Source organism: Cantharellus anzutake (assembly GCF_015039405.1).
Source record: "Cantharellus anzutake strain C23 chromosome Unknown EI90scaffold_193, whole genome shotgun sequence".
Taxonomy (NCBI): Eukaryota; Fungi; Basidiomycota; class Agaricomycetes; order Cantharellales; family Hydnaceae; genus Cantharellus; species Cantharellus anzutake.
In genome coordinates, this window is record NW_024067143.1 from 63,034 (window position 1) to 131,652 (window position 68,619).

General features: G+C 49.0%; 12 protein-coding genes across 12 annotated transcripts; 6 read left to right on the forward strand and 6 right to left on the reverse strand.

Moving 5' to 3' along the window:
* Positions 1-5,684: 5,684 nt before the first annotated feature.
* Positions 5,685-8,113, reverse strand: EI90DRAFT_3004785 (uncharacterized protein). Its single transcript, XM_039056370.1, has 6 exons — positions 7,817-8,113; positions 7,693-7,769; positions 7,532-7,643; positions 7,100-7,479; positions 6,719-7,018; positions 5,685-6,671 (listed from the first exon to the last, which is right to left on the reverse strand). Exons 1-6 carry the CDS (start codon positions 8,094-8,096, stop codon positions 6,021-6,023), a joined length of 1,800 nt encoding a protein of 599 aa, XP_038907985.1. The 5' UTR covers positions 8,097-8,113; the 3' UTR covers positions 5,685-6,020.
* Positions 7,817-9,806, forward strand: EI90DRAFT_3004788 (cyclophilin-like domain-containing protein). Its single transcript, XM_039056371.1, has 5 exons — positions 7,817-8,296; positions 8,348-8,743; positions 8,805-9,202; positions 9,254-9,309; positions 9,362-9,806. Exons 1-5 carry the CDS (start codon positions 8,164-8,166, stop codon positions 9,711-9,713), a joined length of 1,335 nt encoding a protein of 444 aa, XP_038907986.1. The 5' UTR covers positions 7,817-8,163; the 3' UTR covers positions 9,714-9,806.
* Positions 9,807-9,997: 191 nt separating this feature from the next.
* On the forward strand, positions 9,998-11,487 carry EI90DRAFT_2951927 (NUDIX hydrolase domain-like protein; the record flags this gene model as incomplete). The annotated part of the gene is made up of 9 exons (XM_039055410.1): positions 9,998-10,128; positions 10,184-10,274; positions 10,339-10,359; positions 10,413-10,470; positions 10,523-10,550; positions 10,602-10,635; positions 10,687-10,860; positions 11,104-11,177; positions 11,226-11,487. Coding segments are annotated over 9 exons (873 nt in total), but the record flags the coding sequence as incomplete, so codon positions are not given.
* Positions 11,419-13,663, reverse strand: EI90DRAFT_3094116 (uncharacterized protein). Its single transcript, XM_039062492.1, has 2 exons — positions 13,490-13,663; positions 11,419-13,444 (listed from the first exon to the last, which is right to left on the reverse strand). Exons 1-2 carry the CDS (start codon positions 13,580-13,582, stop codon positions 11,747-11,749), a joined length of 1,791 nt encoding a protein of 596 aa, XP_038907988.1. The 5' UTR covers positions 13,583-13,663; the 3' UTR covers positions 11,419-11,746.
* A 1,640-nt stretch (positions 13,664-15,303) lies between these two features.
* Positions 15,304-17,523, reverse strand: EI90DRAFT_3023129 (uncharacterized protein; the record flags this gene model as incomplete). Its single annotated transcript, XM_039057851.1, has 11 exons — positions 15,304-15,361; positions 15,415-15,596; positions 15,684-15,797; positions 15,859-15,985; positions 16,027-16,067; positions 16,101-16,172; positions 16,267-16,566; positions 16,616-16,800; positions 16,936-17,008; positions 17,073-17,248; positions 17,292-17,523. The coding sequence occupies 11 exons, from the start codon at positions 17,521-17,523 to the stop codon at positions 15,304-15,306; spliced, it is 1,560 nt and encodes a 519-aa protein (XP_038907989.1).
* Positions 17,524-18,101: 578 nt separating this feature from the next.
* EI90DRAFT_2847110 (uncharacterized protein) lies at positions 18,102-18,498 on the forward strand (the record flags this gene model as incomplete). The annotated part of the gene is made up of 2 exons (XM_039053725.1): positions 18,102-18,230; positions 18,283-18,498. Coding segments are annotated over 2 exons (345 nt in total), but the record flags the coding sequence as incomplete, so codon positions are not given.
* Positions 18,499-32,748: 14,250 nt separating this feature from the next.
* EI90DRAFT_3137573 (uncharacterized protein) lies at positions 32,749-35,924 on the reverse strand (the record flags this gene model as incomplete). The annotated part of the gene is made up of 7 exons (XM_039064855.1): positions 32,749-34,344; positions 34,397-34,579; positions 34,632-34,712; positions 34,769-35,035; positions 35,084-35,406; positions 35,457-35,808; positions 35,859-35,924. 7 exons carry the CDS (start codon positions 35,922-35,924, stop codon positions 32,749-32,751), a joined length of 2,868 nt encoding a protein of 955 aa, XP_038907991.1.
* Positions 35,925-38,107: 2,183 nt separating this feature from the next.
* On the reverse strand, positions 38,108-39,978 carry EI90DRAFT_3023133 (uncharacterized protein; the record flags this gene model as incomplete). The annotated part of the gene is made up of 4 exons (XM_039057852.1): positions 38,108-38,479; positions 38,556-38,731; positions 38,841-39,228; positions 39,367-39,978. 4 exons carry the CDS (start codon positions 39,976-39,978, stop codon positions 38,108-38,110), a joined length of 1,548 nt encoding a protein of 515 aa, XP_038907992.1.
* Positions 39,979-51,347: 11,369 nt separating this feature from the next.
* Positions 51,348-52,847, reverse strand: EI90DRAFT_3160068 (uncharacterized protein). Its single transcript, XM_039066261.1, has 5 exons — positions 52,706-52,847; positions 52,531-52,655; positions 52,264-52,478; positions 52,072-52,215; positions 51,348-52,021 (listed from the first exon to the last, which is right to left on the reverse strand). Exons 1-5 carry the CDS (start codon positions 52,810-52,812, stop codon positions 51,437-51,439), a joined length of 1,176 nt encoding a protein of 391 aa, XP_038907993.1. The 5' UTR covers positions 52,813-52,847; the 3' UTR covers positions 51,348-51,436.
* A 993-nt stretch (positions 52,848-53,840) lies between these two features.
* Positions 53,841-54,650, forward strand: EI90DRAFT_3137577 (uncharacterized protein; the record flags this gene model as incomplete). Its single annotated transcript, XM_039064856.1, has 3 exons — positions 53,841-54,041; positions 54,100-54,268; positions 54,328-54,650. The coding sequence occupies 3 exons, from the start codon at positions 53,841-53,843 to the stop codon at positions 54,648-54,650; spliced, it is 693 nt and encodes a 230-aa protein (XP_038907994.1).
* Positions 54,651-55,691: 1,041 nt separating this feature from the next.
* EI90DRAFT_3137578 (uncharacterized protein) lies at positions 55,692-59,289 on the forward strand (the record flags this gene model as incomplete). The annotated part of the gene is made up of 3 exons (XM_039064857.1): positions 55,692-55,808; positions 55,863-55,980; positions 56,030-59,289. The coding sequence occupies 3 exons, from the start codon at positions 55,692-55,694 to the stop codon at positions 59,287-59,289; spliced, it is 3,495 nt and encodes a 1,164-aa protein (XP_038907995.1).
* Positions 59,290-64,582: 5,293 nt separating this feature from the next.
* Positions 64,583-67,676, forward strand: EI90DRAFT_3023138 (uncharacterized protein; the record flags this gene model as incomplete). Its single annotated transcript, XM_039057853.1, has 11 exons — positions 64,583-65,260; positions 65,318-65,349; positions 65,398-65,587; positions 65,677-65,919; positions 65,979-66,056; positions 66,123-66,221; positions 66,280-66,508; positions 66,562-66,706; positions 66,765-67,055; positions 67,141-67,323; positions 67,463-67,676. The coding sequence occupies 11 exons, from the start codon at positions 64,583-64,585 to the stop codon at positions 67,674-67,676; spliced, it is 2,382 nt and encodes a 793-aa protein (XP_038907996.1).
* Between the last annotated feature and the right edge of the window lie 943 nt (positions 67,677-68,619).

Here is a 68,619-nt window from a genome sequence, read left to right on the forward strand (position 1 = left end):
GCTAACTTCTATTGGCATTTCATCCACCAATACTCTGACATTGTGGTCCCCTTGACGTGCCTTACACATAAAGGAGCCCCCCTGGTTATTCTCTGATGACTGTTGCTCTGCTTTCAACACCTTGAAAGAAGCCTTCACTTCCACTCCCATCCTGATGCATTGGGTACCCGACGCCCCCCTCATTGTAGAAACCAACGCCTCTGATTACGTGATCTCCGGAATCCTGTCCATCCATTGTGATGATGGAGAGATTTTCCCTGTCAGTTTCCACTCTAGAACACTCTCGGTGCCGGAGCTCAATTATGACACCCATGATAAGGAACTGCTCACTGTTCACAATGCATTCTGATTGTGGTGTCACTACCTTGAAGGTTCAGGAACTCCAATCGATGTTGTCACTGACCACAAGAACCAAGTATTTCTCCACCACCAAACTCTTGACCCAGCAGCAAGCCCACTGGTCAGAGTTCCTCTCCCAGTTCCTCATGACTGTCCGATTCCATCCCGGAAGACTCGGAGTGAAACCAGATGCATTGACTGGTGAGCAGCTCACTGCATCCTTATGAGCCACATTCCTAGCTGCCACAGTAATCCAAGCAGCCATACTCGTCAACACAGTGGCTCTCCATCGAGACATTCTAGCCTCCCTCTCCTCTGATACCACAATCTCTTCTCATCTTGCTTCCCCTAACCTCCCCAATTCCCGCTGGTCCATTGATGCCAAAGGCCTGTTAAGGCTGGACAACTGCATCTATGTTCCGGATTCCAATGGTCTTTGTCTCCGCGTTTTGCAAGACAAACACGACCACCAGCTCTCCGGACATTTTGGTCAAAACCGGACTCTGGATCTAGTCCGTCATGAGTATACCTGGCTGGGCATCTGTAACTTCATCAAGAGCTACATCTCCTCCTGTACTTCTTGTGCCCATGCCAAAGTCCCCTGTCACAAGCCTTACAGCTTACTCAAACAACCCCCGATCCCCAAACATCCTTGGAACTCCATCTCCATGGATTTCATCGAACAGCTACCCTCCTCTTCCGGATTCACTTCCATCTTGGTTGTTGTGGACTGCCTGTCCAAGCAGTGCATTTTCATTCCTACCCACGATACCATCACCTCTCCGGAACTGGCCAAGCTCTTCCTCCTCCATGTGTTCTCCAAGCACAGAGTTCCTTCCCACTGTTAGAATGCGGGGATTTGGACGACTCCGGAATGGAATTGGAGACTTATCATGGAAGGACCTCGGCCTCAGCGACTCAGGCGGAGCACTGTGCCATTGCTGGTTGTCCTGGGGGTCCCTAATTTCGGATCTAGCAGAGGGAAAGTCTCTTGGGGGGGAATTCCAGTCGATTTCGGACTGAGGTTACAAGTTACTAGGTACATTGTATATAAGGAGGGGTCCGGAATCAAAAGGAACAAGGGTAGGATGAAAGGAGACAAAGGGAGATGGAAAGAGGAACAACACCGAGGGTCAAGTGTTTGACTCAATGGTGTTTCCCAAAGGAGGAATGAAGGGCCAAGGCCCAAGAAGGAAGGAAGGAGGATGGGAGTCGGGAATGGCTAGCTGACTGAATAGAAAGGAAGCAGCAGCCCAAATAGGAATGAGGGAGAATAGCGGAATTGAAATGGACAATGCAATAGTTGCAAGGTCCGGAGTAAGTCCGGAAAGTCCGAACTCGGAGGTTAAACTCCGGAATATTGGCAAACATAATTAAATGGAATGAGCTAACCAATACAATGGGTATAAGCGGAGGTGGGGTCAAAGTCCAAGGTCGGAGCTAAGACCGGAGGTTCCAGAGACGAGACGTGAACGGGATACCGGAGCGGAGGTCCGGAGTTGGGAGCATAGGTTTTGCGTACTCGTCTGGAAGGTGTCGAGGTTGGGGTCGGACCTGGAATGTTCCGGAGTCGGACCGAAGGTGGTGTCCGAGCCGGAGGTGGGATAACCTCTTGGGAGTCGGCAAGGAGAAAGTGATGGAAGGGAAGTAGGGCTCCGGAAGTCGGAGTTCGGAGTTCCAGGAGCCCGGAGCGGAGGTTGGGATTGTATGGATATGACACCCACATCACCTCCGACAGGGGTCCGGAGTTTGTTTCTCATTTTTCCATTCACTTGGTAAGGCCCTCGACATCCGCCTCCATTTCACCTCTGGTTATCATCTGGAAGGAGACAGACAGACCGAACAGATGAACCAGATGCTCAAGCAGTACCTGCATATCTATAGTAACTACCAGCAGGACAATTGGTCCAAACTCCTACCTCTCACGGAGTTTGCATACAACAACACTCTGAATGCCACCACAGGTGTCTCCCCATTCTTTGCCAACAAAGGCTACCATCCGAACATCACCATTCACCCAGAGCGAGACCTAACATCAGTACACACTCAAGAGTACTCAGTAGATCTCAACTCCCTCCATCACTTCCTTGTGAGGAAATGCACCTTGCTCAGATCTGTTACCAGGGCCCAGCAGACTCCCATCGGAGTCCTTCCCCAGCTTTTGAGGTAGGAACTTCAGTCTATGTAAAGGCCAAGTATTTCCATTCCACCCAACCTTCCAAGAAGCTCTCTGAGAAAAACCTCGGCCCATTCAGGATCATTGCCTGCATTGGAACCCACTCCCTCACCCTCCACCTGCTGGAAAACATGCGAGCCATTCACCTGGTATTCCATGTCTCGCAGATCGAACCCTCCGTCCTGACCATCATTCCAAACCACCACCAGCCTTCGCCTCCCATAGAAATTGAAGGTGAAATGGAGTTCGAGATCGAGGAGATACTTGACTCCAAGATCGACCGACGTAGATGCAACAAGTTGCTCTACCTGGTCAAGTGGCTAGGCTATGATGGGACTGACAAGGAGACACAATGGCTCCTTGCCAGCGAACTCGATCATGCCTCTGACCTCGTCGAAGCGTTCCACTCTTGGTACCCAGACAAGCCTGGTCCCGAAGCCCCTTAGGAACCTTGACTCCTCTCCCATCTCCCCTTCCTCTCCACTCCTCACTTCCGTTTTCATTTTTTTTCTGTAAGTACAGCTCCCCTCACCTTACTAATTCTGGGCCTTCAAGGTTTCAGGCCTAAGAAGGGGATACTGTCATATCCATCCATGGCCATCAACTTCCACTACCTCCGATCCTTCCAGACTACCTCCACTCCTTCTTCACTAACCTTGGAGCTCCCATATTCCACAATCACCTCCACTTCCCTCAATGGTCACCACCCCCTCTTTTCAATATATTACCTATGCCTCCCTAAGTATGGAGCCCTGAAGGCTTCCGGACAGCTCCAACGTCTGCTAGTGCACTCCCACCTCTGCTGGGCAATTCACTTGCTTGCCCTGCAAGTCCACCTTTGGGCCTATCCCTCCTTTCCGTTTCTGGATTATTGCCTCCCATTCTGCTAACCCCATAATCTGACTTGTCAGTAATATTCAATTGGCTAATGTTTAACTCCATTAGCTCCACTCTGCTCAGCCCTGCCATTCATGGGCCCACCCTTGCTGTAACTATATATACTTTACTTGTACATAGGTTACACTTCAGTGATAAAATCAACTAGAGTTGATCCCTCTTTAGTTCTCGTTGCCAGTAAGTAAATTAGGGCACAGACTGTAACTTGGCACAGTGCTCCTGGCTTGAGTCACTGAGGCCGAAGCCCTCCGCCATGGAGACAACTCCTTCATCTCGATCTGGTCTCTGACAGTTCCACTCTGTGCATCTGCGCCAGAACGTTCAGCATACAGTCTGGAACCAAGCAAGCTGTGGTCTGTGGTGAGGGTGTCATTGTGAGATGGTCCCCCATGTGGCTGAGATGAGCGAGACCTGGGTAAAGCGGCATTGAGCTGATGGTGCCATAGTGAGATTGTTATGACATGGGCACAAGCAAGGTGTGGGCAGTAGGGTGGGCAAGATAGCAATGGGCAGGCAGGAGAACAATCACTGCATGGCTGTGGTAAGCACTGTCCCATGATTACTGTACTATAATGACCATAGGTTCATTCCCACGGTTTTCAGGGATTGCCATCTGCTTGTGTAGTTCATCCCTCAGTGTGACATGTGCCACACATCACATGAAAATCTTAAACTGAATTGATTTGCTGATTCCAGCAACTCCTGGATTCCATGGGAACCAGTTGTCAATACATTTATCTGTTCAAAGTCTTGCATGACAAAACCTACTTTAGTTCAGTTCACAGTTTGCATGTGACATGTGACTGAACCAACGGTTGTTATAGTACAGTAGTCTCGTGAAATGTGTCATATCCATCCCTGGCCATCGACTTCCGGTCCCTCTGTTCCCTCCGTTCTAACTCTGCTCCTCTCTCACCAACCTCGGAGCCCCGTATTCCGCAAACCTCTCGGTACCCCTCGATGGTGTCAGGGACAGCTCCGAAAGCGGCGAGGTCCCGGTGCGAGGGACTTGATGGGACAGATGTCGGCTATGCGTAGCGGCGGTCCCGTCGCAGGGTGAGCATCCCCGACCACTTGGTCTGAAGTGGGAAGTTGGTTTATCATTAAAAGGAAGAAGCTATGGTACTTACCTGAAGTGGGAAGTTGAGAAGAAGGCTGCTTCTTCTGTTCCCACCCCAGGCGCTATTATATACATGCGGTCAGGGTCACGTGGAGGAGGCCACGTCATCTCCACACACACAGCCGCACCTCCCCGGGTGTCTCCACAGGAGATCCCGGAGGTGGCCGCTCGGTAGGCAGGAGTGCGCGCGGCGCGTGTGGCGATCGGGGGAAAGGGGTTAGGTATGTAGTGGTACATAGAGAAAAGGGAAATCAACCGTAGAATAAAAAGAGAGAGAAAGGGGAAAAGTGAGGAAAGAGACTTGGGGGGTGATATCGGGGGAGTGGAGTAGGGTAGTGTGGCACGGGGCGCGGGGTTGGGCGGGTGTGCCCTGACAGATGGTCACCACCCCCTCATTTCAATTTATTACCTACGCCTCCCTAAGTACGGAGCCCTGAAGACTTCTGGACAGCTCCGACGTCCGCTAGCGCACCCCCACCTCTGCTGGGCAATACACTCGCCTGCCCTGCAGAGCCCACCTTTGGGCCTATCCCTCCTTTCCATTTCTGGGTTAACGCCTGCCTTTCCGTTAACCCCACGAACCGACTCGTCGGTAATATTCAGTCGGCTAATGTTCAACCCCGTTAGCTCCGCTCCATTCGGCTCTGCCAATTGTGGAACCGTCTCCGCTGTAACCATATATATATCCCACTTGTACATAGGTTACGCCCCAGTAGTAAAATCAACTAGAGTTTCCCCCCTAGGTTCTATTTGCCAGTCAGTAAGTTAGGGCACGGACGTGTCACTAGGCACAGCGCTCTTGGCAGAAGTCGCTGAGGCCAAAGCCCTCCGTTACGGAGACATTCCTTCGTCTCGAGTCTGGTCTCTGACAAAATGGGACAACAAAAAAATGTAGGACCTGCTACAGAGTAGCAGGACTTTCACTCAGTTCTATATGTCCAAAGCCAGCCAGAAGCAGTTTGACTAGTATATATAACAAAAGAGAGGAAATTGGAACCATCTCTTTCAGATCTCTAACTCAAGTCTGAGGTGAAAACAATATCATTCTTACTCTTCCACATATCACAACTCATGCATTACCGATGCTGCAGCTAACACAACTGTAAGGGATTAACCTTACTTCACTATAATTCCGATTATAGTGATGCTATTATTTCTTTATTTATTTGTGCCAAGATATGTAATTTACATATATATACCTCGGAGTAGTTGTAAAGGCCCGGTAGCCTTTTACCTCCACCCTGTTGAATATACAGCACATTAAAGCATATTTTTAGACGGAATATCAGAGGCCTGAGGCAAATGGGGGAACGGAACATTACTGTCCCCAAAATAGTAAGCAACCCTTCAACAACATAGGTATCTATAATACATTAGATCTCTTCTTATATTTTTCATACTATAGCCTCTATAGATTTGATGTAGCCTTCACCCAGCTTGGTGTCTCCTCACCAGGTCTAGTAACCATCATTGGAATTTGTACAGGTGCTACCCCATGGAAGATTTGTCTACAGGCAGCGTCTGCTGCGGAATTGGGTGAGCAGCGCTTTGCTCTCTTGCATATCCAGTTGAAAGACTTCTCACAATGCGAGGAGTCAGATGGCATTGAGGAAGTGATGGGCATGCATCCAGTTGGGAGGAATCAGACACAAGATCCAAGTTAGCTACACCATTTGAATCATGTGATGGGTAGTCCTGATGTGGGATGATTCGCTCGTAAAATAGCAAGAATGTCCCGCTTGTCTCGCTCAACACATAGTTGATGCCAACCTCATCAACCGAGTCATCGCTTATCCTTAGCCAATCTTCGTTCGTTGTGGAGAGGAGCGAGGGAAGCCATGGGGATAAAGGTGTACCATGGCTCGGTTTCCGTCGGTAAGCGATATAATGACCGAAACTGTGGGCACCATAATGGCAGACGGTTGCAGCGAGTCTGTAAAGAATACGACGGGAGTTTTGGTATGTGGAGAGCCTCAGAGGAAGGCTGGAAATGGGAGAAGACGGGAGAACAGATAATTGACCAGAAGTGGTGAAAGGCGTGAGGTCTAAAACCTCAGGGAACTGAACACGACAGGGGTTTTTCGCCGCCGAACCATGGTATATGGAACGGTTAAGATGGAGTACCAGTATCTGAGGAGCCTGGGAGAGAATTGATTACAAATAATTTCCGTAAACACGCAACTTACCCGTGCGATCATGACTTGTTTGCTCGCTCTACTAACTACCCGCTCTACTTTCAACCCCCGGATGTCCTCCTCAATACGACCCTCGGTAAGCGCAGCTTTCAACAGGATTTCCAGTTTGCGCATCTCACGCACTCTTTTCTTGGTGCTCTTGCCGCTAGTCTTCTCGTCGCTCCCACTGTGTGCAAGCTCATGTTGTATGCAGGTGTGCATGGCTACTAGTGAGCATTTCCGACAAGCTGAGTCAGTCAACACTTCCAACCTAGTCAAATCCGCGAGGCAGTCCTGCAGGGTTATTGAAGCCTGTGGAACGACATAATAAGCCTCCAATATGAAAACATTGGGGAAACAAAAGATAATCAGTTTAAACGGGAATAAACGTACAGCGAATGGCAAAGTAAGCTGGAGATTGTCGAAACCAAAATGCATCACCGCCTCTGTATACCCACAAACCATGCAGCTCCTACGATTAGCGGTCAGTCCATCGAAGACGGATTTTGTGACGCGGATTGGGCTAAAACCACCACGCGCAGAATCAGAAATAAGTGCCGAACTGAGTCCTTGCTCTCGTCGAACCTCCCGATGTACCGCGAGCGATTCATCCTTCATCAGACTTGACAGCAGCTGGAAAAGCTCCTGCGCATCCTGGTGTTCGCGGGACGAGAAGAGTAGGCTGCGCTTACCATCATTGGAGGGCGCTGAGAGAACATTGATTATCTCGATAGGGCGGTGAGATGTCCGAGAACTAGATGGCGTGTTGAGAACTGAATATCCGAATCAGGTCGAATGGAGCATGAAGAAAAGAATGATCCTGACGTTTTAGAACATTGCGTACTGCATCTGTCACTGGGGTCGGGATATCATGAGCCTCCGCCCTCGAGTACACCTCCTCGACATGAGGTTGAAGATACGAGAGAGAGGAGAACGCCTAATCAATTAGTCAGAACCACGAACGTGCCGTAGCCTTCATCTCACACCTGTAACACTGAGTTCATGAAGCAGTATGTCCCCGAGACATTGACAAGCCCAGGATACCATTGATGGTCTTGTGACTCTGCGGTAAATTTAGCTGAAGGTCATGTATGCAGAGAGTGCAACTACCTGTGGGATGACGTCCCAGTAGTCTGAGGCCATCTCTGGAACGTAGCTCAACAACATTGTCGTTTTTTTCACCAGGAACATCAAGGTCATCTCCATTAAGCCTTAGAATGTTCCCTATCCAGTCCATAACATAGCTTAAACCCAAATTCTCAAACAGCATATTGGCAACAGAGGCAATGTTCGAAAGTACCGCAAACAGCACCAACCCAGCGGCTACGAAGACAGGTAAGATGGAGTGGGACTGAAGGAGGATTGATAGAGGATCTGGGCCGTAGTTCATAGGATTCTCGGCATAATGGGTCAAGCCGCTGACGTAAAGGACATTTCCCACCCTCATATATATATCGATGTCCGTGCTGCTGGAGACATCCCTGGGGGATATTGTTATTGACCTTGAGGTTGAAGCATGCCCGAGGACATGCGAGAATTTTCTCAAACTGTGCAAGGTCTATTACTACAACCTAAACGCATTTTTCAATGGTGTGTCCCTTGTCGCCATTTCGAAACGTCAGGGCCTCATGATATATTCAGTCTCAAAGGACTTCTTGGCTCAGACTGGCGACCCAACGGCAACTGGTACAGGGGGCGAATCTTTTGAGTCATATCTAGCCTCGAAGGTGCCTGGATCCACACCTCTTTCCTTGGCCCGCTATTTCGTCCCTGAAATCTTGCCACGGCTGAAACATGCCCGCCGAGGAACCGTATCTATGGCTGTTGCACCATCACTTGATAGCAAGAGCATTGGGGGATGTGGCAGCCAGTTTTTCATCACACTGGCGGACGATGTTGACTACTTAGATGGGAAACATGCCGTCTTCGGTCGCGTCGTTGAAGGATTTGACACGCTCGAGAAGCTTAATGAAGTGTTTGTTGATTCTCAGAATCGCCCTCTTAAGGACATTCGTATCAGGCATGTTATCGTTCTAGGTATGGGTATAATCCCTTAGCCCTGAAGCCCTTATTGACGCCGAGGGCTCATCGCTTTCAGACGACCCTTTCCCGGATCCCCCTAACCTCGTCGTTCCGCCGGCCTCCCCAACTATTGCTCCAGACAGGGATCTGGAAATGGTTCGTATTGCCGAAGATGAGGATCCTCTCGAGGTGGTTCCCGAGGAGGAGGCTGAACAAAGACGACGCCAGAATGCCGCCAAAGCCTCGGCTCTGACCCTGGAAATGGTTGGGGACCTTCCCTTTGCAAACGTTCGACCACCTGAAAACGTTCTTTTCGTTTGCAAATTAAACTCGGTCACTCGTGACGAAGATCTTGAGCTCATTTTTTCAAGATTCGGAAAAATTATGAGCTGCCAAGTGATCCGCGACAAAAAGACAGGTGATTCGTTGCAATACGCATTCATTGAGTTTGACAAACGTGAGGACGCTGAGCAAGTATGTGCATGATCCAATGGTTGTTGATGGCTTCAGTGACCATCTCCCCAGGCTTATTTTAAAATGCAAAACGTGCTCGTTGACGATCGACGCATCTGGGTAGATTTGTAAGTAACCTGAGCTCTGACTCCAAAACGTGTACTCACCTTTCAATTGCAGCTCCCAATCCGTCGCCAAAATGAATACAAGCTGGCACAGCGCATCCAAGTCTTCCAGAAGGATCACCGACACTCGAAGGCACGACTCTGGTGGCTTCGCAGGGAGGTCAGACTTACAAGCGACGTCCCGTTATCGGGAATCCGCTCCAGGCAGTAAGGACAGTGGTGGCTACGAATATATATTTGACACTTCTCCTAGTGGAAAGGGACCACTGCGTAGTTTCAGGCGGAGTTCGCGCTCAAGGTCACCTCGAAGGGATGGCAGGGATTACCATGAGCGACGCGAACGGGATCGTTCGCACGAGAGGGAATTTCACCCGCACGAGAAGGATAGGGGAATACATCGTCGATGAACTTTATGTAGATATAAGTAGGTTTGGCAGACCGAGCAATCACTTATGTAAATCAATTGGACTGTTCTGATGAATATTGTACTTTTATTTGCGCCGAGGCGACTTCCGGCTCTCGCGGACAGTCATGGCCGGCCCAAATGCGTTGTCGCTGCTTGGAATCAGTAAACGAAGGAAGATCAGGATACCTAGGGCGTTGGCTTCTTCAACCATACTTACTGGAGACACTCGGAAGTAGGACTTGATCTCCATGGGTGTATCCTCGCTGACCTCGCGCTTTGCCCAGATGCCTCCAAACACTGGCTGGGTACAAACTTCCTTCTCCGCCCGATCCAATTTATCCATTATCGAGGAGTGCCGCCGTATTGGTTGCATTGTTTGTCGGACGCAGTGGCGACTTGTATGTGCTGCTTAGCAGGTATCAGGCTGTCTTTCCATGAAGCCTTGGACGGAAATAAATATCATTTCTAAAGACGGGCTGAAACCCTTAGAAGCTTCCCTGGAGACACATCCCTTCCGGGAGGCCGTTTTGAGCCTGGGGATCGCAATTTGGAGGACACGGCAGTGAGTACGACATGTTCTTCGATCATTAACACCACGTTAAAGTTTGTGTCCATTCTCCATTTAGCGCCGTGAGGCATTTGAGGAAGTACGCCCGTTTCCTCTTCATCCTCGAGGTATCTCCACGATTCCGTTACACAGATCGGCCTACCCCAGGACCGGTATCGCATTCCGCTGTTGTGCTACCTCCAACCATTCCGTCAGCTCAACACACCCAAAGATTCGTATCGTGCCCTGACCTTTATATCTAGTCATTGGAACCCATTTGCTGGTCACTCCGTATGTCTCACCAACAAGTTTGACACCATGACATTGAACATGACCCGCTAGCGTGGTGGTACTAATTCTGGACCCAGAGGTTCGAGTACGTTCGTAGTTCATCCATATAACTGATTGCTCTACAATCTTAACCTAGCCCATCCTCAACGAACCAGAAGTTAGTGCTTTGTTTTCCCACCCTCTTCACGCCTTTCTTCTCCGCGACGCCCCCTTTGCAAGATATCACTTGCCGCATTCTGAAGCCCATCCACACTCCCCAAACTTCCTTGCTCGGCACCTCCGTACAATCCCCATCGATAATATCCACGCAGTAAAACCATCAGCCCCAGACCTTCCACCAATACCTCTATATGCTAATGGTGGTCCAAGTAGCATCGAACCTAGCCCCAGCATCCGGCAGATAGAGGCTCCGAATTCTGAAGGAAACCTTTCTGCCAAGGCAGAGGCCAATCAGCGAGCGTATACTGGGTGGAAGAGAATGAGCTCGGATCAAATCGAGGATGATGCGCACGGGCATGAATACTACTCCTATCGAGATATTGCATGGGGCCAGTCGAAGGTCCGAATGCACAAATTCCTCACCGGAAGAGAAGATCTTGGAGTAAAACCAGTGACAGGACTCACCGCGTATGTCCATTTTCAAATACCGCCGTTCTCTCACCCATTTAATTTCAGAGCAATCTTGCTGCACACTGCTATGGTGGGCTATCAAAAAGAACCCGAATTCCTCCCTCACGCTCCTGGGGAGCTGTCGCAACAAGATCGTATTGCGTATGCGCTGCGCACAATTCCAGTATTCACAGAGGCCGTCAAAAGGGCTAAAGAGGAACTAGACATTGCTCGACGTGGTAGACTCCCTAAGCCTAGCCCTTCAAGCAAGCCCATTGCAAGCCCAGCGCCACCTAGAGCTTTGACTCACACGAAATATAAATTGTAGAACTGCGAGGATTCGTTCACGTTTTCGGGGGTTCGCAGGATGTTATATTATGAAGATCCCCTTACAGTATGGTATGACAACGGTCCGAAGCAAACAGAGCCAAGGGAATTCTTGATGAAAGCACAAGAGTGGATGCGGGCAGTAGCAAATAAGTCAGATAATATTAATGTGGCAACCAGTGACGACGTGACCAAAGATCCGGAGTTAGCCTAACTGGATTTGGTTATTTTACAAACTCTCGCCCATTTGTCCATGGTATTTATCCGACACGTTCCTTTACTGCACAACGTGTAGCCGAAAGTGGCGAAGAGAATGTGACATGGCCCCTCAAACTGAGTGCATGGGTTTGGGATGCTGACGTTAGGTGAGATGGTGAAGGGGTGGCACGAACGGCATATTGAGAATGAGCTAAGTTTAGGACACCGGGGGAGTAGGGATTAATGATAGTCGGTGTTCGAGGCAGCAGAGGTAACGGGGCAGACTTCCCAAGCGGAGTCGATTTAGCCTTGGCCTTCGTACCCCCAAAAGCTGCGGAATAGTCAGGTGGCGGAGGTAACAAACCCCTACTAGGCCGGGATTTATAATCAGGAGCATACTTCAGGTATGTCGCAGGTTTTGAAGTTTGAGAAACTTCATCTACTGGGAGCCTGGGAGAAGGCGGATCGGGCGACCACTGCCCTTTAGCAGCGCCACGCCCATTCTCAACGACCACAACATCAGGAGGATCAGAAGATTCATATCCGCCACGATCACTGGATCCAAGAGTGACTGCTTGCTGCGCTAAGACTTGAAGAGCACTCATTGCTGTTTCGACAGGAGAGTTCGGTGTAGTGACAGGGGCCCCAGGCTTGGCGCGGGATTCTGTTTCGATGCGTCGTCTCTTGGTGGGCGTGGACAATTGCGGCTCATCGTCATCATGGTCGAGAACCCGTTTTGCAGCCATGAAGAGATTATCCAAACCACTCGTACTTGGAGTAGCGTCCAAGCTCCTGTGATTATGAACAGGAGTTGAGGGAGTTTTCTTACACGGCGAAATCCCAAACGTGCTGGCCGTCTTCTGCTTCTGAGGAGAAGCTCCGGGTGCTCCGGAGGCACCGACCACGACAGCCGCGGCCGCTGCGGCAGCATTAGCAGCAGCATTTGGGCGTGGAAGCTGGTTCCGTGAGGTCGGAGGGATAATTGTAGGGCTGAGCAGAGAGGAGCATAGAGGAGTAATAGATTGCACAGAGCCAAAAATAGCGGAAATCCGGGGCCCCGTAGGTGTTTGCGGGCTGACGAGACGATGCAATGGGTAGGGGCTGGCGGGAAATAACATTCCTTGGTCCACATTTGCACTCGCTGAAGGGCATTGCAATGGCAGAGCGATGCGGGCGACTCGTTCTCGTCCCAATTTTCGGGCGACTAGCAGCATATGCTCGCTGCGAGCATCACCAAGGATCGGCAATTCAGGCCGCCCATATCTTGAAGTCTGCTTCTGGGATAAGATATCAGCCGTTGGTTCCTCCCCCGCCACGTCACGATGGGTAAACGTTTTCGATCGTGGCTTGGCGGTTCGTGGGGACGGGGAACTTAATAGAGACGTTTGAATGGGTCGTCCAGAAGCTTCACAACTTGTGTACAAGAAGAATGGACGCAGCGCGTGGAGTTCAGCCTCAAGCTGGTCGAGCCTTGTTTGCGTATCCCGAAGACGCTTCCGAAGAACTCGATTTTCTGAAAAAATACTACGGTTTTCGCGCTCGAGTTCCTCTAGCTTGCTGACACCCTCTTTTTGCATGCGGATAAACATTGCATCCATAAGCCTATGTGACGCGAACCTTTCAGCTTCCCATCGTTCCCGCTCTTGCGCGTGTTGCTGGTTGATAACATCCGTATACGTGGACAGCTCCGAAATCACCTCAGCCTGTCGAATGAGTTGGGATGTATGGAGGCCACTCCTGGCACGCAGGAGACGCAAAACCTGGAGACTAATGAGTTGTGCACATATAACCGATGGAATGCTAACCATGTCCACTAGCACGCGCTCCCTATGCGTTGCGTCCAAGTCTCCTGGCGTGGAGGTTGAGAGATACCCCATATCTATGAGTTGCCGGCGCATAGTCACTAACTCTTCTTCACCAATGCTACAATCTACGTCGCCATTAGGCTGTGGTGAAGGCGAATGGCTGAATGAGGAGCGAATGAGATCGGAAAACTCTAGTGGAATGGGGTTGCCGGCCATTTGTTGACGCCCAACATGCGTCGGAGTCCCAATCGAAACTCCGATGACGCGTAAGGGTAACGTGACTTAAGGACGGAAATTGCCCAGATTTGTGTGACACTTGTGCTTGTTGCCCAGGGTGTCGGCATTTCCCGGTTGAAAGGTAGGGTTCACGGGGGGCAATGTTGTTGGGTCCGATGGCACCTACTACTTACTCGTGACCCAATGAATATAAAACGGTATGTGGGGGTTGCCAGTCAACCAACCTTCTTAGATAGTGGTAAACCATCTGAGTAGCTGCACCGATGCTCTGGTGCACTGAGAGAAAAATATATTGCGCAACGGTCCCCGGTCAAATGTATTGCCGGCATCGACTTCCGTTGCGTCATTATCGTCACCGACGTCGTCTACATCACCAAAGTCATTCTTCATCTGTTTTTTTTGTTCAACTTGTATTTTACTCATTTTCCTTACTGTCAATGCCATGTCTCATTGTTGCCATTGCTGTCAAGGCTTGATAAACTAGCGATTACATAGCCTCTAAATCCATATTCTCTAATGCGTTCACAATTCTTCCAATGACATGGTGATAGTTAGGGTTAGGGCTCCTAGCGGATCGGATGATCTGCGGATATCCACAACCGCATCCGGAAATTCACGGAACCGGTTTTGGATTTTCAGAGGAAAATATCCGCGGTTTTTAATCCGCAGATTTGCGGATTATCCGCAGTTTTATCACATGATTTATTGCTTGCAGATATGCAGGAGATCTGAGGCAAATAGGGGTGAAATTCCCCATATTTACTGTAACTCTTACCCTATTGTGGCTTTTGAGAGGATAATATCCGCGGTTTCTAGTCCGCAGATAGGTGGATTATCCGTGGATTAAATATATCCCACTTTCCTAGATACCGCTCCTATGTTTCCATATTTTCTCCCAATTTTTTCAAGTCCTATCTAACCACCCAGGCCCGTTATTTCCAAATTTGGCATCTGACACCCATCTTTTGTGCCATTTTCCCCATATCTCTGTCAGTTCTCCACCAATATGGACATATTTGGTGTTGTTAGAAAGCTCTCATCAGGGCCGTTCTAACGAAATATAATTTTGAAACGTATTATCTATAATCCGCGGTTGATCCGCATATCCACGGATTTCTAACTGCCGGATACGGTTTTTGTTTCAAACCTCTAAAAACTAGAATGGCTGCTGTGCTGCCCTGACCTTGCTTGCAAGACCAGGTTCTGTATGCGTGTATGGTTCGCAGGCACAATTCATTCACAAGATTGAATAATAATTGGGGCAATCAGTGGAAGAATAGACATTGAATATAACTATGAGATGCAACGAGCATGTAGAGTTAGAAAGATCATCAGCAAACCACTGAGGTTGATAGAAGCGATTGAAATCATTTCTATTTGCTGTTTCATGTAACCAATTCCAGAACACGTCCGGATTACTAGAAGCCTTATTGATTCAATTTCAGCATGGATTGAGGTGATATCAAGATTCAGGCCATATTAGAATGTTACAAGGTGTCTCGTGAAGCAATCTCTCAATATTGACATATTTAGAATGAGCACGAAAATCAAAATGATTATTATTATCGTTATTAACATTAATCAGTCTCCAAAATGATAAAGTCATCGTTGTTCTCACTGAGTCCGAGCTTCGTGCTAGAGATAGAAATTGAGAGCAAATAACTGTCAGGAAAGGATATATCACCCACAGCGCTCTCTGACCATATTCCTTGGAAATCCTATTCCAATCATCCACACGGTCTGGTTTGGTTCTCCATTGGTTGAGGGAAGCCAAGATCTTCGCCCAATCATTGGAATGCTCGGAAGAAGTAAACTCTGATTGGGGTTCAGCAAGCGTTCCAGACTTGTACTGGTTCAGGATATATTTGATCTAGAGTTAGTTTTATGAGTATATAAGTTAGAATTTCACTAACAATGCCAGCTGCAAACTCATGATTGTCAGTGCATAAGCAAACACCTGAAGACCCAGGGATTGCAATTTCTCCCTCAACTTGACACTGGCCAAAGGAAGAACCGGTTTGAGCTCCTTGAGTGCGAAAGTAAAGTCCAAAACCACTGTGACTGCTGGGTGCTCCAATGCACCGGATCAGGGCTGGGGGTTTCCAGGGAGCAAGAATTTGAGTCTTACATACACAGGAGGATATATTTGGTTTTACATTACTGGGATTTGAGCTGTATGTGCAAAATGCAAAGTTTGAATTAGAGAGTGCAAGCTTGACATTCTCTTGGATGGTGACTCTGTCTATGCTAGGTCCAATTCTGTAGAAGGGAGGGATTGTATTCACAAGGTGTTTCTTGACCTCCATGACTTAATGTCGCGAACAAGCTGAGAGAGATTCGGCTGAGGTACGCAACAAAGTGGAAATGCACTCACTGTAGCTACGACACTTTTCTGTATCTCAAATGGTGAAATCCCTGATCTGCGGAAGGTGTCATCGGCTAGCCTCTGAATGACCACTTTGCAGTCAGTATTTTCTATAAAGAGATTTTTGATTATCGCCAGCAAGTAGAAGTCACCACGTATATATATGTTCAAAGACTGAGTTCAGCCTCGGGTCCATCTTCATATCTTTCCTCAGGGCTGCTTTGGTATGGCCAGCGACAACAACTTTCTCCTCCTTGACATCTTGGCAAGTTCCGCCAGAAGTACTTTGGCTAGATGTTGGGGCCGATGGTGTATCAATATCACTGGCTGTGTCTTGCCAGCATGCGGGATCTTCCGTGTGAGTATCACCGTCATGATCCTCGCAGTTGCCATTAAGAACCAGTGGCGATGGTTGGCAGCTGCTTGGAGTCAATCTTGTGTGGCCACTGAGATGACTCAGAGCAGGTGAGAGGCACTTCCAAAAACAATCAGTAATGCAGACAGGTTTTTGGTGAGTTCCTCACATTATCATTCATTGGAGCCGGTGTCAAACTGTGTGATCTTGAGCTTTTAGAGCCGAAATAATCTTGAGTCATGACCCTAAAGGTGCTTTGCTGTGGCTGTGGCTGATAGCTGGCAGGCATGTTGATTGGCGGATCTGCAACTTGAATATCCCACTTGACCAAATTCAGCTTAAATGGAAGTAGGGCTGTTTGGATTACAATACCTCGCTGTCGGCAGTGGAAAAATCTGTGGTAGTGAATTCAAAGGATGGGGACACTAGTGATTTGAGAGCATAACTTAGTATCAACAGCGGATCTCCAATGACAACTATATGACTTACCTCCAGCTGTGCCCGAAAGAGTTGGTGTCCCATTAACCTGAATGGATGGAACAGCATTTCCATGATAGGGGACCTTATTGAGTAGTATATTACATAGTATTAATTGAGTATAAAGCCTAAGTAGAAAACAGACACACATTTGTGACAGGGCCATCCGAGTCCACAGTGCTCTTATAGCGATCATGAATGGTTACAGGGAATGCATGATAATGGGTGCGAGCTGAATGCCACTGCACAGGCTTATCTTGCACTGGGGTTGGCTGGGTTCCACATGGCACTGCTTCCCCGTTTGAAACTGGGAGTATGACTTGCGCTATCAGCACTTCAATATATGCTAAAAAAAGAATGAAGATTACACTCGCGAGTACTCTGTGTGGCAGTGGCCTGCACAGCCTCAGGATTGGGACTCGCATCCTTAGCAGCAGCAGCTTTTGCACATCGGGTCTCCCAGGCCTTGGCAGCGGCATTGCTCCTGTTGGTCTGACAAACTTGCGACTGAGGCAGAGGTAAGGCAGGCTCTGCAACATTCTTAGAATCCTTTTTCTTCGTCTTTGAAATGCCAGATGAAGAGTGCGTTCGGCCACTCATTGTTAGACCTGAAAATTTTTGAGTTGAAATTTGAGAGGAATGTACAGACTTAAGCAAAATTTGATCACCCAGATCTTATTCTATTTCAGATTAAGTCCACTTGCTCGCACGACAATGGCTTCAACCTCGGTGCTCATTGGAAAAAATCATGAACACTGTCCATGGTGTCTTAAGAAATGCCAGCACCGGGGTGGCGGGCTGGTGAACCACCTGTGGCAGAGTATTTCATGCCAGTGCAAACTTCAGCATGCTACTCAACAGGCCAAGCACCAAAGACTTACACAGTCTGGTGGTGCTTCTCATGATTCTCCGGGTGGCCAAGCAGATGACACTTCCGGCAATGCTTCTTTTGGGGAAACAGACGAACCTGGCCAGTCCCCTCAGGTCGGACTTGGGGATTCTCCCGGCACCGACTCTCCTAGTGCTGATTTTCTAATTCTCCATGCCCCAACACAACTGAAGTTCAGACAGAGTCACCCTCAGCACTCAAGAGGCTCTGTGCTGACCTGAACATCATAATAAACCCCCACGCTGGGAAACCTCTCCATGATGAGGGAGAGACTTTGTGGGATAAACTTGCAGGGAACGAAGATGAGGGTCAGCCATTCGCCCCATTTCAGAGCAAGGAAGAATGGGAACTTAGCTATTGGTTAAGCACCGAGGGAATTTCAAAAGGTGCTATTGATTGTTTCCGAAAACTTCAATGGGTAAGCCAGCTTCTCACTCGATAGCCCAAAAAAAACCTACTTCCCAAATTAGGTTAATGGCCACCCTCATCCTCTGAGTTGGCAGGATGCATCGACACTGTACCAGCACGTCAGAGAAATGCCTGGTCCTCCTTTGTGGAAGTCAGAGGTTATCATTGTGAAAGAAGCCCCATCAGAACCACAAACCCTGTACTGGCGTGACCCTGTGGAATGTGCCCACTTCCTATTTCAAAATCCCAACTTTAAGGAGTCCATGACATATGCTCCTTCGCACCTATTTGACTCAAATGGAGACCGAGTCTTTACAGAGATGACAGCTGCAGAGGAATGGCACTATCAGCAGATAAGCAGAAAGCTTGAGAGGGAATGGATGATGCTTATCGGCACGCTTCTCCACACCGCTTCCAGTCATTGGTCAAACAAGGCTCCACAATTCTTGGCATCATTCTTGCATCAGATCGTACACACCTAACAAACTTTACTGGAGACCAGAAGATGCACACTGTTTACATATCTCTTGGGAACATCAGCAAGGATGTCAGAAAGTGACGAAATGCCCGGGCATGGCTGCTACTTGCAAAGATTCCAGTGTTGAAGTTTTTGAAGACTCAATTTTCAGGAAGCAAGTCGGAACAAGAGGTGATTCCAGGGATCCTCTCTCATCGCCTATTTCATGAATCTATGAGACAGGTGCTTGCACCACTAAGAGTTGATCAAAGGACGTACCAGATTGTACCATCACCTGATGGTAAACTTCGCCTCTGTGTGGCCATTCTGATGGCTGTCAGAGATCTGGATTGCTGTCAGAGACTGGAATATTGTCGGAGGCGGAAGTACTGTCAGGGTCGGAACACTGTCAGAAGATGGATGGAAGGCAGATTGGGTTCTGTCTGAGTTGAGGTCAGAGGTGATGCAGAGGTCTGTTGGAGTGCGCGGGCGGATATGCAGGCGGAAATATGCGGCACGTCCGGAAGTGCTGTTCAAGGTTAGCAGAGTGGGATCGCGGCCTCAGCGACTCAGGTGGAGCGCTGTGCCCTGAGCTTGACGTTTGGGAGATCCCGTATTTACAAACTGACACTTACAGCAGACTTCAAACAAGACTTGCGGGCGGAGTGGACCTGTAGGAGGAGCGCGGACTCCATGAGCACGGACTCAGAGGGGGGAAGCCCCCTTTGCAGAAGGAGAGACTCAGACCAGACAGGGGGGGTACTCTAGTTGATTTCAGACTGAGGTCCCCAAAAGTATTTACAAGGTATATAAATAGGCAAGAGGGAATATAGAAAGGCCGGTCAGTCCGGTGCGGTCCGGCACAGAGATAAGCGGGGATTGTCAAACTAAATAAGGACAAGAGCCCGGGAACTGGAAATGAGGAACAGATCAATAAACAATAAGTGGCAAGGGTTATTGATGAATAACTGAATGAGATCAATAACCTAGTGCCAATAAAGAGGGGATCAAATGCCGATATTGGCAGGGAAGCAAACAATAAATGGCACTCAGCAAGGAATGAATGATAAGCTGCCAAGTGACAAATGGCCAGAGGAAAAGCGGAGGTCAGCGTGTGGCATTGATACAAGTCCGCAAATCAGGATGCGGGGTCGGTGCGATGCCGACACAAGTCTGCAAAGGGATGCGGGAATCAGCATGGTGCTGATGAGTCCGCAACAGAGGGTGGTCTGTCAGTGCTGTCATAAAAGGACAGCATGATGGCCAGCAAGATACGGAGGGGAGTGTTGACCTGACCAGAGGTGTCAAGGACAACCAGAAATGGACAGAGGTTAAGAGGGGGCCTAGGGTTCCAGGGTTTGAAAAATCCCTAGGGCAGGATCCCTAGCCCTAACCTGGGTCATCCTGCCCTAGGGTCAAAAAATTCCTAGGGACCAGGTTCAGCTTGCCCTAGCGCTAGGGCATCAAGCAGTAGGGCACTCTAGCAAGTTTTACTTTGGCTTGCACATTTCTGTTCCCCCTGGAGGAACAGAGTATGCACCACCACTTGTGTCACAATATTGTAACAAAATGTTGTCACAGATGCACTTCTGTTCCCCCTGGAGGAACAGAGTATGCATCACCGCTTGTGTCACAATATTGTAACAAAATATTGTCACAGAGGCATTCTGTTCCCCCTAGAGGATATGCATCACCGGTTTGGTCACAAAAATTGTGACACAAGCCGTCACTGCATTTTCTGTTCCCCCTGGAGGAACAGAGTACGCATCACCGGTTTGGTCACAAAAATTGTGACACAAGTTGTCACAGATGCACTTCTGTTCCCCTTGGAGGAACAGAGTATGCATCACCGTTTGTGTCACAATATTGTAACAAAATGTTGTCACAGAGGCGTTCTGTTCCCCCTAGAGGAACAGAGTATGCATCACCGGTTGAGTCACAAAAATTGTGACACAAGTTGTCACTGCATTTTCTGTTCCTCCTGGAGGAACAGAGTGTGCATCACCGCTTGTTGTGTCACAAAAATTGTGACTCAAGTTGTCACTGTATTTCTGTTCCTCCTGGAGGTGCCAACACTCCTTCTATTGCAATAGGCTTTCCTCAAGATGACGAAAGCATAGTGGAAATTTTTGAATGGGCATGCATCACCACTTGTGTCACAATATTGTAACAAAATATTGTCACAGAGGCATTCTGTTCCCCTTGGAGGAACAGAGTATGCATCACCGCTTGTGTCACAATATTGTAACAAAATATTGTCACAGAGGCATTCTGTTCCCCCTAGAGGAACAGAGTATGCATCACCGGTTGGGTCACAAAAATTGTGACACAAGTTGTCACTGCATTTCTGTTCCCCTTTGGAGGAACAGAGTATACATCACCGCTTGTGTCACAAAAATTGTGACAAAAAGTCGTCACAGATGCACTTCTGTTCCCCCTAGAGGAACAGAGTGTGCACCACCGCTTGTGTCACAATATTGTAACAAAATGTTGTCACAGAGGCATTCTGTTCCCCCTAGAGGAACAGAGTGTGCATCACCGCTTGTGTCACAATATTGTAACAAAATATTGTCACAGAGGCATTCTGTTCCCCCTAGAGGAACAGAGTATGCATCACCGGTTTGGTCACAAAAATTGTGACACAAGTTGTCACCACATTTCTGTTGTTCCCCTTGGAGGAACAGAGTATGCATCACCGCTTGTGTCACAAAAATTGTGACAAAAAGTCGTCACAGATGCACTTCTGTTCCCCCTAGAGGAACAGAGTGTGCACCACCGCTTGTGTCACAATATTGTAACAAAATGTTGTCACAGAGGCATTCTGTTCCCCCTAGAGGAACAGAGTGTGCACCACCGTTTGTGTCACAATATTGTAACAAAATGTTGTCACAGATGCACTTCTGTTCCCCCTGGAGGAACAGAGTATGCATCACCGCTTGTGTCACAATATTGTAACAAAATATTGTCACAGAGGCATTCTGTTCCCCCTAGAGGAACAGAGTATGCATCACCGGTTTGGTCACAAAAATTGTGACACAAGCTGTCACTGCATTTTCTGTTCCCCCTGGAGGAACAGAGTATGCATCACCGGTTCGGTCACAAAAATTGTGACACAAGTTGTCACAGATGCACTTCTGTTCCCCTTGGAGGAACAGAGTATGCATCACCGTTTGTGTCACAATATTGTAACAAAATGTTGTCACAGAGGCATTCTGTTCCCCCTAGAGGAACAGAGTATGCATCACCGGTTGAGTCACAAAAATTGTGACACGAGTTGTCACTGCCTTTTCTGTTCCCCCTGGAGGAACAGAGTGTGCACCACCGCTTGTGTCACAATATTGTAACAAAATGTTGTCACAGAGGCATTCTGTTCCCCCTAGAGGAACAGAGTGTGCATCACCGCTTGTGTCACAATATTGTAACAAAATATTGTCACAGAGGCATTCTGTTCCCCCTAGAGGAACAGAGTATGCATCACCGTTTGTGTCACAATCTTGTGACAAAACTTTGTGACAGATGCACTTCTGTTCCTCTTGGAGGTGCTGACACTCTTTCTATTGCAATAGGCTTTCCTCAAGCTGACGAAAGCACACAGATCCCTTTAGAGGAACAGAAATGTGGTGACAACTTGTGTCACAATGTTTGTGACCCAACCGGTGATGCATACTCTGTTCCTCCAAGGGGAACAGAAATGTACCACTATGCTTTCGTCAGCTTGAGGAAAGCCTATTGCAATAGAAGGAGTGTCGGCACCTCCAGGAGGAACAGAAATACAGTGACAACTTGAGTCACAATTTTTGTGACACAACAAGCGGTGATGCACACTCTGTTCCTCCAGGGGGAACAGAAAATGCAGTGACAACTTTGTGTCACACTTTTTGTGACTCAACCGGTGATGCATACTCTGTTCCTCTAGGGGGAACAGAATGCCTCTGTGACAGCATTTTGTTACAATATTGTGACACAAATGGTGATTTCTGTTTCCCCCTGGAGAAACAGAGTATGCAATCACTGCTTGTGTCACAACAATTGTGACAAAAAGCCATCACAGATACATTTCTGTTCCCCCTGTGCATCACCGCTTTTGTCACAGTTGTGACACAAACTTTGTCACAATAACTGTTGGCGCCAACCTGAACATAAAAATGAGAACTTGTAGGTTAACTTCACCACATGGCCTCCACCCTCCTCCCTTGTACTGAACCAGGATGATGCTGAGGCCAACTCACAATTGGTGATGTTGAGTCTAGCAGCGCTTGTGATCTATGTGTGTTTCCTTTCTCGGAACAGTTGCTGCCAAAAGAGTCTCTTCACCATGGCAATATTAGTGAAATTTCGATGCTGAAATTATGTCATCTTCTTTCTCAATTCTCATTACATCTTCGCCAGATCCTTTCCACATGTCTACTTTCTCCATTCTGCACTACACCCCCACCATTGTCTGCTCCCACTCTCCTTTTGTCCTCCTTCCCAATCCTCTTACATGTGATAGTGTTATTATGTATGTGCTAAATGGTGTCAACGCTCCCCTTGATGGTGTTCCGATGTCTGCCACAAGTATTCCATCGTTTGTCCTTGGCTGGTCTCCTTTTCCTACTAACAGTTTCCATAGCATCCTGATATGTCGGTCTTTGCACTTCCCATGTCAACAGTACTGTCCATTCCTTGTCATGGACTCGCATTTGCTGCGTGAGATACAGATCTGCCACCAAGTTTTGCATTCTTTCCATAGCATTTGGTCCTTCAGTTCCTTCAAATGTTGTAATGGGTCGATCGCCTTGACTTTGAGACAGAGAAGAGGGGGAGGGTTGTAGTGATGCGCAGGTACAGGTTGGGAGGTCGGGTTTTGGTCCAGGGGTGCTACTAGGTCTGTAAAAACCTCAAACTAACACTTCACGGGTCTATTCAGTACTAACTTGTTATGTACAAGGTTTCTCTATTTTATATGGGCTGGAAATAAAATGAATGCTGGGGAAATGCAAACGGGCCGATAGGCAACTGTAAATAAAGAATGTCCAATCAGGGACAGAGAAACAATAAAAGATATAGAATGAATGGGGGAATTGTGACAACGGATCCGAAATGGAAATTGTAAGGGTTAACTCCGCAACACTTCGCTACAGCGCCCGCCTATCCTCCCGTCAGCAACCTCCCCATCTCCAGCTTTCCAACGAACCCTCATTTGTCCCGATTGGTGCAGTAGTTCCTGAGATATGGCCATTGACAGGTGCTGTCAACACCACGTGAGGCTCTACACCGTGCTGAACCAATGGGGTTTCCATTCTGGGAAATGCTCCATGAGTGAAGGGGGGAAGGTAGAGCATCACCATCGGGCAGAAAAATGGCTATGTTTGATGTGTAGTTGTGGAGGTCTGGGGAGGGGGTGAAATTGGCTGTGTGGTTGGGTGTGGGAAATTGACCTGGGACTGTCGGGAATGATGGGAAAAATATGGAAAAATAGGGAATGGGTGTATGGAGTGTTAGATAGTGAGGGAATGAGCAATTGAAGCATAGGTGGGTATGTAGTGTGTGTTGTTGGGTAGAATCCACAGAATCCGACTTTTTGCGGTGCACGGACTTGTCCCCACAAAAACTTGGTTCCTTGGGTTGATTGTAACCCAAAGACTGGGGGGGGCCACTTGATCGTTTGACTCCAGATTTTGCTCCAAATTGAGGCCCTGTGGTTGGTAGATACCAAAGGGAACAAGGGAACGAATGGTCTCTGCAAAAACACCCATCATGATACTGTAAGCACCATCCGATGTGTTCAATAAATGTGGGGGGGTGATCCCGTTCTCCTTTGGGTATTCTACACCTGTAAGGGAATAGGCGAGGGAATGCCCTTGAAGAAAAAGCCTTGTTTAAAAAGGGAAATGAGATACTAGAGTAAGGGATGATGAATACAGAACTATGAACATACCTCGACATCGTCGCGAATGCAGTTGTTGCATCGTTTTCTTGTGTTAGAAAAAGAAAATCATAGCTACAGCACTGAGGTGAGTCTGACTATCCTCTCACTGTGTCCATCATCTTGTACTGATTCATGTATACCAGCGATATACTCGCTAGGTAATTACTCTCCTCTAGTTCATGTGCTACTGGACTGGGCAATATACTCCCCAGTCTTCCATTTCATCTTGCCCAGAAGATCTGTCCCTTTTAAATCCAGTGCATGCAGGTGAAAGCAACGAGACGCCACCAAGTAAGTCAGCTGGCCACTTGCAAGTTGAGATGAGTCCCTCCGACTGGCTCTTTATTCCAACAAGTTGATACCCTTCGGCTTGAGAACAGTCCAATACATCATTTGAAAAATACGTCAAGTTCTCAGACCGTCATCTGTCGCACAATCACTGGGCCAGCACATGATCATATAAGACGAAAAGATGGACTAGCGATGTTGTCGCTGGTGTACGAAAGTTAGATACATGTTTTATGAAGAATGAACAAGATCTAACCAACACACCTCAGTCCCGTTGTACGTGAACTGAGGAAAGGTTGGGTTGCCCTAAAATTAAGATTTTATAGTCAGGCGCTATGAATGCGCACTGACTTTGGGACGGGTGTCACCAAGAAAGGTAATTGGCGAAAATCTAAGACGCCACACGACTCAACATCACCAAACGTGAGTTGGTCGTAGCGTATGCCATTATACCAAGAATTCTAACAGATCATGATTCCTGTGGTCCATGATATTAATCCCCGCTCTCTACTACCCATAGCCGTGCTGTGCAGGAGCACAATATTGCAGTGCTCTCCTGCTAGAAAGTAAGCATTTGGGTTGGTGTTGTTGAAATGGCTAGTGCTGACTCCTTTACCACCTTTCCTTTCTCGCATCGACTTCCCCACAGATGCTGGTGACGGTTCCCACTCGCTCAACTGCCGGTGACCTATTCTGACCTAATCGGTCTGGATCAGCGGTGTAGTGGACCCAGCCCGCAGTGGGCCAGCAGCGAATGCGATTGCACAAGACAGACATGGCAGCCCGTAGTTACAAGCTACAAACAATGTCGAACCAATCCCAGCGCAAACACTTATCACTAAGCGCTAAATGCAAACAAAAGAAAAACAGTCGAAACAAGATACAAGGGCAGTCAATGGTACAGCAGGAGGCGATGGGGAGGGGTGGGATGCATGAAAGGGTAAGGCAGAACTAAGAATGAGAGCTAAAGAACAAACAAAGTCAAGTGCCTTAGTGAAGAAGTGAGTGGTTCGCAACAGGGAAAGACCCACAAGATCGCACGCGATGAATCGGTTGAAGATGCAGTGTAATTTTGCAGAGACTAGTGCTGCCTAGTCAGCATGCATAAGTTACAGGTCCCATCACGCCATGGGGCAACTTACCAGTTGGCCAAACCAAGGGATCTACTACCGTCATAGTAGGTCTACTATGATCTGAATTGATTTTAAAATTCCCATGGCATAGTAGGATTGAATGGAAAGGACTGAATTGGTTCTGAAAGTCAAGTGGCTCGACTACCGTCATAGTAGGATTGAATGGCATAGTAGGATTTTTTTCTCACGGCTAGCAAGTGAGGATGTCCACTTGCTTTTTTTCTCACAGCTAGCAAGTGACGATGTCCACTTGCTTTTTTCTCATGGCAAGCAAGTGACGATGTTCACTTGCTTTTTTTCTCACACACAGGAAATGAAGGGTAACCTTCTCAACCTCCTGTGAAGCCGCTACAAATGGGAGCCGGGAACTATACAGTTTTCAGCTCTTTGCCGACTTTCCATAATTGGCACCCCCCGTGGGAAGATTCTGGGCGAGCTGCTTGCCCAGAAAGTTCCCACGGTTGTGGCTGTGATGGTTTCTGGGCGAGTAACTCGCCCAGAACGTTCCCACGGTCTGCATGCATGCGGGATTGTGGAACAGTGATGGGAAAAATAGGAGAAAATGGGGGAAGGGTACCTGAGGGTGTGTGGGGTCAGGGGCTGTGCCCTGACAGCTAGCAAGTGACGATGTCCACTTGCTTTTTTCTCATGGCAAGCAAGTGAAGATATCCACTTGCTTTTTTTCTCACGGCAGCAAGTGAAGATGTTCACTTGCTTTTTTTCTCACGGCAGCAAGTGAACATCTTCACTTGCTTTTTTTCTCACAGCAGCAAGTGAACATCTTCACTTGCTTTTTTTCTCACGGCTAGCAAGTGAACATCTTCACTTGCTTTTTTTCTCACGGCAGCAAGTGAACATCTTCACTTGCACTATTGTCATAGTAGGATTGAATGGAAAAGGCCGGTGCATAGTAGGATGTCGGTGCCATCTTAGTGTCTCTACTACAGTCATAGTAGGATTGAATGGAAAAGGCAGGTGCATAGGAGGATTTAAGCAAGTGAGGGTATCCACTTGCTTTTTTTCTCACGGCAGCAAGTGAAGATGTCCACTTGCTTTTTTTCTCACGGCTAGCAAGTGGAGATGTCCACTTGCTTTTTTTCTCACGGCTAGCAAGTGAAGATGTCCACTTGCACTATTGTCATAGTAGGATTGAATGGAAAAGGCTGGTGCATAGTAGGATGTCGGTGCCATCTTAGTGTCTCTACTACAGTCATAGTAGGATTTAAGCAAGTGAGGATATCCACTTGTTTTTATTCTCATTCACTTGTTATTTAATGGAGGTACGAGATTAAATTAGACTTGTGTGCAGTTGGACTAAGCGCTCTTTTTTCGCGCATGGCACATTATCCGGTGATGCCTTCATCTTATGTGCCATACCCACTGTCGGCCTTACGCATACTGTGTCTTCCGAGGCTACAGTCATGCCGATTCAGGTTTTATTGCCGCTGCATACCTGGGTCGATTTCTTCGGATGAATTCCATATGTGTTTATTCGTCCGCTCACGCTTCTGGGCTCTGGCCCTCTTATTCCTCATCCTCTGCTGAAGGCGTTTTCTTTGTTTCTTTTTTAGTCTCATTTCTTTTAGCCTGAAAAGCGATTTTTGTCGTAGTTTTCTCTCGGAGTCCCTTACTTCCGGTAAGCATTTCGGTCTCACTGAGCAGGGGGGGTGTTGTGACCTCCGGTTACTCTCGGTGGGTTGGATCCCGAGTGCTTACTCTAGTTTTTTCTAGGTTTCTTTATTTTCGGTTGTTCCCTTGTTTTTGTAACCTCCGTTCTTCTCCTCCTTGTTCTTCCTCGTCCTTGTTTTTTCGCATTGCCCTCCTCCTTCCCCAATCTCCATCCTTGTAAATTACCCGGCTCGTCTTCAATTCCAGAGGTTCTGGCATTTGCTGGGACTGTCGCTACGCTATTCCATTGCGTCTCCTCCAGCGTGCACACAAGTGCCTTGTACACTTGTGTGAGCACGGAAGTGTGAGAAGACCTCCAGACACTGCCACAGTTCTGGGCAAGCAGCTCGCCCAGAATGTTCCCACAGGTCACAGCCACAATTCTGGGCGAGCAACTCGCCCAGAACGTTCCCACAGCCTCCAAGTACTGCCACCCGGACCTTCCCTATGGTCACACTGGTACATTTCCTTTTATGGGTGCCATGGGAGTTGAGATTCCAGACTCGTACCCAGCCATCTCCATTATAAAATCTGGACTAAGTGGTTGTTATTGTTGCAAGTTGATTTCCGGAGTAGGTTGTGGTTATGTCCGTCACATGTGACTTTTGTATTGTAATGGTAGCTATTTAAATTGTGAGGCTATGCAATTTTTTTCTCTCACTGGGGTGCAGGAAGGATTGAGGTGGGGGGAGGGAGGGCCCACTCTTCCCTTACTAGATAACAATCCCAGGTTCTCTTACCTGTGTCCAAGGCAGGGTTGTGTTGTGCCCGATAGCGCGCCGTTGGGATATCATAGCACAGCATCCCTTGGAACCCTGCATCCTTCCCCCGAGTCGAATTCCTGGTGTGAGCCTTTTCTCTCCTATTTCATTGAGAGCTGAACTTGTCCAGTATAACCGGCATGAAGGTGGGGAGTCGAGGGAGTCGAGGGTAGTAGACCTCTGGGTAGGAACCCTTTGATGTATCCAGCACTTACATCTCTCATTCCCGCGCAGCATTCCCGTTCAGCATTCCCATTCTTATTTTGTTTTTCCCCCACTTTGGCGTATCTGCTGCTCCCTGGGAGTCCCAATACTTTGATATAAAGGGATCAGAGCACATCCCTCAAAGTGTTCCCAGGCAGACGCGTCATCGTGGCTTTTTCTTTTTCCATATCTCTCTTTTTTATTTTCCATGATCCCCCTTCTCAACTCAGAACATCTGTTTCTTGCCGTTGAAAACGTCGGTCTCAATTTGTATCGATCACTGAATCCTCCGTATCAGTCTCGGCCGCTGAAGTTTCCATATCAGATCCTCTTGGGGAATCCCTTTGACGAGAGTTCAACTCCGTACGACTCTTCACTTAATTTTTCCCGCTTCTAGTTGACTTTCTGCCCTATTTGCGCTCAACCGCATTTCCAGACTCTCATTTAGTTTTCTGGCGATCAGATCGACGGTGTCTATGATCTATGGTGGTGGGTCGCTTTGTGTACGCCCTTAGCCTCCATTTCAACGCCTCGCATTGGTCCAATGCACTGTCAGTGCTCAAGTTCACCCCGGATCTCTATGGGCATTTGGCTGTAGGCGTCTTTGGGTGGGCTGCTTTGTGATGGCCTTCTGTGTCATTTTTGGCTGATTTGGCCGGTCCTTTGGGCCATTGGCCCGGATCTTACGTTAGGACCTTCATCCTAAGCTGGCGGACGATCTGCTGCCGTTCGAGCGATTTTGTCGACGGGGGGATGAGTTTTTGGCTGGTTTGATGATTTTTGGTGCGTTGGTCATAATTTTCCCCCTTTCCATGCCTTTCTTCCCCCTTTAACTCGCCCTTCTGATGTCCTGTGACGCCCTTAGAACCTATTCCCACATCTGATCCCCCCATTCCTTAATTTGCATCATTCATATCCACCCAAGCCCGCGTGTCCGCAGTTGCCGGTTCATGATCTCTTACACGCTTCAACAAACAAGAGTTCAACAACAACAACGATGTCTTTAGTGTCTGCCCACCTGCTTACTACGGTCATTGCATCTGACCGTGTGCCCCACTCGCCCTTCCCTGAGCCTCCCATACCACCCATACCACCATCTCCATCTCGCTCGATCGTCGCTGCCTGTCTCCATCTCCAAGTGCTTCCATCATTCGATTTGTCTCTCGACTTAGTATGCCCGGAATAATATTGTTAACTTCGGGAGAACCACTGGTCAATTAGAAGGATTTGGACTTATCGGTAAGTATGCCCATCCCCACTTCTGACCTCTTGTTTCAATGGCTCGCGACTAACGTTGCTTACTTGCTTGGATCGTCACGCTCAGTTGACTCTGCCCAAAATTTCGATCCTGCATGCAAAAATCGAAGCAGGAAACGCCTCATCCTTTCCATCTGCTTCCTCCATCGTCATTTCGGGGCGTTGCTTCGGACCATCTATGGGGTTCTGGTGATCCAACATCCTAGCCTTGGCACCATTATCTTAGCATCTGTCTGACTCGGCTTGACACAGGTTTGGGGGAGGTCGACTCTGAGCACATCGCATTGCTACCAGACTTGTCATTTACATGAACCCTAAACGAGAGCTGACTGTTTGTACATGCGTAATCAATCACTCTCAAATGATGTGGTGCAGGATAAGATGGTCTGGATGAGGGTTTGCGTCAAAACTAAGAAACCCATACCGATGGGATCGTGAAACAAACATTTGGATGCTCATCAGTACTGCAGCGACATCGTGGGTAGGTGACCAGCCAAAGCTCTCCGTTCGCATAAACGTTCGGATGGAGCATATTTGGCAACGGTGGCAGGTTTGTTGGGATAGGACTCATTGAACGTCAGAAGCAGCTTGAAAAGCCTTGAATGTTCCATCGGCTACTTGGTGGCCTAAGTTCGAATAGGTTCATTGTGCAGCACCCCAATAGTACTTAGCGGCTGCTGTAGCCTGTTAGAGTGAAGAAGGTCTAGGGACCCGTCGGACCGCTCACGATTTGACCTATCGATCTGGGTCAGCTGTATGTATGTAATTGTCACGGAGTTGGCCCAATTTATTGTGTCTGGTTCACTGCCATGGAAGTCTGGTGCCTTGTCGTCGATCACGATAACAGGCCTACTGGAGAGTCGATCCCGGTTGGGATATCTTCCAAAACCAATGTCGCTGGCTTGAAGGAGATGGTCAAGGCCAAGGCACCTCGTGTCCTTAGCGACATTGATGCATACGAGCTCGAAGTGTGGAGATTTACAAACTCACCAGCTAATTTCGTCGATTATGATCGTGAAGTGCTTAAGGAGCTAGTCAGCAAGGCATTCTCTAATAGGGGGGTTGAAAAACTCCGTCCAAGGCAGTTAATAGAACGCTTGATCAATTCAGATCGAAAGGCAGTGTCAGCTGGAGAGGCACTGTCAAATGGAGAGGCACTGCTCGTCAAGTTGCCTGGTGCGTCAACACTCATCCCGATAAGTAGACACCTGACTTTGTGACAGGCCCAAAGCCACAGACAGAGGACGACAGTGAGCATTCAACACGTTCGTTCCCCCCTCAAGCTCGTCTTTAGTGCCACAATTAGATTACCGTGTCCTCGAACTTCAATGTCTCATTCGTGACGATGATGCCAACCGCATCTTTCCAGTGGAAATTTCGGATACAAAGACTGTTGGTGCCCTCAAGAAAGCCATCAAGGAGGAGAAGAAGCCCGCACTGGATCACATTCTTGCAGACACCCTCACACTCTGGAAGGTTTCCATTGCAGTCGATCACAGTTTCAGCGAGGCTATGAAGACCGTCGAACTTGAAGATGCCGGATCGCTATCACCTGTGGATATATTATCCGAGATTTTCCTCCATCCGCCTCAGCGTAGACATCTCCACATTGTCGTCCAGGTTCCACGTATTAGTGAGTGCATGATTTGTGTTACTCCTTATCTGTTTGAATGGTATTGGTTGTGCGACTGCCCCGTTTTGTACTGCCAGATAGTAAGTTATGGTTTCGCTGGCTCAGCTCAGTTATTGGTATTCCCTCTGGATCGATTTTGGTGAACCTGACGATGGCCCTTTCCCCAAGGCAAGAGTGTTCCACCTTCATCATATAAAGGCAACTGTGTCGCCAAGGGCCGGGGGGAATGGGCTTCAAAGTTTGCGCAAAAGGCGCCTTCGGAAGAGCCCATCCGTGTCGACTTGGAGAGTGCCCAGAAATGCAAGGTGGTTGACATGATCGACTTTTTGCTCACGTTCTGCCTGTGGGGAAAGGGCAAAGTTGTCCCCGCTCGTGATGAGTGGGTGTTTTCGCCCGAACACGTCAGGCACCTGTCGAAGATGCAATGGGATCCCGATTGCTTATTCAGGTTTTTTCTAGGTTTCGTTATCTTCGGTTGTTTCCTTGTTCTTTGTAACCTCTGCTCTTGTTCCTCCTGTTCCTCGTTGTCCTTGTTTTTTGTGTTACCCTCCATCCCCGGTCTCCTGCCTGTTAATTACTGGCTTCTCGTCTTCAATTTCAAGAGGTTCTGGCATTGGCCAGGACTGTTGCCACGCTATTCTGTTGCGTCTCATCCGGCATGCACACAAGCCGTTCATTAGGCGGTTTCACAGTTGGCTAGATTGCTAAACTCAGGAACTAAACTGAGCCTAATCCAGAGGATGTCAGGAGTGAGTTTGGGGTGGGTTCAAGCGGCTGTTAAGACAAGATCAAAAGCGTTGATCCTGATTGCCAATATTAACCATTTGTTTATTCTTCATATTGTCTCTTGATCCGCCCACTCCGGTCCTATTTAGTTAGTTGTACTTATAACTTGTGTAGGTTACACTGGATGCCCTCGTCTCTACCCCTTGTCGTAAGGCTCCCATCCGAAATTGGGGCACCAGTGTAAGAACGAGCACAGCACTCCACCCGAGTTGCTGAAGCTAACTTCCCACCCCTCCGACCTTACGAGCCCAGGTGATTTCATGCAACCCTCTGGATACGTATTCCTGACAGATACCCAACCAGCGGTTGGGAAGGTGTGTCTTCCTTGGTGGGACGCTGTCACACACCATTGCGTTAGACAGCAACGCGGTTTTTTTTTTTCAATAGCATTCCATGCTCAGGCCCTGACAACAAAGGAATAAATACACAACTATTCATTCTGCCATTCCTGGCTCCAATATTGATATCCTATGTAACGATTCAGCATCGTGTGATCAGGGGTCCCCAGCAGATGGTCCGACTGGGAAGTGTGGTTGCTGCTTGTACCAGGCACTTGAGAGCGTTGCGACGTTTGCTGTTCATATCCAACACCCTGTGATTCTACTACCGTCACACCCCCACTCGGTCCATCCTGTCCCATCCACAGGTCTTCTGGCATCGAATCAGCATCCCACTCCCACCCATCAGAGAGCAGCTCTTTCAGCGGGCATTGAGAGTACAGATTGTCTAACATACGTGTATCCTCCTGGCATGCATCCAAGGGAGGAAGAGCAGCATCAGGTAACTCCTCCAGCATGGATCCAGCAGCATCTGGCTCATCCGAGGATGGATCCTCTGTCGCATCCTCGTCGCAGTCATCCTGCTGTGTTCCCACTGGAGCAGTACCTTGAGTCTGGTGATCACGGTGCAGTGGGCCTATGGTCAAAGGAGGGGTTCCCACCCACGCTCGACTTGCCACTTGACGCCAGCGATCGGGTCTCAGCACGACTGCCCTGTCATCGATTTGGTCAGAGGCCCTTCTGAGTTTCTTCGAGGTTGGACAAGGGGACGATGACCTTCTTCTCTTCCTTGAGGATTGTTCAGGGGTTGTTTGTGGTGATGATGATGATGACGTGGGTTGTGCTGGTGGGGGGATGCTGGCCAAGCTCATCATGTCCTTGGCAGTGACTTTGCCATCCATGATGGCACTAGATATCAAGGGTTCCTGCACCATCTGGAACAGGAAATCCTTCATTCGGTGGGCCTTGTTCCAGCAATCATAGTCGGGCAAATCCTTTTCAAACATTATTCGCATTTGGAACTGAAGGTCATCCAGGAATAGGTCGACGTCACTGTGGGGCACCAAGGAAGGGAGAGAATCATCATGGCCAGAATTATGGGAAGGGGGGGAAGATGTAGTATCCAATGACGATGCCATAACAGGCGGCAAAGGAGACGCCATCATCCGCTCCAATGCATAACCCTGTGTGTCCCCGATGTTGTTGGGGGGTGGGACTGGGGGAAGCTCGTCGTACCTGGCCTTTGCCTGATTCATAGCTGTAGAGTCCTCTTGAAGCACGTCCTCCACTATACTGTGAAGCTGGTGGTTGAACTCCTCTGCCTCATCCAGCTCCCTCTCCTCCCGATCCAGCTCGACCCGCTTGCGTTGCACCATCTCCCTAGACTTTTCCACCTCATCACGGTGCGAACTCAGCTGTCCAAGGTGGTAGATACTGTCGTAGTACTTGTCCACCGCACCATCCAGCTGCTCCACGACTGCCTCTGACACCTGTCGAAGTTCCTGGAAGCGGTCTGGGGAAGCCGCTTCGATGACTACCCCAGAGGTGAAACGATAGGCCTTATCTTTCCATCCAGCGAACCGTCTCAGCAAGGCCCACCACCCTTCATTTCTCCTGACCATGTCTGTGATCCGAGCGACATCGAACCTGTCCAAGTTGTCACTCGTCTCGTCCACATCCTGTTTCTTGAACGTGGCTTCCACTGTGCCTTGACGGATCAGGCGAGATAGGAGGATCTCTTCCAGTAACTGAACCGCATCATGAGAAAAAAGGACAAGAAGACAGCGAGAGTACTCTTACACCATCAGTGTTATGACCCTTAGCCATGCATAGTTTTGGGAGCGCAGTGTCCCAAAAGAGCTCCTCGTTATCTTGAGTGAAATGGAATGCATCCACATCCTCTTGCTTCCTTCTTCCACCATGCCCTTTCATCCGACTCATCATCTTCTTGGCCTGCTTCTCCCCAAAGACGATGTAGACCAACTGATATGTAGGGCTTCAATGAACAACACCAAACAAGGACAGAAAGACTTACGAGAATGAAGGTCCTTCGTATCTTGGACATCTCCAAGTTGACTCGCGAGTTGTTTGCCTGGAGATAGGCTGGATGTAGGAACTTGGAGAGACGTCAAGAAAAGAAAGGAAGGGGAAAAAAAAAAAAAAAAAGCTCACGTCATCAGGGAGGAATCCCCAAGTGTTCGACTTGCGGTCCTGAAGGGCATTCCTGAATCCATCTGGAACCCTCTTCGCCTCCGAGATCGCCCCTTGGCTGTATATCGCATTCGGTTTGTTGTCCAACACAGCGGTCCACCTAGGAGGGTGCTGGAAGTTGATGGACCACGAAAGGGCAAGGTCCAACGCAGTCACTGACGTTACCCCCCGTGGTTGCACCAGGGCACTCAGCTGCGTGATGTGAGTTCTTATCAGCTGTGCATAGAGCTTTCCGAGGTGTCAGACAAAAAGACGACGAAACTGCATGTCGCTCACCTGATGCATCCCACAATGAGTCCACCTTTCCATGCTAGATGGCACTTTTTCGCATTCCCTCCAGCATGGGATCGTGAGGAGGTCCCCAATGGCCTCTGCCAGCTCACTCGATCTCCATACATCCCGCAACGGCAACATCTCCTTCTCCTCCACCGCCCTCCAGGCTGAACCCAGTTCCATCGTAGCCGGTGCCGGATTCTTCGACTTGATCACCCCATGCATGACTGAAAACATGTAGTGCCACTTGTTTGGCACCTTGTCCTCCATCTTGTTATCTTTGGCCAGCCAAACATGGAACATGACTTCATGGTTCTTTCGAAGAGCTGATGATGAAATCAATGACATGATGAGACGGAAAGGAGGATCTTCTCACATTGCCCATAGAGCTTCACCTTCCAAAATGCGCGGGGATGCGCATACACCGCCTCTATTGGGAATTCCTGTGAGGACACTTCCTTGTCAGGATGTGCAAGTTCATGCTCTTGCTGCAGCAGAGTCCTTATATGCATTTCCAGCACCCTCTTTCGGTGCTGGCCATGGACGACCTGTACCTGGATGTCTGCAGGAAAACTTTGGAGGTCCAACCCATCATCGTCAGGAAGCAACCCCGTCATCTCGTGCATCAAGGGGTCGATGCTGCCCCCCCAAGTCTCATGGTACCTGGCGACGAACTGTTCATCTACTTGGCGGTTGCCTTCCAGATCGACCAGTTGACGAAGAGGAACCTAGGTGTGTATGAGTGCATGTGCATGGAAAGCATAACTACTTCACTCACGATGGCAGAGCCCTTGTACATCCGATCTCGGTAGTCGCTGAACTTGGTCCACATATTTCTTGCCATTATTGGACGATCCTCATGGATCGATGGCAGTATTTAAGCATTTCCAGAGGCACCGACAGCTCGGTTACACTGGACGTGCATCTGAGTGAAGACGGCAGCCAAAATCAACTGTTCCTGAGAATGGAAGTTTGGGTTCATATTGAGCAGCTCCGGCTTATTCTATGGAAGCGAGATCTACATGGCAACACCGACCCATACCGTAAGCCAAGCACGAGAGAATGATGATGGGAGGGTAGCAACGCAACAAGGAAGCAAAAACAATTGAACAACCAAACATAAACAAACAAACAAACAAACAAACAAACGATCCCCTATATCTGGCTGGTTTGGGCTTATGAGCATGAAATCGGTGTTTGGGTTCACCTAGAAAAGTCAGCCAACAGCCATGTACCTCATACTTTGCCTACCTTTGTGACCAAAACCACAGACGATTTGAAATTCCAACCATATCAGGGATCCAGGCGGTGATAGGCGCGGGAGAAAGTTCGAAATAGCAACAGGCCCTGTGATGGCCAAGACCGGTTTGTGCACGACAGGCAGGCAAGCAGCAGCAAAGTTAGTGTGGCACAAACATTAGAGGCCTCGTTGAGCAATGTCGAGTGACCAAGGAAAGTACAAGATTACCGGAAGAATGCGAAAAAAGAAACAGATGCCAAGGACCAGTTATGGATGTAAATTGAACTGGGAACAAAAACGATACAAGTGGAAGGCAGATTGATGTGCAGTGAAGAACGTTGTAATGGGTCTATCGCCTAGACTCGAGACAGAGAGAAGGGGGAGGGTGGTAGTGTGCGCGGGTGTGGTTCGTTGGGCCGGGTCTTGGTCCTGGGTGCTACCGAGTCTGCAAAAACCTCAAACAAACACTCACCTATGTCTCTCTTGGACGTCAAGGCTGAGGATTCTGATAAGAGGGGTCTTAGACGTTATCAACTAGCTCAATGGGGGCGTTAGGGTCGTGGATGGCGTCTTTGCCACTTGGATGCAACTTCTGCTTGTCCCTTCACGGGTCTATTCAATACTAACTTGTTATGTACAAGTTGTTATCTAGTTTATATATGTTTGAAATGAAATGAATGGACTGGGGGAATGTAAACGGGCCGTTAGGCAACCGTAAATAATGAATATCCAATTGGGAACAAAGAAACAATAAGAGAAATATGAATGAATGGGGGATATATCATAACGGGTCCGAAATGGGAAATGTAAAAGTTAACTCCGCAACGCTTCGCCACAGCGCCCGCCTATCCTCCCGTCAGCAACCTCCTCATCTCCAGCTTTCCAACGAGCCCTTATTCGTCCCAATTGGTGCAGTGGTTCTTGAGATGTGGAGAGGGGGTGAAATTGGCGGCGTGGTTGGGCGTGGGAATTTTGCTTGGGGTTGTCGGGAATGATGGGGAAAATAGGGAAAAATAAGGAATGAGTTTGTGGAGTGTTGGATAGTAATAGAATGAACATCAGGAGCGTCAGAGGGTATGTGGTATATGTTGGTGGCCAAATTCCGCAGAATCCGACTTTTTGCGGTACACGGAGTTGTCCCCACAACAACGTCCAAGCGTCCAACAGAATACAAGCAAGACAGAGAGTATGTACCAAAAGATGATAAAAACTTATATAGAGAAAACAACTCAAGAGAATACCATGTTAGGTTACGTGAGTCCTCCTTTTCCCTACATGTACATGTCAGGTTCAGTCTCAGTGACAACCCTGGGGGAGGGCATCCGGAAGTTGTTGGAGCTCCGGCCGACTCCCCATAATAGGTACTCCCCCGTGGGAAGGTTCTGGGCGAGCAGCTCGCCCAGAAGGTTCCCACAGCTGTGGCTGTGATGGTTTCTGGGCGAGCAGCTCGCCCAGAAAGTTCCCACAGTTGTGGCTGTGATGGTTTCTGGGCGAGCAGCTTGCCCAGAAAGTTCCCACAGTTGTGGCTATGATGATTTCTGGGTGAGCTGCTCGCTCGGAAACTTCCCACCAGTATGCGAGGAGGAAGTTAGGTATCACAATACACCCAAGAGCACACACATGGACCCATGTGACATCTTTAATGATATGTTGTCTAAGCTATTATTGTCAGATGCTTATAATACCCAGCGTCGTTGAGTGGCAATGTCCTCGCACGAAAGAAAAGCACCAAAGCGCATACATGCAGGAGAGCTAGGTATCTCACCGCCTGACACGAGGGCACATTACTATTTTGATGAGCAACATCGGTAAAAGAAGAGTACAAGCAGAGTGGAACTGTTACGCCATTTCTTATTGCCCTCCCATCTCCCCAACAGCCACGATTCGTACCCACATATGGTTTCTACCTTGGGATCACCAATGTAGTTGGCCAGACCCTTACGGAGCGCCTCCGAGCCTAGGACCATCCAGGCCATTTCAGGAATCATATCAGGAAATTTGCACCCGTCCTTCGTTGGACAAGTGTGCACCAAACTAGAGTCCATGTTGAGGAGGCATTTCCAACAATACCCCTCAATGTCCTTACCGTCCCCCTTGGTGCAAAACAGGCCACGCTTCCACTTCCACTTGTGATATCCCTCCTGATATTGTTGCCATCCCTGTCGTGTGGTGGTGCCAAGACAGCATGATGTGAGGTGTGAGCAGTGCGTACCATGCAACCAACACAGTAAGCACCTGCCCTTGAGTTCCCGGAGACATTTTTCCACTTGAATGGGGACGGCAGAAGAAGCGTTGGATTTGGACAGCTGGAGCGAAGCGTTGATCTCCAAGGCCGAAGGCCCACTCTTTGAAGTGCCAGCCGATCGATCGGTGGAAGAAGGTGTCCAAGATCCATGCGGTTGCATCGATGTCTGCGAACCTCCATCTATCACCATGGGCTCATCCCCATCATCCGCTGCTGCCCTCAATATGGGCCACGTCAGAGGGAACGCACAGGGAGAGAGGAAGGGAGAGACTCACCGAAAGGTTTACCCCAGCGGAGATCGAAATCATAGTCATCCAGCTTGCCTTTCTTGTCCTTGTAACACGCCACACACAGCACCGTCCCCGGCTCTGACTCCCGAAGGCCCATACAGTTTTCACCCTTGCTATCCAGATGCAGCGAAGGCATGACCCGATGGCACATCGTGTACTGTTGAATGGCCTTCGTCATGGCCACACGACCCTCGAAACACTCCTGTGTGGCGGAAAAGCGCTTCGGAGGAGCTGGAAGCAACACAAGGCTCGTTCCAACTTGCAGACCTCGAGCCACCCTCCCCGAACTCTGGTAGAAGTCGTTCACAGAGAAAGGTTGCCCAACGAAGATCGAAAAGGCTACAGCATGGTAATCGAAGCCATAGTAGCCTGCCTTGTTGAGGCACAGGATTCATCGCTTCCCTTGATGCCAATCATCGAAACGGCAACGACGGTCATCGGATGGGACGTCAGCAGTGATGTACAAGCAGTGCAAGTGCGTGGCCCATTCCATGCATTCCTCTTTGCTCACGAAGAACACCAACCCCCGTTCATCGCCCTTCAGACCCTCCTCCACCTGGCGGATGACCTCGACCGTTTGTGCACGCCATTCCATGTTCCAGGCCGTCTTGACGTCTGGAAGATCCGTCTTGCAAGGCTCTTGACCCATCCCCAGTACCACGAACTGGTAGAAGATCTGTGGCCGTTGGGTCCTCGTGCGGATCACCACCGCAGACTGGTCTGGACGATACAGGAGGTCAGCAGCCTTCCAAAACTTCCAGGTGAAACCCCGCGACATCGTGCCCGACATAAAAAGGATGGGGGCATTCTGCAGCTGCATGAGCTTCCGGACGGCATCGAGGTAGGCTGGATGGAACAGTTGATCTTCTACGATCCCATGTGCCTCATCGAACATGATGCATCCCAGCCTTCCATTGTTCGCCACTCCTGCAAGCCAATTGATGAATACGTTGTTGCTGAAGGACTCAATGGCCACAGTGACCACTTGCTCCCCAGGAGATGGAGTTTCCATCGTCCATTTGCAATTGGATATGTTGGATTTGCTCAAGCGCCTGTGCATTTCCGGGTGGAGGATCTGGTAGGGCAACACCAAGATCGATTGCTTGGTGATCCCCCAAGACATGGCAGCAAGCATGAACGGTAACGTCTTACCAGCACCACAGCCAGCAACGTATAGGCAATGACGCTGCCTCTTCATGATCTCACAGTAGACCTGGTACTGTGCAGGGGACCGAAAGGTTGCTTTTTGATCCCTGAGTAGGGTTCGAAGCTTGTCGGTGGCCTTTGGATCGTATAGCCTTGATAACTTATTGCCATCTACCTCTTGGGGGACAACGATGGGGAGTAGGGGGGTCGAGGACTCTGAGGGAACTTCTTGGCTTAGGTCTCCATAGAAAGAGAGGACGCTCACCTTCATCAGCGGCTGCAAGGGAAGGAAGCTCTTCTTCGGGAGGTTGTTGTTGTTGCTGTTGTTGCTGTTGCTGCCGTTGTTGTTGTTGCTGTTGCTGTTGTTGCTGTTGCTGTTGTTGCTGTTTCTGTCGTTGTTGCTGCCGCTGCTGCTGCTGCTGCTGCTGCTTCCCCGTCTCCGAATCCCCTGGTTGGACATGATTGTGTTGGGGTCGTTGTTGTTGGTTGACCACTGTGGCGCTGCCCACTCCAGGGTTCCATTGGCTGCGTTTGATGTACCGGAGCCCATCGTCCTCTTCTTGTTTCGGTGGATCTTTCAATCCAGGTGAGGCATGGATATTATCCTGACGTGACAAGGTTCCCATGAATCATGTGTAGTCAGAAGACGTTAGTGAACATACCATTGCTTCGCCCAAGGGCGGTTCCTCCCACTCGAACTCATCATCCACTATGGCTGCAGGAGTAGATGCATCGGGAACGGGTGGAGGGGTGGTGTGTACTCCGTTCAGGGAGTGAAGCGATGGAGGAGAGGTTGTCGTCACAGCAGGAGGTGGTGGTTTGCCTTCGCTACTCATCATAACCCCTAGCCGAGCCATGAGACGTTCCTCCATACCAAGGAGCTGAGGCATCACATCTTGCTCGATCGCCTCCTTTAGTAGATTCCGTACCATGCTCGAGATATCCAGTTGTTCCGCTGCTGCCGCCGCTGACTGTGGTCGTCCAGCATGACTGAGATCCGGCTCACTCTCCTTCTCGGCCCCCAATAGCTGGCTCATGGTCGTTTCATGGTCCAAGACCGTTTTCAGATCAACCACACGACCACGTACAGGGAGCCCAAGCACCTTGTCGTGCCACAGGTGACTGGTTGCATGGAAGAGTGTGATGACACGATCATTGATGCCACCAACCTCATCCTTCTGAAGACCATAGATTTTTTCCGACGTCGTTGTGAGCCGCCCCGCCTGGGCATCCATCCCCGTCGTCATCTCGTCCTCCTCCGGATCGATGATGCCAACCTCCAAACGTCGGCCGATCGCAGCAGCCATATGCCTGTATGTGGACACGTCCAGACCTGCTCTGAGGTAATGTGTCGTTTGCGCATGGAGGCTTGTGCTCAGATCAGAAGTGCTGACCATACCTCCCATCAACGAGTAGAAGAGATAATAGTGCATGTGGTTTTGTTCCTCCTCCCCCCAAAGGAATGCAGCGAACACCTCTTCTACTGTCCTGATGAATACCAGGTATTTTAGCAGCAGTTCCGATAGACCCTTGTGTAGGAAACGTAAGATGTGCTTGCGGCACCTGGTCCTCGCAGTGGTCTGGTGGGCGATATGTTATTAACCACGACCATCACTCATGACCGTCACTCACTTTATTATAACCAATAATACTGGTCAATCCACCATCCAATGCAAACAGGCTCCTGTGGCCATTTTGGCGGTTCCTTATCAGAATGCTGGAAATCTCAGTTCCCCTTGCTGGTTGCCCACCACCTAGATGGATGGCTACTAGAAACAGGGTGTTGAGCTCCTGTGCCACGTCCATCCACTTGGACAACATCAACCGATTCCACTCGATCCCACCATCGGGGTTGGTGACGAACCATTTGGGCTTTCCAAGGGCAATGAGCAGATCCCGTCTGACGCTCATGATGCGTGGGTCGCTGAGAAAGCTATAGTTGGGGATCCTATTGTGGAGGTCATCGGTGATCCCAGAACATTCTTGGAAAGGCATTTGGAGCTCAACTCCCTGGGAGAGCCATTGGATCTTCTCCTCGATGAGCCCCAAGATCCCATTGTAGAGGGTGGGAACATCCCCCAGTTGGATTTGCTGGCCCTTGACCGTTATGGACTTGTTATCGTCGTTCCACATCACTGTTGAAAACCCCTCCTCATCGTTCATGGCAACGGTGGTTGCATAACGGTCAGCAGACAACACTGTATCGAAGGGACTGGGAAATCCGGAACGTAGCCAGCAGGAGCATAGCTCCATACAGGTCCTTTGGAAAAAAAAAAAAAAAAAACCCCGTTAGAGGTCATAGATGAGAGGTAAAATAAAAATAAAATTACATGAACTCGTTGCTCTTCACCACATCCTCCACCGATGATCCCTCATCAGTGATTGCTGCTATACAAATCTCCTTGATCGCCACCAACCGGAAGACGTGGAGCATCCCTGACATCCGGCCACATATTGCCGAACAGGATGCAAACCTCCCATTGTTGGGATCCAGGTTCAATAGCATGAGGAAGATGAGTACAGGATCCTTTTTGGATTCCTGTAAGATTTTTCGGTGGGTTGAAAAGAGGAGCGAGTGAAGGAGGCGATGGATCAATAAGTCCCATTCATCATCGTCGTCCAGTGCCACTGGCGATCGGAGGGCCTCATATAGCCTTGCTATATCCCCTTTCTGCCCATCAGTGAGGATGATGTGGAGGGGGAATTCTTCGTTGACATGGCAGTATCTGAGAACAAAGGTGACCAGCCGTGAAGCCAATTGCTCGTACCGGATTGACGTCGAGGTGTGTTGAGGTAGAGAGAAGGGGATGTTCTCGACGGCGCTGCATGCATGCATCAGTCTAGAGACGACAAGAGAAAGAGCAAGCACTCACTTGGCCGTGCTGTTGACCCATTTTAAAATGATAGGCGATGTGATCTCGATCAGTGGATGAATCCTCTTGAAATACCCTGCCACCCGACCAGAAAGCGGCTGCAACCATTGGGGATCAGTCGACACTCGAGCTAGAGTGATCTCATGCAACTACTGAAAAGGGAGACGCTCGGTGAGCTTCAGCCACCCAAAGGTGGCTAAGAAACCGTTCACATGGCGTGGGTCGTCAGAAACGTCCATCGTGGTTGGGTTCCATCTGGATTCTTCCTCCTGGAAGAGACCCATGAAGAAGGATTGTAGATCGGGGTCCAAAGCGCTGCAAGACATGTAATTCTCGTTGACGGGCCACACCTGATGGCCTTTGTTTGCCTTCAGTATCACTTGGACTGAGCTCTCGATGAGTCTGAAACCCTCTTCGTGGTGATGGTTACTTATCATCGACTTTCTCGCCAAGCCAGCAAATCCGCAGCCAGGGAAGGAACACATGAAGCCAGGGACTATGGGGATAGATTGGATGGGGGGCACCTTGGACCTTGGACGAGTGACAGTGAACGGGACGCCTAGCTGGATGAGGATATCCTTGTAGTTGGCAGGTAGTTGGCCAATGTTGTTATGCTTGGAGGTTATGTGATTTGCGAGATACTCAGGTTTGATACCCACTCTACATCCCTGGCACACGATAACCTTCCAGCAAGGATCGATCCCCAGCTGGAGATGATGAAACTTGGGGGGGATGATTAGATCGTCTGAACGCAGCACCTGGCGGTTGGAGAGCTCCTCCTTATCGCTGTCCGGAACTAAGACGATTCCCTTGTTGCACTTGGCCTTGTGCATCTGCAAACAGGCCTCACTGCCGAATGTCTCTGAACAAGAAGGACACTGGCCACCCTCTTTGCGATGCATCCTGAATGCCAAAGAAATGAGGACATAGGGAGACACTGGCAACGACACGCTCACTTTTCTTGTTGGAGGGAAGAAGGCTGTCTTGGCATTGTTTGAACCTACCAGGTACATCAGTGACGAGCATGGATGCAAGAAGGATGTTAACGCACTCAAAGGGGGGAAACGTCGAGGACGCCATCTCCCACAGCCTGACTGAGTATTTGTAGATGCGACTGTGCATCAAAATTCCTCATGGAATAAGTGGACATGTCCATGAGGGGATTTGGTCAAACGTTTTTCGTGTACATGTTTCGTCCTTGCCTATTCAATCAAACGTTTCTCATGGAGCAAGTGGACATGTCCACTTGCTTGTCCTTACCTATTTATTCTCACGGAGCAAGTGGAGATGTTCACTTGCTCGTCCTTGCCTATTCAGTCAAACGTTTCTCACGGAGCAAGTGGGGATGTCCACTTGCTCGTCCTTGCCTATTTAGTCAAACATTTCTCACGGAGCAAGTGGGGATGTCCACTTGCTCGTCCTTGCCTATTCAGTCAAACATTTCTCATGGAGCAAGTGGGGATGTCCACTTGCTTGTCCTTGCCTATTCAGTCAAACGTTTCTCACGGAGCAAGTGGACATCTGTCCTTGCCGACACAGAGCAAGTGGACAGCCTATTTTTTCGTCAACCATTTCTCACAGAGCAAGCATGGATATATATACCTCGACTCGTTGTCTCTGCAGCCCCCCCAACTTGCACTCACCTCGTGCATTGCGATCGTTTGCTTGGGTTCACTTGTCCAGAACACTGATGGTGTCACAAAACCTCCCTGGCCCTGTGGAGAAGCCTGCCGCTACGCTCTGTGATGTTTTTGGTGGGAGACCCTGAGAAATGGGACGCAGTTAGCCATGGTATGCGAACTAAGTCAATAACCTTCTCCTGTGTCATTCTCCTGGGACATTGCGGGCCAGCAGCAGAGCTTCACTGGCAGGGAACGGGGTGTGTCAGGTGACGGATCGGACAAGTCTGTTGATAGGTGTTCCCATGTCTCCGTGGCCAGTATATCTTGCACCCATGCCACTCTTTTCCACTTGTTCATCCAGAATGCTGATGTTGGCCATGATGTGTCAGCGTTGGCATTCAGCCAGGGCCTTGACCTTCGTGAGACTTCATGGCTAGATGTTCAACACAGGAGATGAGTCAAGAGGCACGCCAACTGTTGCAGATTGGCCTGGAGTATATCGTTCGTGGTCATCAATTTTTCAACCCCTGCCACTCTCGTTTGGAGGCAATTTATATAACAAATTTTTGGATCACCTCTCCCTCAGGCTCGTCTGAGGGGGAGGATTTCTTTATTGATGTTCAATATCTACACTCATAGGGTACGCACATGTTACTTGGTGTTCCATAATCGGTCCGTAAGTGGCATACAGCTCCCAGGTAAGTATGATTCCATGTGGCTGCCCTACCAATACTTATACGTATGCCTTGTTTCAGCCATTCAAAAGACGTAGGAGAACATGTAATATACCTACCTATGTAGCTAGACTAATGACATGATGAGACAAAACGTACCGGCACGTCGTCATGGCTCGCTCCCCTCAAGTCATGACGTTGTCTGTCAATGAAGAAACAAACTTAGTAAACAAGGGATGGAGCGAATATGCAAAATAGAAATGTCTTCATGCTCTGCATGGTAGCAAATAAAATGATGACAGATATCGATATGCTTACTGCCGCCATGGAATTGGGGATCGTGTGCTAGTTCTGCCAAACAGCGTGGCTGATGGCAGCATATTTGGCCTCCAGAGTAGTGAGGACAATAGTGCCCTGCTTCTTTGAAGCCCACGCAATCAGTCCTCCAGACATCATGAACACAGTGCCCAGTCCTACCGTAACACGCTAGGTAACTAGTTTCTATTTACTTATTAGTTCAACAACGATCAATTGACTGAGCATAACATGCTAGTGTAAATCGCTGATATTCTAATAACTTTAATACCAATAAAATGGCTGAGCTCACAAGTATAAGTGTTGGAGGACAGCCTCGAAACATGTATTTACATATGTTTGTGCCGACAATTTTATTTAGTGGTCTACTGTCATCTTGTCCGACCCCGGCCCTGGAACTGCCATAACCCTATATTTTTCTATAATAAGATATGTACATGTGGAAGGCAAATAAGGGTGCGCACGACCCATGGGAACATTCTGAGCGAGCGACTCGCCCAGAACCATCATAGCCACAGTTGTGGGAACATTCTGGGCGAGCAACTCACCCAGAACCGTCATAGCCACAGCTGTGAGAACTTTTAATGCTCAGCTGAGTCGTAACTAATGACAGAGAGTTCGTTAGTGTAGGCCCTGAACTTGTCAAGGATATGCCCATAGTAGGTGCTAAGTCAGTGCGGGTAAGCGTAGAGAAGCGCACGCTTATATTTGACGAGTTAGAAGTGCAAACCAAGTCCATCCTCTAACAGCTGAGAGTTACGATTGAAGCGCTCCGATTGGTCGCCTCGCCTTTCTCACTCTCTCATTGGCTCGCCTCGTTTTTTCCCACCCTTTTGGCCCTCCTCGTTCGCTGGCTTCAGCGCGGACTTTGATGGCTTGACGTCGTTCTGACGTCTGCAGGGATGCAAACCCGACTGGGCCATTCCCAATCCATGGCCATCCATGCTCTCAATGGAGAGTGCTCTCCTTTGTCACTATGGACATCGACACAGGTTCCGAGGCTCGGTCTCATTCCGATCACTCAGCGTGTCTGATGGATTTGGATTTTTACCCGGTTACGCCCTAGCGTTCATGTCGCTCAGCTACCCTGATTCCATGATCACCTACCGTGCCCCATTCATGCTTTCGCTTCCGCAAGTGGTTAACGTGGTACAGGTATGGACGCAGGAGATGCAATGACTCCGTGCGATCATCCACGTAAGTTAACTCAAAATTCATCTCCCTCTCGATCAACATGGTTGAAATCTTCAAGACAGGCAGTTTGCCGTGCTTTTGCTGGCGTTTTGGCTGCATAAAAGTTGAATAGTGGGTGTGGGCCCCACTCAGTCCGCTTCCAGAATCATTCTCTCCCCCCCCCTTGTTTCTCTTCAAACGAAACGTTGGACACGACAAGAGGCTACCTCTCCTTGCTGTCAGTATCATTCTGTTGCCCTCTCCCCACCGACCGCTAGCCTATACACTCTAGTCGTTAATCCAGATACTCTACGATCAATTCTTCCCCCCTCAACGAACAAAACCCCTCCTTCGTCACCACATCCTCATGCCCCTCCCGGCCGATCCCTCGTGCTGAAAAACAGCTGGCCTTCACCCTTCTGGACCGCTATAATATCCAACGCAAGCAACGGCGGTTGTTAGTAGACCTGCGCGCCAGTACGCACATGTGACGGACAACTGAATACCGTGCTATGGTGCACAAGTCAGCCACGCTACATACCTCCGTTAGCTGTTATCTCCCTGCCGTTGCCGCCTCATGTGAAGATGTTTGGTGGCCTGCAGGTATCCGAGTGAAGGTATAAAATGCCCAAATTTTCCTTCAGCTCTCCCCTCCACCTCACCTCAACGCTTAAACGTCACCTTTATGTCATCCACCAACGTAGCTACCACGGATACTCGGCACAACGGGGTGCCTGGTATGTTCTGGGGAGAGTTACGATCGAAGCGCTCCGATTGGTTGCCTCAACTTTCTCGCTCTCTCATTGGCTCCCCTCGCTTTTTCCTACCCTTTTGGCCCTCCTCATTTGCTGGCCTTAGCGCGGACTTTGATGGCTTGACGTCATTCTGACGTCCGCAGGGAAGCAAATCGTCGCAAACCTGACTGGGCCTTTCCCAATACGGGCCTCCGTGCTCTCGATGGTGAGCTGTGCACAATGTTCGCGGTGGTGGTGCTGTTCTTTCTGACTATGATCATCCACTCAGGATCCGAGGTTCGGTCCCTTTCCCTATCCCCACTCAGGTGCGTGGGTTTTCATCCAGGCTACGGTTAACCGTCTATGTCGCTCGCAGACACTGCCACCGAACACATAAACTCTTCCTGTTTGCGTCGGCCCACATACCGTCCGCATCAGCACCTATCGGATCACAGGTTACGGTCTCATGCAACACCGTTCTCTCCGTCTGCTGTCCTGAGTTGGAGGATCTCCACCTGCCTCTTTCTCTCACTTCATTTCCCTCCCTAATATCACTTTGCGATCTCACTTTGGTTACGCTGTCTTGAATTTGACACCGGAAATTAATAACAACCGTCTACACAGTGATCTTCTGATCGGTGCGTACTCGCTTCCGCTGCAAACACCGGTTCTTAATCAGGTACCGATGCCGGGGATGCAATGATTGTGAAGTTCAATTCCTTTGTGTCCAAGTCCAGTTCGGTCCCTCCGCCCTGCGTTGGAGATCTCTTATTTGTTCGAGATTCCTTTATCCCTCGATTTGTCGACGAAGAGTTCATCCCGTCCTCCTCGCTCTCCTCCTGTACCACTCTCCTCACTAACAATCTCGGAAGAGATATGCATCTTATTACTGAGACAAACGTGTTTTTCAAATCCTCCTCCCCTTTTCACCACCCCGATACTTTGTATCCGTATTTGTACAATTTGTCTCCCTGTCGGCCAATCTCTTCTCTTTTGGCATCGTGGTATCTCATTGTACATTACCAGGACCGGGTCGCACGATGCCTGCATGCATGCCAATCCATAGGCTGGGACCAGCTCGGGTTCCGGCCATTTACACTAAGTGCTCACACTGTCTGATTAGACAATAATCGATTGCATTTACCGCCACGCTTGTAAGGGTATTTAAGTGTTGCCGGATGGAGCCGGGTAGCCATTTAAATTGTGAGGCTGTGCGGACACTTTTTTTTTCTCCCACTGGGGTGCAGGAAGGATCGAGGTGGGGGGAGGGAGGGCCCGCTCTTCCCCTACCAGATAACGATCCCAGGTTCTCTTACCTGTGTCCAAGGCAGGGTTGTGTTGTGCCCGATAGCGCGCCGTTGGGATATCATAGCACAGCATCCCTTGGAACCCTGCACCCTTCCCCCAAGTCGAATCCCTGGTGTGAGCCTTTCCTTCCTATTTCATTGAGAGCTGAACTTGTCCAGAGTATAACCGGCATGAAGGGGGAGTTGGGAGCGTTGATTTCCAGGTAGGAACCTTTTGATGTATTCAGCGCTTACATCTCTCATTCCCGTGCAGCGTTCCCATTCCGCATTCCCGTTTTTATTTTATTTTTCCTCTTGTCCCACTTTGGCATATCTGCTGCTCCCTGGGGGTTCCAATACTTTGACACAAAGGGATCAGAGCATATCCCTCAAAGTGTTCCCCAGGCAGACGTGCCATCGTGTCTTTTTACATCCCTCCTTTTTTATTTTAATTTTTTTTGGTTTCTGAATAACAAATGCAGGAGCTATATCGAAGATAATTACCTCTATTCGAGGGAAATATGTCTCATGGAAGGGGATACACTGAGCCCACAGTCGCAGTCACGTGTATGCGATTCCATCTCGCCCGCGGTGTTTGTTGATGGGCGCCTGGATCCTAAGTTGCCTCCAGGAAGGCTGAGGTTGTGGGAGTTCTACTCCCTTCTCCATCGCGCTTGTGCTTGGTGTTAACTGGTAAGTTCCCCCACCACAGCAGGGCTTGTAACTTACGCACGCTTATTGCGATCGCCAATCTCTGCAGGCGGTTATGTGGTTGTTGGGCGCGGTTCATGCTCAGTGGACTGCATTCCCGATGCCGCACCCAAATGTGCTGGCTCAAGAATGCTCCTCCCAACAGATTCTGTAGATCCCTCCACACTCGACACCCTGTCCAACCCCTCCCTGCTTTGGTGTCATCGACCCAATCCTTATCATCACCCAATCCCGATCTCGGAAATCCTTTCGGTACTCTAACACCCCATTGATAATGCGGCCTCCAACATTGATTTGAGCCGCACTGCTGTGCGCACAGATGCCAGTGTGTCGTCAGTTGTGGCTCGGTGTTCATATCTCTCTCCGCCTCCCGAGTCATCGCGCCCACCATTAATGCCGTCCATCGTTTAATTGTTGTTTAATGTTCTCATTTCACAGGACTAATCACGGGGCTGTGGTCAGACCCAACCCAGCTCATGCCAAGGTTTCCTCTGTCCAATCATATCCTGCCGCTCCTGTCCACTCCCTTTTACCGCTCCTACCATTCACGAGTTGCCGCGCAACCTGACTACTCAATGAGTCTAGGTTTCTGCTTGGGTTTTCTGGCATGGATGCGCACACTAGCGGAGGTACGTACTGAACTTCCCTCACTGCGAGAGTGCTCACAATTAGTCCAGGCCACACTTATAAAAAGCGCCTGCACCTTTACTTTCCCCCCTCTCTATCTCCTGGACTCGTGCCTCTCTCGGTGAGTAAGGCCGCTTACTGCTTTGTCTCCAAACTCTTACTCGTGCATTGTCACTGCTGTTTCTGCTGCTGCCACTCTCTTGACTCCCGGAATCGTCCATGCCTGCTCAGTAGCTTGTTTTTGCATTTCCCACCACCTCCCCTCTCTCCACCATTTCATCTTTCCATTTCCACTCCTAATGGAGTTCACAAACTTTCTGGTTCACCGACTCTTCTCTCTCTTGACTTGCGCTGTACTTTGTACCTCTCTGTCTCCTCATCTTCTATTTTTCCGCTTTTCCTTTTTCCTTTCTGTATTCTGTTGTGCGTTCTACTCTGTATATGGACAAACAGGTCCACTTTGCCTAATATACACTGGGCCACTTGGCCGTCTCCCGCTACAACTTCAGTAACACTAATCACGGGTTAGCAGTCTACCCCCAGCTGACCTCAGGTTTCCGCCCCTGTTTGCCACTGGCTGGGAAACCTGGCTGCGCCCAGTCGAGACCGCTTTGGCCTTCCTCTCATCGATCATGGATTTCTCGTGATTTATCGCGCAACTTAGCCTGAACGGGTCAAAGCACGCTACCTCAGTCGTACGCTGAATGTTCCGGCGCAGAGGCGCGAAGCGGACCATTCAGTGGAGGTACGTACTGAACCTTCGCTGTTGAGGAGAGGTTTAAATACTACCTAGGTCGTGCCTATAAAGGGCCTGGTATCTCGTGCTCCCCTGGTACGCTTTTGACCCGCTGCCGCTGCTGCCACCTACACATTACTCTGTCCCGGATTTGCTGCTGCCAATACCGCAATTCTCAACTACATTCCCATTTGCTCCAGCTCCTAGCCTGTTTTCTTGTCTCCCTCCTCCCCGATACTCCTCCTTTGCCGTCTCTTCTTTTTGAACTTTTTTACATCATCTGTTACTCCTTTTTCTTCATTGTATTTCATCTCTGTACATTAGCTTCTGTTTGCTGTTTTAGTTTTTACGGCTCTCAATTTGGCTGTCATCAGTTCTAGTAGTTTTGTGCTTTCCCTTTGTATGTACGAGAACACACGTAACGCGTCGCACACATGCGGCTAATTTCACCGCCTGCATGCTTGTCTGCTAACAACATTCATCATTACGTATTTACCAGCTCAAGAGGCTTCGACATCCTGTCGGGGCCGTTGCTACGCTAGTCTTCGCGAAATAATGTATTTGTATCCTGGCTCACGTCCGTTGAGATAGCCCACACCAACTTGATAAATAATATATTTAACAAGGGACAAAAGAAAGAAAGGTATCGTGGACTAGATACCAGGCAGTCCACGTCACAGGAGATCACCGATCAAGGTGGGGGTGGTGTTCACGGAATTTTTTCTGTCCCTGCATCCCATAGATAGCGCCCAGGTCCTTAGGTCTTGGGATGTGCTCGTGTGCAAATACCCGTCTATCAGAAAAAAACGCAAAAACCATTCGCCCTTTGCCAACCCAGCCCCCAGCCTCTTGATCCCCACTACGGGCCTCATGATACAATCCAGCACCACGAATAAAGAAAAGATCTCCTGGATGGGAGGGGAAAGAGCAACCCAACTCTCTGAAATGGAGATTTCCTCCCTCGTATTCTCCAAATACGGCTATTGCATCAAAGCCACACCAGGCAGATCTCCGATCCTTGTGGCGCCGAATATCCGCATTGAAATGGACCGTCTGGCCGAAGAAATGGGACTTGATTTCAGATAGGAAACCCTCGTGATCCCGGTGCTTCCTGATCTGTTCCCATACTTGATCGCTCTGTTTTGCCAATGACGGCGCAATCCTCTCAGTGTACATGTTGAGGATGTGGTAGAGTGGCTCGCATTTCTTTTGGAAGGGGTGATTATGTTCTTTCTCCTTTGAATCGGTGGAGATTTGAGGCGATATTTCCTATGGGAATATATTTAATTTAAATAATCAAGAAAACAATCAAAACTCACGTAGTGACCCTGTTGGTGCCAGTAACCATAATGGACTTGGCCATTCTGGAATAGATCCAATGATGGAACAAAGTGGTTCCGGGATTTCTTCTTGTCGAATTTAAAATTTCGATTGAACTCGCGACCAGCATTCAAAATTTCCTCCTTGGAAATAATCAGGTGAGTTTTGCAGCCGAGGATATGAAAACATACATGAATTGGGCTAAAAACATTTGGGATCCGTATAGCCAGCAGGTTCCCTGACCGATCCTCGATGGCCGCACCAGCCTCACTCTCAAGTAGGGTCCGGGCATGATTTGAGGAGAGAGGAGGGAGCTCGAGGTCCTTTGGATGTGACTGGCTCTTTGCAGGCGGAACAGCCCCATCATTGTGGCTTGCTATGTCAGCATAATCGAAGTCGAGTTTTACTATTTTGGGTTGCATTGAGAGAGAGGGTAAGAAATGGTATTAGGAACATACTTGTGTTCGTCATGGCATTACAAATATTGATATCTACTTTGCTTTCTGCCACCTCCACAATATGCCGGATCCGAGAGTCATCGATACCCTTTAGGCGCTCCTTGTGTGCTCTCTGGGACTCAAGTCTAAAATAAAGGTAGGTGGTTGATATCAACAAGGGATGAGATAACTCAACTCGGGATTTACAATGAACCGGACTGGTGCGATATTGGCCTCTTGATATTGGTCACACTTCTGCTTCTTCTGCTTCTTCGTCTGTCGCTTTTCCTTGTGTGCTTTCATGGTTGTTGGTATTAAAACTGTGTTGATAAAATGTCTATGTATGCGTGGAGAACTGAAAAAAAAAAAAGGGAAACAATTCAAAAGAGTATTGAATGGCTATAGACATAAGTCATGTTATCATATAGCCTCTTAGGATATTTCTGAAAGAGATGCTTCACAGCGCTCCCCCAGCAGTTGGCTCTCAAACTATGTATGCGCACTGCCCCAGTCGAATTATGGCAAACATTCAAGCTACCTTGATGCTATACCATTGGACATGAACGTTATTTAACACAAGACTGATAAAGTAAAACATATAAGAGGAAATGGAGTTTATCGCTCAGTCCCGTTGTACGTGAACTAGAATAGATTGTAGAATAATCACCTAGCAAGTTTATCGCTGGTGTACAAGTATTTAATACATGATTTGTGCGAGATAGACAAGAGATAACGAAGTCGCCTCAGTCCCGTTGTACGTGAACTGAGGGAAGGTTGGGTTGTCCAAAAATTGGGTTTTTATAGTCAGGTGCCATGAATGTGCACTGACTTTGGCACCGATGTGACCACAAAGGTGAAAATCTGAGACACCACATGACTCAACATCAACAAACATGAAAGCGTACACCATAATACCGAGAATTCTAACAAAATGTTTCCCTTCCAAATCCACACTGGCAACCTACCTGGAAAACTGGATCTCTTTCATGAGCTACGATAGCGAGTCGCCAAACTAACCACAAATTTTCTTGTTGGTTGTGGATGATAAGTGTAAGTGCCTTGCAATATACGACGTTCGCTTGCTTACTTATCGTGTCAAACGAGAGAGAAGGTGAGCGGGCCACAGAACTATGGTGGAACACGAGCAAGATGGGATCACAGTGGCAAGGCCCCGTGACTGTGAAAATATTCTGGGCGAGTTGCTCGCCCAGAGTGTTCCCACACCTGTGGCTGTGATAGTTTCTGGGCGAGTTGCTCGCCACACACTCGTGGCTGTGATAGTTTCTGGGCGAGTCGCTCACCCAGAATGTTCCCACACTCGAACAATCACCATGTTTTCGACTGGGAGGTCCCTCCCGCACTTCAAAAAGAAGTCTAGCACCCCGGCTCCTGCCACCAAACATTTATCCTTGAGTGTTATGGCCCCATGGGTCTCTCTACCGGGTGATGATGTGCCTTTGCCTCTATTGCTCCTCGACGCTTGGGTGGCCCAGTGCCAAATCAGTTTGAAAGGCGCTTGGTTTTTCCCTCAGGTATGCATGCAATTGAATTCAAGGTTATATTTTTCAATGATTTCCAATTTTTTTTTAGGCACAAGATTTGATGGTCTGCGAAATCATTGTGCCATTGGATCGTCGGTGGCAGGACCAACTACTTGGAGTGTTTCGGTGTCGATTTCCGGAGGGAAATCTTGGCGATAAGGCAGGTTGGACAGTCTCTGTCTGTGAGCATGGAAGCCAGAGCGCTCTAGAGCTAGCAGGTACGCATCGTGCAGTATTAACATGATCGCATCTTCATTCCCGCTCACGTTGTGACTAGGCTACATCGATCTATTTCGTGTTTATACTAAATTCACGATTCAAGAGGGCCGCATTAAGTATGTGGACATGATGAAAGATATTGATGCACAAGCTTTACCCTCTCGGTCGATCTCATTTTTGAACGTTCCACCCACCCAGCCCAATACCTCCCACAACACTACGAACCCACCTTTGGTGGAGCTGGAAGATTTGAGTGCATGGGCGGAATGTGGGATTATATCTCAACTATCGCATAATGATGCCATCCATGTATTTTGTCCTCCCAAAGTCACCGATGAACTTCATCTTTCAACGAACCCGTACAATATTTTTCACATTTAGCTTGTATTTATTTTGGGTAGACAATCTATAATCGTCGCGGTCGTGGACACTTTGGATTGTCAATTAAATCACCTGATTTGTCTCTCATCACCTGACATTCACATGTAGATTGTTTGATTCGTCATGATTCCCATTCCCCAGTACTCTCACCACCTCACATTAACGTGTCCGTGATGCCACCCATTCGCTGTGCCTCGCCATCTCCGGAACGCCGCGTCTCCAACTGAGAGCCGCGGACAGCGCCTCGTGCCTGCTCACTCCACTGATGCGAGACATGAGCGACTTGGCCATCCACGGCGTCGCCCAATCCTTTCTCCCTGATTACGATCACATTTACTTTGTATGGCCTTCATTTTTTTTGGTGCGCGTACAGTGTGTCTGGAAAGCGGGGAAGTTCTAGTGACTTGCTGCTATTACGGAGATACTGAACGTGCCACGCATTGCAACCATCAGCACTGTGTTTTCACGTGTGTCGTTCACCTCCTCTTCGTCACTTGGGCAAACTCCCTCACTCGGATCAATCCCATTGAAAATGATGACGACGTTCTAATCTCTTGCCACTCACATCTGCAATCGGCCATGTCCCTCCATCCAGAAGCCATCCGCTCCAGGCTTCACCGTTCTCAGAGTCAACGTCAAGTAGGTACGACCCATCCGCAACAACCCACTGTTAAACCCTTTGTGTGCAACCAAGTGCTACAATATCGGACGATCAACTTTGGCCCTCCTATCGCCTTTTCCCGATTGATTTGATTGGCAACAGAATCTGTGTACATGGTGTGGGGCTCTCCTTCTGGAAAGCGAATCTATCAAATGGTGTTGTTCCGAACTACTATCCCCTCTTCCTCAATTACCTCCTATGTTCCTCACAACGTGTCTTGGGCGAATTCCAATACCCTGGCTATGTCAAACTGAATGGCCAAGCATTTTGGGTCCGATGAAGTCCCACGGGGTGGCTCCATGACGCGCTTTTCCCACGAAAAAAAATACAAACCCCCAAACACCTTGCAAGCTCGGCCAATTCTACCGTAAATCGTCCCGATGTCACGAAATGCAGTGTCAACCCTGGGTTCGGCTCGTGATGCAGCATTCTCGCAAACCGCAGAGCCTGCTGCTCCAGCTGGACGCTCGGTAGGCCCCAATGCACTGGCGGAAACGGTACGAACAAGGATCAAAGATCAGCGCTGTCGAACGTCGACTGAATTACTGTAGGGGCTTGACACTCCGCTAACCTGGACCACGTCTGGGACCTTCATACCATATAAACACGTGGGACCTTCCAGCGCCCTGCGTCGGACTGTGCAAGAGTGGATGGCTCGCACGCACGCAGGTATGTTTCTTCGACCCTGCTGGCGCAATTCGTTTCTCATGACTATTAGGGATCCGGGTAGCAAAACCTCCCAAGGACTTTGTCATCCACTCATGGATACTGCGTTACGCAAACACTCTGAGAAGCTTCAATTTTCTTGGAAATCCTGTCGGAGAACCTGTTTACTCCTTCACCCCTTATCACCTCCTTACCCCTGCCGAACGTAGAAAATTACACAATGCTCCCCAATACCCAAGAACTTCACCCATTCCCTCCCTCTACTCGTCATCAATCTCGCGCATGCCTCTCACGTTCTCACAAAATGCACCATATTGTCCATTCATTCGTCGCACTTCCCTCGACCCCCCTCTTCCTGATTCCTCAGTTGTTGAGGACTGTCGTGGGGGAAAGTGTCTTAAAATTCAGTATATCCACCGTGTTGAGACGTTCGTGCAGTCTCAATTTGACCTCTTCTCGTGGTGGGATGCGATCCGGAGCGATTTTCTCCTAGTCGAACAATGTGTGCCAATGCCTCGAACGCGAGATGGGTTAACTCAAGCTTCTTTTGAGTGGAAGGACAAGCTAAGATGTCGGGGGAGGAACCTTGAGGATCTGATCGACACTGTGGATCAAGTATTTACGTTCGCTTACGAATTGGGTGGTGTTGGTCGATGGTACTGTCATCGTCACATCGAGCGGCTTCTTCGTGGTCACGATGGTAATTATTTTTTGGGCGTGGACGATGAGCTGGTGGGTGCTGTGTTTGAGCTCCCTTTCCCGGACGACTGCCCATCGCTGGGTTCAACAATGGCAAGGCTATCCCGTCACGGCGTTCCTGTCTTTGGGGTTCAAGTCGTTGGGAGTGGGGCCAGTCTTCAGCGAGATTTTGTGCCAGGCGGCTGGTCGGATTCGGATGTTAACAGTCATAAGATGGCAGTTCAGTCCGCATCGCTTCCATCTAAGCGGTCGAGGGACATTGTTTTCAAGCAGCTCGAGTTCATACCCGTTCGCCCAACACCCTGGATCATCAAGCCAGCCCATGGCTATCCAGGTTCACCTGACCTCTCCACTCCAGTGGAATTGGCCCTCGCAGACGCGCTCTATCCTCCACACAACCCGCTCTACACAGAGGAGGAACTGTGTCGGAAAATCAAGTCTTTTTTTGGCCATGGCCTCTTTCCTGTTGTGCCTCCGGCCCGTCTTTCACCCCGTCTTTCACCCCGTCTTTCACCCCGTCCATCATCTTCGGTACTTGGCTGTAGAGTAGTGTCTACCACCTGGCATGATGGAGCCGGGAGCTCCAGTGATGACGAATTCCGTCCTCACTTTGAGCCTCCCCATCAAGAAAATGATGAGGACTCGTCCGAGTATGATGAAAGGGTTGAATCGGCAGCTCGAAAATTTTCCAGTGACCGACAGAGCGTGCGTGCCGCTGGTCAGCTCTTGCAAGATGTGCGGGATGGCGACTCACATGCCACTGCCAGATGTCAAGAGATCTGGGAACGGGGACATGGGAAAAAGAAGAGGCAACTGTCCGCCCATGACTACCACATCGTCAGTAATTGGCACAAGTACAGGCCTGATCGGCAATCTGCCAGATGCCCTCGAAAGAGGCTAAGATTGCAGAGTGATCCTGACGCAATGGACATCGATACAACTGATCCCATTGCTTCAAGCCATCATGTACTCGCTGCTGGTGTCCCCATCACAACTCCTCCATCCCGTTCCCCCCTTGCGTCCAGGTCATTTCCTCTCCCCGATCGTTCCTCTCCTGGTGCCGCGAGTATCGAGACTTCGCGTTCCTTAGGGGCCACGAGCCATGTTAATCCTCCCCCATCTTTGGCACCAACGGTCCCCCTCACAACTCCATCCCATTCCCTCCTTACGTCTCCTCTCCCCGATCGTTCTTCTCTCGGTGCCGTGGGTATCAAGACTCTAGGGGTAGGGGCCACGTCCCATGTTAATTCTCCCCCGTCTTCCACAGTAACGAGTGCCGAGAGACCAAAAATCTCGTTCCAGGAGTACAAGAAGCGCCGTGAGGCACAGAAATCCTCTCTCGCACCTACGACTCACTCCCCACCCTTGGGTCGTTCTTCGCCTGATTCCTCTTCGTCGCTTCGCAAGACAGGAAATGTTGCATTGCCAGACTGCGATGCACCTGTCGTTCCTCTACCATTCTCGAGGCCAAACGATGAAAGGCCGGAGGCATCGGTGCCGCTGAGTGGAGGCAGTCCCCGACACCCCGACACCCCACCTTTGCCAATCCTTGCATCACCCACTCAACAACCTGCTGCATTGCCAATGGGCCACGGTCCTACCCCTGCTGTAGCTTCGTCGCCGTCCTTGAGCCTAAATCGTCAGGAGGCATCAGGCAGCGGCTTCGTTCAATATGTCGACACCGCGGTGATGGAGCCGGAGTGTCTTCCTACGACTGCTCCTGGGCGTCGTGCCACGCCACTGAGTGACCGTGGTGGCGTGGCCGCCCCCTCACAATCTGTGTCGTCGGCCGTGGTTCCTCTTGGCCACTGGTATCGCCTCACCGTAGTTGATGTACAGGATGCAGAGCTGGCCTGGTTGGAAAAGTGCCACGCCCAAGGAGTTTATGCAACGCATCATTCAAGGAAGGGTGGGCGGCATGAGCCACCATCTATGGAGTTGCTCTTCAAGTGCGTGGATAATCGTGATAAAATGGCCGAGAAGTTGCGTTCAGAGGGGAAATCCTGTTCCTCCAACATCTATGTGGGCTCGCTCAACAATCACCACTTCACATTAGATTTGCCGTATGTAGATGTGGCGTTTACGCGTGATCACGTTGATATCACGGCTCTCATGGACATTGCACCTCCGAAGGCCAACAAGATCAATCACCTTCACTCGTTCCTCCAGTACGAGAAATATCCTCCCCTCGTTCCCTGCTCACCACAACAGCACCCTCCCCCCAATCAAAGCGATCGCATTCATCCTATGGAGGGCATCATGTTTACGGCCACTTGGCTGCAGTCTAGGGTACATCAAGAACCTTTTGACATTGAACTCCATCGTTTCGAGGTTCTTGTTAGTGCCCATTCTCTCCAGCCTCGGGGCTTGTCAAAATTCTCGGTGCCTATGTGGCCAACGTCGGGCCCTATGGATTTCGTGATTCGCCATGTTGCATGTTGGGCTCGTGACGAGATGATGAGGAATGGCGAAACACCATCTATCACCCACTCGAGTGCCGAGATGCTTCAATACCACCCTAAGGGCAGCAACTGGCAAATCGTGCTTGAACCGGATCTTGATCAGCCTCGCTACATGAAACATGTTGCTGAACCATGGACACATCTTATCTGATGTGATCCCCCCGTACCATTTGCATCATGGACTAATTTTTCTTTTAATTTTATCAATAATTAACTATACTTGAACTACTTAGGTAATGCCATTGTTGCGGGTGTATCCGATAATAATAAACTGTACAATTGTTGCGGGTATATCCGGTTTCCTCTCTGCCCACATACTTGCAGCTGGCCAATGCTCATATCTCTCTGAGATGTGCAATTGGAATGTTTGTACTCTTCTTGTTGGAGACCCAAGGATAGTACAGCAACCAATCCCATCACGTCTGCCCCCACGTAGCACCTGCACCTCATTATTTTTTCTACCTTAAAGGTTGGAGACGTGCGATTGGAGTGTCTGTGTTTTTCTTGATTACAAGTACAATGCAGCGACCAATTTCCCTCGTTTGCCTTTATCATAGCATACCTCATCGTGTTCACTCTTATCCTCTGCACCTTCAAGGCTAGAAACATGTGATTGGAGTGTCTGTGTTTTTCTTGATTACAAGTACAACACAGCGACCAATTTCCCCTGTTTGCCATTATCGTACCGTACCTCGTCGCCTTCACTCTCATTCTACACCTCAAAGGTTGGAAACGTGTGATTGGAACGTCTGTGTTCTTCTTGATTACAAGTACAACACAGCGACCAATTTCCCCTGTTTGCCATTATCGTACCGTACCTCGTTGCCTTCACTCTCATTCTACACCTTAAAGGTTGGAAACGTGCGATTGGAATGTCTGTGTTCTTCTTGATTACAAGTACAACGCAGCGACCAATTTCCCTCGTTTACCATTATCGTAGCGTACCTCGTCACCTTATTCTCTGCACCTCAAAAGGTTGGAAACTTGTGATTGGAGTGTCTGTGTTCTTCTTGATTACAAGTATAACGCAGCGACCAATTTCCCCCATTTGCCATTATCGTACCGTACTGGAAACGTGCGATTGGAACGTCTGTGTTCTTCTTGATTACAAGTACAACGCAGCGACCAATTTCCCCTGTTTGCCATTATCGTACCGTACCTCGTCACCTTCACTCTCATTCTACACCTTAAAGGTTGGAAACGTGCGATTGGAATGTCTGTGTTCTTCTTGATTACAAGTACAACGCAGCGACCAATTTCCCCTGTTTGTCATTATTGTACCATACCTCGTCGCTTTCACTCTTATTCTCTGCACCTTAAAAGGTTGGAAAACGCGTGATTGGAGCGTCTGTACCTTGTTGGTTGGAACATCTTGACTGCAAGTATAGTGCAGTAGCCAATTTTATCCCGTTTGCCGTTATTGTATCTCTATTCAGGTGTGTGCCTTTTAATTACTCTTTCCTGCTTCGTCCTTGGTGTCGGGACCTTTTTTAGCTTTTACCTTTATCATCCGCATCTTAGGGGTTGGATATACGTGTTTGAAACGACTGCACTTTTCGCACTTTCCTTGCTTGTAAGGACAGTGTGGTAATCGACTTCATTGCATTGCTGTTAGTGCTCAAGCTCATCATCTTGTTGTCGTGTTTTCCTTTTTTAACAGGCTAGGTCATCTGCGTTGCCGAAATGTCTGTGCTTTTCTTTGTTGCAAGGACAGCGTGGCGATCAACCAACCTCATCATGTTTGCCGTTATCGTCTTCAGGCGTTGTGTCCGACGACGGGATTGTGGTGCCTAAGCTCGTCAAACTCTTTTACATTTCCATTTCGCAGTCTCTCCAATTATGAGCTCCAATACCTCAAGAACAAAACTCCCCCCCCCTCGCCAACCAAGTACCCGTTCCGGAATGTCCAGTCAGCACTGTCCGGGCCCTTCCAGCGCTCACCTTTCATTCCCCCTTTCACCTCCCCACACATATCTTGACTCCGTGATGCTGCAAGCCCCCTAGGACTTCAACAGATTCCACAACTCCGAACCTGGCTTACCTCCAAAATGCCAACCTTGATAGCTTGGGGAACGCTTTGAATAATTTTGGGGTATGAATGCTGCCCGATCTCTTTCATTCTTATTTTCCATCGTTTAGACATCCTGATTTTGTTTTTATTCTAATTCTTATTCTTTCGACTTTACAGTGTTGTTCATTTGGGCTTGGTACCCACTTTGCGCTGCTAAGCTGACCCAACAGGGCGTTTTCAACCTTGCCATGACGTGCCATGGTGCAGGCTGTGACTCGAAGCTCTCGCTTATGCATTCGGGGCCCCTTGTTGAAAATGCCCTGTTGGGTTAGCTTAGCAGCGCAGAATGGGTACGCTATAGAGCCCCACCCCTCATCAGCAAACCTGGATGCGGAGGCCTGAGAGCTCATAGAGCTCATAGAGCTCTCAGAGCTCTCAGAGCTTCAGTACTTTGAAATTGCAGGTCCCCTTCTCTGAGAGCTCCGAAAAGTAGTCAAAGCTCTGAGAGCTCATAGAGCTATATTTGCACACAGGGGACTATTATCTATATGAGCTCCCTGAGTGTTTAATTTACCCGATATTAAAATTTAAATTTAAAAGCATTGACTATGGCATCATGTGACTAGCCATAGCCAAGTCCCTACCATACAAGGGACTGAACAAACTCAGCTTCACTTTCAGCACCAATGCGGCACCAGACACCAAGGGTATGTAGCCCAATCAATATATAAGCCAAATTTAGGGATATAAATGCAGTTAATCTGAAATTACTTAGGGAAAATGCGGGAAAATGAGTGGGAAAATGAGTGGGGGGGAAATGGGGGGGAAATGGGGGGGAAATTGAGGGGGGGAATGGGGGGAATTGGGGGGGATGAGGGAGAAAATGAGGGGAAAATTAAAGGGGGAAATGGGGGGAAAATGAGGGGGAAATGAGGGGAAAATGGAGGGGGGGAATGGGGTGACATTTGGAGGGGGAAATGAGGAGGGAATTGGGGGGAATGAGGGAGGAAATGAGGGGAAATTGAGGGGGGAAGTGGGGGGAAAATGGAGGGGGGGAATGGGGTGAAATTTGGAGGGGGGAATGAGGGGGGAATGAGGGGGGATGAGGGGGAAAATGAGGGAGGAAATGGAGGGGGGAAATGGGGGGGGAATGAGGGGAAATTTGAAGGGGGAATTGGGAGGGAATGGGGGGGGGGGGAATGAGGGGAAATTTGGAGGGGGGAATGGGGGAGAAATGGGGGGAAATTGAGGTGGGAATTGGGGGGGAATGAGGGGGAATTTGAAGGGGGAAATTGGGAGGGGGGAATGAGGGGGAAATCAAAGGGGGGGATGGGGGGGAAATTGAGGGGGGGGATGAAGGGGAAAATGGGAGGAAACTGAGGGGGAACTGGGGGGTTTCTAAAAACTTGAAAAAAAATCAGGGAAAATTAAGGAAAATTCAGAAAATGGGGGACTTTCTAAAAAAGGAGAATGTCCAAAAAATCAGGGGAAAAATCAGAAATTTTGGGATAAGTTAGGGAGAGATATTTCAGGAAATTAGGAATAATTGGAAAAAAAAAATTAATTCACTTTTTTGATAATTCAATGTGCATTGGAAAGTGCCAAAGTGGGGCAATGTAGCAATGTATGTTTCAGTGTTAGAAAAGTCTCCCACCATGTTTTGGTGAGTGTCAGGGCACAGCCCCTCACTATTCCACAATCCCGCATGCATGCAGACCCATGGGAAAGTTCTGGGTTACTCACCCAGAAACCATCACAGCCACAACTGTGGGAACTTTCTGGGTGAGCAGCTCGTTCCCACGGGGGGGGTGCCATTTATGGAAAGTCAACAAAGAGCTGAAAACTGTATAGTTCCTGGCTCCCATTTGTAGAGGAGGTTGAGAAGGTTTAGCCCCCTCAGTGAGTTTGAGGATCTCGGACTGGGACTAGATACCCCAGTGACTAGGAGGATCCCCCTGGGCCCATCACAGAACAAGGGCTGGGCCCTGACAGTGAGCCAAATAACCATGGCTTTTTGACCATGGGAAATTTGGTGTCAAAGGCTTGGATGATATCTGAAGAATACATCAGCTTTTTGTTTGCTTTATTGGGTGGTATTTTCAATTTACTTCATTTGGAACACTTTGTTAAAACTGATTTATACCCTACATAACATGCATGGTTACATTGCCACACTTTGGTGCTTTCCAATTCACATAGAATCATCAAAATTGGTTGAGTTTTGAGCAAGAAATGAGATGAAAGATAAAGTGCAAATTTTGGAATTTCAGAGTTTTCCTCATATTTTGTAAATAGCAATAAACAAATAAGGTGCTGATTTTAGTAAACACAAAAGGTATATGAGCTCTATGAGCCCCCTGAGTTCATAGAGTTCATAGAGCTCATAGAGCTTTCAGAGCAATGACAATGGCCATTTTACACACATATATATCCATATTATCTTTGCACTACTGGTGCCAAAATAACTAAGCAGATTTCATGGAGATATGAAGACCATCCATGATTTAAAAACAAAAAGCTCTATGAGCTCTATGAGCTCACTGAGCTCATAGAGCTCATAGAGTGTTTCAAGTAATGATGCTGGCCATTTAATATGCATTTCCAAAAATGTATATACATATTATCTTTGCACTTCTGCATCCTTAGGAGAATAAAATCATTCAAACATTTAATTTTCTCCACCCAATGTGTAGAGGGTGCACAGCAAAAAGACTCAATTTGCTCACAGAGCTCTGAGAGCTCTGAGAGCTCCAAGAGCTCCCTACCAAGTTTGCTGATGCTGGCTCTTGTCCCTATCATGGCCGTATAGTTGGCAAGTCTTTGATGGTGTCAAGCATTTGTATATTTTTATTTTTGGTCCTGTGGGTGCGTTTGCTCTTATCGGTCTGTGTGGGCCTCCAACCAGTCCGGGACAAGTTGCTCTTCCCACGACTTATCGTTACGCTTGTTCATCCCCCAGTCGATACTGCTACAATCTTGTATTTGGGATACTACTGGATCCGTGTGCCATCGAACCGTGGGAAAGTTCTGGGCGAGCAGCTCACCCAGAATCTTCCCACGGTTAGTTACGTTTGTCAACCTTGCCTTATATCTCATTTATTATATTCCCTGTAACGCTTAGTTTTACTGACACCAATTAGGCGCTGTTATCATTGGTTAAATAAGCAGTTATGGATACTGGGCGCACTGTAAAAAATGCATGGAAAATGATCATCCATATGTAAACGCCTCAACGGTTTTTTTTTCGGTGGATTGCCCCAAAGGAAATAAGCAAATGAATTAACAGTCGATCGATTCCATAAGCATAACAAGCTCGAAGAATGAATAAACTAAATCGGGCAAGCGTCGCGTGACGTGGTTGCTTATTTTTTTTCGTTGCTCATCGCTGCTGATTCTCGTTCCAAAACCATCACTACCGACACTTTCTACTGCTATGGAATCACTGATCTGGGATGACAGCTGGGTCCCCACTGAGCTTTCAAAGATCATATCGTACTTCCAAGGGCATTCCACCATCCCCATCCCCCCACTCTCGGGCCTGCCGTTGGAGGCCATCCAAAGCTGTTGCTCCGGGATTGAAAACTGGATCGAGTACCGAGAAACCCTCACAAAAAATGAGGAGAAAAAACAGGCGGGGATCTCCCCGACATCTACATCCCTCTCGTCATCACACAGGTTTCGCATACTTCCTGCGAGGCGTATGTTTCAAGGCGTTTTCTTTGGGCTCCTTCAGACAAGGCTAGCCCTAATGTGGACGCAGTACTCGTCTAACTTCCCAGCATATCCAAATCCTGTGGAGATCCCCAGTCGTCCACAGCGAGTACATGGACACAAGCGCGAGATCCAGTACTGGGTGCAACAGTGCCGTCTCGCCCTCCTCGACTACACCCCTGCAGGTCAGGAAAGCGGATTTATTGCCGAAATAACGCACCAGCCCCATGAAGCGGATGGAAGCGTTCTTCCCACTTCGCTCCTTGCTGGCGACGCAAATCGGCTTTTAAATAAAGCCAAATCATTCGAGACGCTTGCTGGCCAGTGCCGCTTAGGAGCGAATATCCTTTATGCCGCATGGGGCCTCCGTCAGATTCTCGAGTTAGGATCTGAGTGCCTGGTAAGCCCCCCCCCCTCCCGGAATTGCTGGGAACGATCTTTCCTGACGATCCTACAGCATGAACACATCCAATGGACGAAAGATGAAAAGTAAGTATATCGTATTATTTCCACTCACTCTTGCTCACACGGCGCCAGCTCTCCGTTCATAACGTTGGCACTGGCTGTCTGCGTTTCTCCTCTTGTCCTTCTGATGGACACCACCATGAATCGGGCTGGCACCGTTCCCACATGGACGTCGCTGGCGTCGCATGTCTGTCAGGGGGCCCCCTTCCCCTCTATTTCCGGTGGGGAGGTTGTGATGGAGAACGCGATCCTCCAAGTGGTGGTGAGTGTATGCGAGAGAGGGGGTCTAGCAGTACAGGACCTCTACATCCTCAACCACACATGGACTTACCTTAACCACAACACCTCGAGCCCCCAAGCCCCCCTCCGGACGTTGACCGGATGCAAGAAGACGGTGTTGACCTCCAAAAACGAAAGCGCACGTGCTCGCAGCACTCTGTAGGCCACTCCGACGGGTACAAGGCCCAAGCCACTCGGGCGTCGAAGAGGAGAAAGGGAAAGAAGAAGGCCATGGCTGAAGACAAGTCGATGGAGGATGGCACAGCTGCCACTGTCACGAAGGGGTCCACCTCCAGAGGGGGGATGATGACTGGCGTAAGTTCATCGCCGAGTTTGCTGTCCCTGACCTCGACGACATCAACGATTGGCCTGAGCTGGTCGTCCCTGACTCCACTTCGCGTGTTCCCAACTCTACCCCGCATCCTTCTTCTTCTCACCACTCGACCGAAAAGGTGCGTGTCCAGCATGATTGCATCATGAACGTCAATCTAATCAATGATCTCTTATTCATGATGCAGGTGTTGTATAGCTTCACCTTCTCTTGCGTCTCCACCAATGATGGTATGACTTGTGAATGGAACGAGGAGACATTCCAGTTCCCTAGCAAGCCTGATTCCGTGAGTCCTTTTCTTCCCATGACTAAAACCAGCTAGTGAGATAACTCGTCGTTCCCAGGAACCCATCCTCGTGCTAAATCGCTTGGTATCATCCGTCGCTTGGGACTCAACCTGGTCCCCCCACGCAATGGTGGAAGCTGAAGCGCTCACCATGTCTCCCGAGGATTTCCAATCTTTGGTAAACGACGTGGGCCTCCTTGTCTTGGTCGGGCCTCCCAGCGATACCGTGCTGGACCGTTCCCTTCTCCTCTCTCGGTTGAGCAAGGCAGCTCACGTTCAATGCTTCAGTAAGTTGCCCTACCTTGAAACATGCTGTCAAGCTCATGGGAATGCTCTCCAGATTCTGACAGCTCCAGATCAGGGGAGGATGATGAACAGTCGTGGGAGCCACTGCCACAAGTGATTGACGAACTCACTGATTGGCGAACTTCACGGCCGTTGGTCGTACACCACCTCAAGGGGGTTGTCCGTCTTCCTGTGGAAAGGTAACAATCCGTGTTCTACCATCTCTCACCATGCTGATGATCCATTTCCTTTTCACAGCCTCCTCAACTCTCTCGACGGTCTCCTGTTCGAGTACCTCGACGAACGTGGAGGCGATCTTCCGGAAGATTACAACTCTTGGAGGACACCGATGCTGGCCACCGTGGGGTCGTTTACGGCTCCACACCTGGATGAAGATGGGGTCGGCACCGTCCTGCATTGCATTGCAGGTTACAAGCTGATATTCTTCCCCATTGAATTGGAGGTCCCCTTGATCGTTAAGTACGACGACTTGGATACCCAAGGTAGCATCGGATTCGAGTACCTGTTCCACTCCCCGAACCGGTTTGGGTGCTTCGTCCTCTGCCCGGGGCAAACACTGTAGGGTTTTTCTTCCCTCCAGCGATTTTCCATGGTGGTTAATCTTGTTTTCTAGCATCATGGCCCCGGGCCAGGTCCATTTTGTCTTCATGGTGTCAAAGGAAGACAAGGGAGAGTTGAGCGTAGGGGCCCTGATGCAAGGGTCATTTTTCCTCTCGCCCCGATGCATGGTTCGATCTTTGCACGCAAGTTGGGTGGACCGACTCCTTCAGTCGCAAAGGGGCGGCCCCATGGATAGGTGCGACACCATGACAGCAATGCTGGAAGCATATGTCTTGGACTCACATCGACGGCTGACGAGTGGCTGCTCGTTGGTTGGGCAACCTGAGCCAAAAGAAGTGCTGGCTGCGATGTTCATGGCGTTGGTGTACTCCAAGGAAACGGAGGTCGATTGGGGGCACGGTGTGTGATCCACCATTATGCCGTCTGCACCCGGAGGACTTTAGCCAATTCAGGCGTGAATTCAGCAAAGTTCGGGCTGCCAACCTGCAGGATGGTGGTGACATGTTCACTGCCAAAGACGTGGAATCACTTCGTGGCTCCATGAAGGCTGCGGTCCAGGCGATGATGGACGAGGGGATCCTCAAATAGTTTGTTTTGTAGACAAGCTATGACACCCAACCATCGTTTCCCATGGATATGTTGTAAGACAGCAACGGTTGGTTCGACGCTTAGCGCAAGGATACCCAACCTACATTATCTCGGTGAGATGCCCAATGATTGATGTTAGGTTTATTTCTACTGTCTTATCACTATATGTTTATTTAACATTTATCTTCCTTTTTCCGACCTGTTGGTCGCTTCACTTGTAATAATCCTCACTCCTGTTACATTCGATTAATTGACGCTTAAAAGCTCGATGTTTACTTCGCTGACGCCCTCAGTTCTCATTGCGTTCACAACCGCGAGACTGAGGTCGGTATACCTTTTATCATATTCACTCGTTTACTTGTTCTAAATCTTCACCTAGTATTATTCTATTCTAGTCCGCGTTAGGATAAACTTCTTGCCACCCCTACATCAATTTATCTTCCCTCCATTGTTTCTATATATGTTTTCGTAACAATATATGCACGCAATGTAACAATATGTACACAATATATATATATATATTAACTGAAGAAGAGTGAGTCCAAGAAGAGCAACAGTACACAAAGATATGGCACGAATCAGCCATGTATATAAGGACGAATTGCTGCTTTTCAAGTTATGAGGCGTGGGAAGATTCTGGGCGAGCTGCTCGCCCAGAAATGGTCACGTGTTGGGTGGTCACTGTACCGGAGTTGTCCGAATTGATATCTATTGTCCCAAGCTGCAAATGCGGTGAATCCACAGAAACATCCTGATGCTGTACGCTGCACGCCGAGACTAAACCTAGCCAACCTTTTCTAGAGGGTAGCATAAGAGTAGCAAGCTTCCTCAATGTGAGTGGAGCATACGAAAAGAAAACCTCAACCAACGTGGTGCATTGCTCCTCGAGAGCGAGCATGTAGGTTGGTGTTGCCATAACAGGCTGAAGCGCCTCCTTCCTTCT

Coding starts and splice junctions, on each gene's coding strand:
- EI90DRAFT_3004785 (XM_039056370.1), bottom strand. CDS start 8,096: ATGAACTACGGCCCAGATCCTCTATCAATCCTCCTTCAGTCCCACTCC. Junction 7,644..7,692: donor TCATGAACTCAGTGTTACAG/GTGTGAGATGAA, acceptor CTAATTGATTAG/GCGTTCTCCTCTCTCTCGTA. Junction 7,480..7,531: donor AGTACGCAATGTTCTAAAAC/GTCAGGATCATT, acceptor TCGGATATTCAG/TTCTCAACACGCCATCTAGT.
- EI90DRAFT_3004788 (XM_039056371.1), top strand. CDS start 8,164: ATGTCCGTGCTGCTGGAGACATCCCTGGGGGATATTGTTATTGACCTT. Junction 8,297..8,347: donor CCTAAACGCATTTTTCAATG/GTGTGTCCCTTG, acceptor TGATATATTCAG/TCTCAAAGGACTTCTTGGCT. Junction 8,744..8,804: donor CAGGCATGTTATCGTTCTAG/GTATGGGTATAA, acceptor CATCGCTTTCAG/ACGACCCTTTCCCGGATCCC.
- EI90DRAFT_3094116 (XM_039062492.1), bottom strand. CDS start 13,582: ATGCGCCGGCAACTCATAGATATGGGGTATCTCTCAACCTCCACGCCA. Junction 13,445..13,489: donor AGCGCGTGCTAGTGGACATG/GTTAGCATTCCA, acceptor ATTAGTCTCCAG/GTTTTGCGTCTCCTGCGTGC.
- EI90DRAFT_3160068 (XM_039066261.1), bottom strand. CDS start 52,812: ATGAAAGCACACAAGGAAAAGCGACAGACGAAGAAGCAGAAGAAGCAG. Junction 52,216..52,263: donor ATGTTTTTAGCCCAATTCAT/GTATGTTTTCAT, acceptor ATTATTTCCAAG/GAGGAAATTTTGAATGCTGG. Junction 52,022..52,071: donor GGCACCAACAGGGTCACTAC/GTGAGTTTTGAT, acceptor ATATTCCCATAG/GAAATATCGCCTCAAATCTC.